A 72,089-nucleotide genomic window follows, 5' to 3' on the forward strand; every position below is an offset into this window, starting at 1 on the left:
GGGACCTGAGGTCTTCAGACGGAGATGTAGGGACCTGAGGTCTTCACATTGAGTCCTAGGGACTGAAGTCTTACACCCTGCCTACTCCTTAAGGGAGACCCCACACTGAGATGTGGGGACCTGAAGTCAGCATGATATCTGATAGAGTAGAACCTTTTATAAAATAATGGTAATGTTTAAATTGAGGCTGTGTCATAGTACTTAATCAGGGAGCAAATAAATATATACATTTGGAATTTAGAATAAAAATTTTGAAGGCAGTTAGCTATGATAAAGAATTCAACAGATTTATCTTACATAGGGAAACTGAGAACTAAAGAAAAATTATACTCAAGTCCATGCAGAGATCGAACTCAGGGAAAGGGTTCACTTGCTGGAAATTTTGCACAGAAGTAATCATACACACAAGCCATGCTGAGGGATAACACTTGCGAGGAGATGGAAGAAGGCAATCATGACTTTCTGCTCCCTGCCATTTCTGCAGTGTAACAAGCTGTTCCATTTTTTCCACCACCAGAGATGCTGTTGTCATGCCTTCCATACCTGATTGATGAACTGTGTCCTCAAACCATGTGCCCAAACGAATGCTTTCTCCATTAAGTTGCTTCTTGTCAGGTATGTGCTCACAATAATGAGAAAAGTAACTGAAATGGAAAACTGTCATTGAGAAGTGGGGTTGTTTCTATGATTGGGTGTCTATATCGCTTGTAGGCCTTTGGAACTGGTTTGAAGGGAGAGTATGAAGACCTGGGAGGTATCAGCTAAAGAGACCTAGAGTGTTATAAGCGGAGATTAGTGGGCTGTCTTGGTGAGAATTCTAAAGACCAGAATGTTGATGGTAATGCAGACAGTGAAGGCCAGGCTCACAAAGTTTAAAGGGAACAAATTATTCTATTGAGAATTGGGCTAGAGGTCGTTTATGTTACATTTTGGAAAAGACTTTGGTTTTATTCTGTCGATGTCCTGAAATTTTGTGGGAGACTCAATTTAAAAGAATAGGACTAACTTGTTTCAGAGACAAAAGAGTACAGTCAACCCAAGGTGTAGAGCTAACCCACGCCCCTGTTACTACAGTTCCAACCCACTTTTGATTTCATGAATGCCCCATGATGATTGGCTGTAACATCAAACTGTGAGCAGAGAGAGAGAGAGAGAGAGGAGATTAAAGAGGAAGAGATGAGGTGAGGTTAGGATTAGGAGTGAGATGCACTGAGGTATGGTATAGTATGAAGAAATGAAGTAAGTAGATACCCTCCGTGGCTTCAGGTAAGATCACAATGGGATATTTGTAACCAATAGCTTGCTGTTGGGCACCTATCTGTTTAAATGGATTGCTGTCTCATTAGCTCAGTGATCTGATTTCATCAGGAGTTTTTGGCCTGAGGTGGCAAAATTCCATCTTGACCTCTAAAACTAGAGTGATAATGAAAGTCTAGGGTAGTGATAGATTCTAGACTCGTTGCTTTTCTTCATTTAGTAGCAGTATTGCACGGTATGAGAACTATTTTCCTTAGCAAGTTTCACGATAAGAAAGCAGCACTCAGGCATTCCTCCTGAAGAGCACATGTAGGATTTTCTGTACCTCTTTGTGCCTTTTATGTTCTCTGTAAATCCATCTGTTAAATGTTTAATATCTCTTACAGATTCTTCTGGCAAGTTAATTTTTCTAAACTACATCTACCCTGACTATTACTGCCACATGTTACTTCTGTCTTTGAATTTTAGTGTCTTATAAACATCAAAATCTTCTGGAACTAGTTCCAAGGATCTTCCAGCCAAGTTACATAGCAAAAGACACTTTAAACAATCCAATGATTAAGTGTTCACTTGCAATCGAAGAGGTCCAACGTTTCAAATAATCAAATTAGATCATATCAAGCAAAAAAGTTTAGATAAACTTTGTAAATGACCACATGACAGAAACAGTGCAATTCTGAAAGTCATCTGCACTCAATATCTATTAAAACCATTCAAAAGCAGTGTTCTGATGACTAGAAGAAGGAGGCTTTTTGTTTTTAATTTTCACAGTAAGGCTGAAAGTATGTACAGAAACCATGAGGGCAGTGTGCAAGTTGTAATGGAGCCTGGAAACTTCCCTGATCGTGCTGCGTGAAGCTATTGAAAATGCTAATGGTATGCACTTCTCTCCAACACCTTCCTTTCCAGAAGGGACTCTGAACACACACACACACACACACACACACACACACACACACACACACACACACACCCTCAAATAGCACAGAACACAGTTTCATCCCATTATTCAGAGGTCAGCAGGGGGCAGTAAGTAGAGCCTAAGGAAAGACTGGAGTGAGTGATAGATATGGCAAGTGACTGGGAGAAAGGAGATGCTTTTACATCTTGTCCCATTTCAGAGATTTGTTTTAAAGGCAATATTAAGATGGTAACTTTAGATGTTCTCAACTTGTTATGACAAAAACTCTAGACTTGGCATCTTCCATAATTTTCTCTGGGGCAATATCACTCCTATGTGAAAAATAATTTTGAAAAGATTTAAATATATATTTAAGTACATATATATTTAAATACATATATATTCCCTATGCATACATGTATGAAGAGGAAAAATATATATGCAGAGAAAAATAGCATTTTCTCCACCTAAAATTACATTTATTGACAAGCATATCCTAGGAAAAAAAGAATCTCACTTTGTGTAGACATCTGGAATGGAATGCAGGAATTATCTTTTATATTCTACAAAATAATGTACCAAATTATCTCCATTCACTCTCCAATTTTCAGACTGTACTCAACAGGCATATTGTACACGAAGCACCAGCAGTTAGAGAGAAATTGTGGAGAAAGAAAGCCTAGAGTTCACATATGTGCAGACACGGAGCATGCTATGCGGTCCATCATGGCACAATGCATACTGGGGATGCTTTTGTGTTGATGCTTCCACTGGAATCATTAAGAGTAACACTGTGAGCTCTTAGTGAGAGACAGATTTCTAAAAGAAGCATGTGTAGGAATTTCTCCCAAAGAAAAAAGAAGACATTTAATAAATATTTTCTGAGTGATTACTAGTTGTCAAACGCTGGGACTATAGAATGTTTATTGTACACTTTGGAATATAAAGTGTGAAATAATTATAGAATAGTATAATAACAGCTAATATTTATTTGGTGTGTATTTCCATGGTAAATGTTTTTATCTTGTTCAATTTCACAGAACCTAGTGTGTTTCAATAGAATTTTCTGTTTGTATTACTACATGTATTACAATTGCTGTTGTCATTCCATATTATAGATGAATAAACTGAGGTCCAAGCATTCTAAATGTCTCTGGGCTCACTCAGCTCTTAAGTGGAAGAGAGTGAACTTAAAGTGGCACTGTGCGTCTTCATACCTTAAGATTTCTGGTATACTACATCTGGGTGACAAAGGGACTGGATCCATATTTGAGGCCATGGCTTGGTGTGTTGAGTGATGCCTTTTCCTTGCTAGCTGCTTTGGTTTATCCCCCGCCAGCCGCCTTGGCTCTGCCACTTTGTAGTCCCCAAATAACACACAAGATGCTGTATTAATTATGAAGCTGTTGGCCTTGCTTGTTTCTTACTGGCTAGCTCTGACTTAAGTATTTATCCCATAATTGTTAATCTAAGTATTTCTCTTACCGGAGAAGTTTCCGAGCTTCTTATCCCTATGGCGGTTACATCTTGACTCCCTGTGTTTCTCCTACCCAGAGTACTCCTGGACTCCTAGTCCCACCCATCTTACTTCCCTATTGGCCAACAGTGCTTTATTGACAAATATAGGACTTCCCCCATCATTGGTGTACATAAAGCTATGGAGAGTAAAGGATGGCTTCTTCCAGAAAACAATTTGTCAGTGACACCCTTTCTCTCCCACCAGGAATCCATAAAAGAAAATGCTGAGGGTGGGGGTAGCCTCACTGTTGAACTTCCCACAAAAGGTTGCACAGCCTGGAGGAGGAAGGCAATGCCTACAGCTGTACTTTCTGATAAAACTCTTATTTATTTATTTATTTATTTATTTATTTATTTATTTACTTTACAGAGAGAGAAGGCAGGCATAAAGTTGAGTGGGGTGGCAGATCTGGCAAGAACTGGAGTAGGGTGAAATACTATCAAAATATAAAAGTTTTTGTTTGTTTGTTTTAAGAAAGTCCCCTACTTATCACTTAGCAATTCAACTTCAGATAAGATTCTGCAAAACGGCCGGGCAGTGGTGGCGCACACCTTTAATTCCAGCACTCGGGAGGCAGAGGCAGGAAGATCTCTGTGAGTTTGAGACTGGGATGGACCGACAGCCTCCAAAACAATACAGAGAATACAGAGAAACCCTGTGTTGTAAAACCAAAAAAATAAAAGATTCTGAAAAATGGATTTAACACTTTTTTTCTCAGGTGTTTATTACGGGTATAGGATTAATTTCTTCAGGGCACTTATTTGTGTACAACATTGACACAAATCACATACTATACACATTTTAAATACATTTGCAAAGGTTGTAATAACACTCACAGCTAGTGTGTAGTTGTACCTATAATTCCTGTACATGGAAGAGAAACACAAGAAGATTGCAAGTTTGAGGCCAGCCTGGGTTGCATAGAGAGATTCTGTTTCCTCCCTGCTGCTCCTCAAATAACTACAGCTGGTGACCTTTGGGGACACTGACCAGAGGTACTGTGCTTTACAGTCTCCCATCCCAGCAGAACATTTCTTCATGTAAAGTAGAACACTGTGGCTGCTGTGGCAAATAGGAGTAGAGGCTGGGAATGAGAGAAGCTTGAACTCATTCTTAGATTCCATGAATGTGCATGGGACTTGGTTTAAGCATTCTTGGACTCCAATCATATATCTGTCTCTTGATTCTTGAGCAAGCAATTTAACAACTGTATTTTCTATTCCTTTTTTTCATGAAATGAGAAAAACTGTTCCTATAGTTAAATGAAAAAATTATGACAGTATAGAGTAAGGAACAAAATGGTAGTTGATATAACTATTACTGTACGGGCAGTGACTGACTGGGGAAAAGGCTATTTGTTTTTGAGCCTTATTTCCCTACTCCCTACCAAAATTTACTACAGTTGCTTAGCAGGTGTGTGTGTGTGTGTGTGTGTGTGTGTGTGTGTGTGTGTGTGTGTGAGAGAGAGAGAGAGAGAGAGAGTGTGTATGTGTGTGAGTGTGTGTGAGTGTGTGTGTGTGAGAGAGTGTGTGTATATGTGTGAGTGTGTGTGTGTGTGCGTGTGTGTGATTAATGTAGATAAAATGATGGAGAAGCAAAGGAATGGAAGACCATCAGATTGCTCTTTGTCTCTCAGATGTAGCACTTAGGAACCATGTGGCTGATGTGACCATGTGAAACAGGTTTGAGTGGGGTTAGAGGCCAGTTTGTTTTCTCCTTTTGGTGCAGTAATAGAGAGCTGGCTCAGCTAACTGCGAAAAGAAGACAAGGAATTGGACTGGTATCAGTTTTCTGGAGGACCCAGGCTCAGAACTTGCTGTAAAGTGCAAACTTGTTCTTACATGTAAAAACTGTTAGCACACCCTGAAATGTGTCTTTTGACTCAGAGAACCGGTTATGACCAGTTTTAGTAAGTAACACCCACCCTACTGGAGATGTCAGACTCATTCTTTCTTGGATTGTTGGCTGATGCACCCAGTCAGTCACCTAGGTTGTCCGTTTCTCCTCAGATCTTGCCATGATATATGGTGACTGCTGGACCTGGCTTATGCTACCGACCGGTGTCAGTGCTATAAATATGTCCTTTGCCTTTTCTTCTTCTTAGTTTCATTTTCTCCACAACTAGTCTGTTTCATACAATATCTCTGCTATGCATCCATGAACTCTATATGACCTGTGCCAAAACAACAACAACAACAAAATCCTGTGAGGTTAACATTTGAAAACTTCTAAGGTAAAAATGTTCTTCCTATAAGTAAATGTCCAAGACCACTTGAGGATGAGCAAACTCAATCAAGCGAATTGTGGGCATAACTACTAATGATCTCATATTCAGTACTCTCTGCATTTCAAACTTACTTTTCCTAGAGTAGTTGTAGTTGGATCATGACTCAAATAATGGATAATAGTTAAGCCATCATATTCATGGGGGGAATTGATGACTTGGGAGGAAAACATTGTTCTATCTTCATGTTGTACTCCTAGCTGTTTTCTGTACACACCAAAATATGTTCTGACTCACAGCCTTAGCAAAGACGTTTTCGTATTCTTAGAAAATAACTACCAAAGCTATATGTATGCTTTACTCCCCAACTTAGTTTTCCATTAATTTTTTCCTTTGCTTCATAGCATTGCCCTCCCTGACTATTCTGCCCCATACTGTCATCCTCTTCTTTATTGTTCTCACTAAGTTGTTTGTGTTCTAGACCTCCTTACAATATCCGACATGAGGGCATGACCCTATATTTTGTTCGCTGACAAATGTCCTGTATCTAAATAAGTGTTTATCATGCATTAGCTCAGTAAAGATTTGCTGAATCCATATTCAGTATATAGCATGAATGGGTTTTTGTGTTGTCGATCTTTACAGTACTGATTACAGCACCCTTGTCTACCAGAAGGGCATGTTATATATTTCTTTAAGGCATATGCCATCGATAATCACATTTGTAATCCATTAGAAAATCTTGACTAGGTGCATACATTTCAAAGGTCCTCATGGATTGTTAAATGAGGTAAATCAGTGGGGAATGCCACTTCTTTGCTTTTCAGCTGATTTGTTTACACAGCTAAAGAGCCATGCTAGCATTGCGAGACAATTGGTGGTTGCTAAATCCTTACAAAGTCTTTGTTTAGGTTTTTAACACTATTGTGTATTGCTTTGCTAATAATTATGTACTGCCTCTCTTGCTGCTCTAACCCTCCTCCAGCCATCCCCACATCCCAGCACTTCATTTTTGCTTCTTTTCATGGCAAAAATTTATCTTCTATATTGCCAATATTGGGGCTTTATTGAGCCCACAAGGTTACCACTTTCCTTGGAGTATGAGGACTCCATTAATCAGTATCTTGTAGTAGTTTAATGACCCCATGGAATGGAAGCTATTCTTTCAAATTGTTACAGTTGTTATTAAATGGAACTCAGTTTAAGTCTGTGTCTTTTGACTCACCACTGGATACCTATTTTACACACTCAGTCTCTTACTGTTTATCATGCTTCTTGTTTATATTCTTCTCACCCGCTTCCCATTTGTGGGAAGGGCTTTGTGAGCCAGCCAATTTTACTTCAATCTTAAAGCAACATTTCACGAGTTTCAATTAAGTATTTTTCTAATGCTCAAATATACAGTGTCTACTACAGGATTTCCTTAGTGCTCTAATTATATAATGAAACTGAAAGGAAATCAATCAAGCTCCCCTGGCATGGTTGGTTATTAGAAACTCATGCTGTTGTGCTGTTTATTGCTTAGTCTATGTCCTCTGGATTTCACAACAACAATTTCTTTTTACTATACTTCAACTGTTTTGACAAATAAACATTTATCTTGCTTTTTTGCCCCTGGAAAACCAAAGTACGCTTCATTTTCCTTTTTCTTTATTCCATCTGAGTCACCACTGATTTTAAAGTGATGTTTAATGTGGAATGATTAAACAGTTTTCTGACAAATAAATTTGCATTCAAATTATTAGTTATTTGTAATATATTAAGCTTTCAAAACAATCTAATTCATAGAATCTGTTGTCACACTCCTTAGGAGAAAATGCTCTGAGAAAAAATGAATCATGTTTTTAGATTTGGGGATTTATTGATCTCTTCATGAAGAGAACACAAGAAGTTGTCGAATTTAGCGGTTTTAGCTCCTGTAAGAAAAGAAGTAACCACATATCTGATGCTTTAAAGACACATTTTAGTGGTCTACAGAAGGCAGCCTTAAGATATATGGAGGCAGCATGTTGTCTTGTCTGGTCTTTGTTTCTGGGATTGGCCAGGTATTCTTGGTATTCGGTTTGTGGCTGTGTTACAGTATGCTCTCCCTTCTTATCAGAGGGCAGTGTTTACGCATCTTCTCCCTATCTTCTTGTCTATCAGGGGAACACTCTCTCCCTGTTCCTGTAAATAAACTGACTAGCCATTGGGTTTAGAGACTATCCTCATTTAGCATAATTAATCCAAACGTGATTGCATCTGTAAATTTTTTATTGTCTAAGTAGGATCACGTTCCCAAGTCAAAGAAGGTTTGGATTTTGTAAGATGAGATGTGGCTAAACACAGTCAAATTCTCTAGACTCTGAATTTGAAAATATACCAAGAGAATAAGGGTCTTGGTTCTTGTTCTTACTTGTTTTCCTACCCCCAAAGGACCTTAGATTATTGACAGTAATAACCTGTTTATTTTTTTCAACTTATCATCACACTGATTTTAAAAGACACAGAGAAAGAAAGTCTGAAAGGCAATATAACCTTCAGGTAGCAATGGCAGAGGCAGAATAGAGAAATGTATGCCACAAAATGGAACTACATACCGAGTCAAGATCTTTGAAGCTTTTTCTTCTCCTTTGAAAGTTCTTAAGAGAAAGAAATGAAAAGAATATATGAGAAGAGAAAAGAAATGAAGAAGTAACCATTTCTTCTATGGAACTTTGTGGTATCTGACAGAGTGATTAGATGGAAAACATGAGTTCCGTGAAGAATTGTGAATGTCTCAAATGAGCCTCAGAGGCAATAATTTAGTTTTAACTATTGTGTAATTCAAAGTAAGAAATTGCTTAACCAGTAGTGTTCTGGGAAACTGACTATGTTATAAAATAATTATCCCTGCTGGGAAGTAGTGACACACACTTTTAATCCCACCATTCGGGAAGCAGAGACAGGTGGATCTCTGTGAGTTCGAGGCTATCTAGTGTAGGCTACAGAGTTAGTGCCAGGACAGGCTCTAAAGCTAAATAGAGAAACCCTGTCTCTAAAAACAATAGCAAAATAACAAAAAATTATCCCTGCTGAGGAGAGTCTGGGAAATAGGGAGGACCCTAAGAAAGATATATATGTTACCCCAGAGAAGGTGGAATGGGATAAGATCACCTGAGCACATTGGGAGCATGGGGTGGAGGGAAGAGAAAGCCGATAAAAAGAGAGGGGGAGAAAAGAAGGGGAGAGGAGGACATGGGAGAGCAGGAAGGTTGAGTCAGGGGAAGAATAGAGGAGAGCAGGATGAGAGATACCATAATAGAGGGAGTCATGATAGATTTGAGATTTCCAGAGATCTACAAGGATGACACCAACTGGAAAACTAAGCAATAGTGGAGAGGCTACCTTAAATGCCCTTCCCTGATAATGAGTTCGATGACTATCTTATATGCCATCCTAGAACCTTCATCCAGTAGCTAATGGAAACAGAAGCAGATACCCACAGCTAAACAGTGAACTGAACTCCTGGAACCTAGTTGCAGAGAGGGAGGAGCGATGAGCAAAGGGGTCAAGACCAGACTGGTGAAACCCACAGAGGCAACTGACCTGAACAAGGGGGAGCTCTTAGACTCCAGACTGATAGCTGAGAGGCCAGCATGTGACTGATCCAGGCCACCTAAATTTGGGTGTCAGTGAGGAGGCCTGAGCAATCTATGGGGCCTTGAGTAGTAGATCAGTATTTATCCCTGGCATACAAGCAGACTTTTGGAGACCATTCCACATCAAGAAATGCTCTCTCATCCTGGACATATGGGATAGAGCCTAGACCCTGTCCTGGATGAAATGACAGACTCTGGAGATTTCCCCATGGAGGGCCTTACCCTTCCTGGGGAGCAGAGTGTGTGCTGTGCCCATTGTGCAGCCTATATCCAAGAATGTGAGGAGGGTGTCGGGATTGATGACACAGAGACCAGTCAATGATGTAAAGAAAACTTTAAGCAGGCCCCAAAAAGGCTCAAGAAGACTTCCCAAGAAAGGCTTCCCACCAGTAAAGCTTCTGCTCCCTGTCTTACCCCTGGCTGTTTCTGCCCTGACACCAGAGACTGTGTTGGGTAGCTCAGAAGAGGCAGTTAGTCTTTGGAAAAGGTCAGGGCATTCCCGTGGGCAAGCCCTTTTCAGGAACTTATTGCCCTGGGCATTTTTATTGTTTTTAGTAAACATGTTTTTAGTAAATATTGTCTTACAGTTCCCTGGTCCCAGGCTGATGGGGAAGTGGGTCTCTGGCCAAGGTCTATTGTCCCCACAAGTGTGGACTGGGTGGGTGGGTGGGGGGTGGGGGAGGAAAGGAGGGTGAGGGAGATTAGAATTGACATGTGAAGCAAGCTTGTTTCTAATTTAAAATTTAAAAAGATAAATAATTTAGCCCTGCTGAAAGGTGTTTGATAATTTGCATTTTGTAACACGAATGGTTAGCTACTACATTACAAATCCATGAAAATTTCACAAGTGACTTTTGTGAGCCAATATAAGTTTAATTCCACTCAATTGTTTAATCAGTTTTCTACATGACAGTACAGAAAAACCTGGGTATCATACAGAGAGTAGACATAACTTTGGTATTATTATAGGTTGGATTATGGAAAAAATATGTTAAAAAAAGAAAATATTCTGTAATGTGTTGTCTCTCCACCAGCCTCTTGGGCCCTACCAAGCTGTCTGAACCCCCAAATAACACACACGACGCTATATTAATTATGAAGCTGTTGGTCATTTGCTTGGTTTCTTATCTGCTAGCTCTGACTTGTTTTGATTATTAACCCATCATTACTAATATATACTTTGTAAGGACTTATCTTTTTGAGGATGCACTCCCGAGTGCCCGTTGCTCCTGGGAGGTCACATGGTGACCGGTCTCTTCACGATATTTCCCAGAATTCTCCTAGATTCCTAGTCCCACCTATCCTGCTTCCGTATTGGCCAACAGTGCCTTATTGACATATACACAGAAGTTCCCCCATCAACATTCACCTTCACAAATTTCTGTTTTTACTGTAAAAATCTAAAAATCCGAAGACTACAACAGGGGCCAGAGAAACGGCTCAGTAGAGCATTTTTTCAGTAGCACAGTTGTTTGAGAAGCATGTAGGCCTGAATTCAAACCCAACCAACTTTGTAAGAATCTGCACAGGGCTGTTTGATCACCTGTAACCATAGCATTGGGTGAAGGTAGAGATGGAAGCAACATTGGGGTTAGTAGCTGCTTGCCTAGTTTCTAGATTCTGTGAGAAACCCTGTATCAAGGGCAAAGGTGAGTGGAGCAGGATATAGTTTTCCACTGATCTCTACATGTATACACATAGGCACATGCATACACACATCCACACCTTCCCTTACAAACACACAAGTTGGCAAATATAAATATAAAATCATTCACTAGGTTAAAAATTATAATTGCTGATGTTGATGAAGATCTGTGAGCATGGGATACTCATGTGCTTCTGGTGGCTATTATATAAATAGAAAAAAAATCAGTAGCTTTTACCAGAAAGTTTAAGATGCTTCGGTCTTTTCATAGTGTAATTATCTCATCATTCCTTTTCAAGTCAGATTAATCTTTCTGGTTAAAAAATACACCAGACTTTGATATCAACTAACATTCATCCCATTGAATATGGGGAGAATCTCCCAAGATTCTAACCCTAAATAAAGAGCTACAGATAATTAATGGCTTCTTTTTTATTTATTTTTATTTTTTTATTTTTTTGAGACAAGGTTTCTCTGTGGCTTTGGAGGCTGTCCTGGAACTCACTCTGTAGACCAGGCTGGCCTCGAACTCACAGAGATCTGCCTACCTCTGCCTCCCGAGTGCTGGGATTAAAGGCGTGTGCCACCAATGCCCGGCTTAATTAATGGCTTCTAAGAAAGAGAAAAATAAATTCAGAGAAGAGTCTGTGGTTAGTTGTCCAATCCCAAGTGATCACCCTTGGAAAAAATATATATACATATATATGTATATATGATATACATATATATAAAATTTAAAGATTAATAAATATTAAATGATAAATACACTAAATTCAGCATATATAATATATATTAAAGAAAAGGTCATGAAGTTGGGAGGGAGTAGAAAGGACATGCAAGGAATCAGCGGGAGGAATGTGGGGTGAGAGTGATATAAATATAGTACTCATGTAGGAAATTCTTAGAAAAATAATAAAATACATCCAAGTTTTTAAGTCCTTTCCACTCTCTCTTTCTATTCCTCCTCTAAACTTCTTCTGTAAGCCTTCTGTAAGTCCTTCTGTACAGGACTTTTCCTCTCTCATTCTTCTCCTTACTGCCCACCTTCTCATTCAATGCAAGCCTTCCTAGATGTAGTCTTTCCTTAGGGCCTTCTCAGATAACCTTACCCAAAACAGTGTTGTTTACATCCCTCTCAATTCTCTTACTCTATAGCATTTTCCTTCTCCACATATCACTACACAGCATTTTATATTATTATTAATTTACTGCCTTCTCATGATGTACAAGATTGATATAACAGAAAATCTAATTATCTTTCCCACTGCAGCATCATCACCACACATAGAAAAGTGTTTATCATGTTTTAGGCACTCACTAGATATTTATTATACAATAAATGCATGAATAAATGAGTGTGTAAATGAATCCTGAAATTCTTTGCTGATTTATAACTACTATCATGATTTCTTCTTTGCAGAGCCTGCTTCTTACCAAGTTCATTTACACAATTAATTTAAAGAGTCCATTAATTAAGAGTATAGGCAATTTGGAGTGTTTCCCACATATTGCATAAACTTACATATATGTCTTTATATGCCTACTTATCTCCAGGTTAACTATCTGAAATTTGAGTTTCTTGGTGAAAGGATGTATGCACAACCAGATAATGGGTATTTATAAGTTATTCACAAATTTTTCTTCTCTTATGGATTATACAAAAATATTTTTTTCAAAAAAATCTTCTTTCTTGTGTGTGGGTTTTTTAAAAATCTTCTAACAAACCAGTCTTGATAGATATTTTGAATTTGTTATGAAAATATGAGTAATTTTAAACTAAAGCTAGTCTCATGCTTGATAAGAAATACTGGAATTTCCATCTTTATTAAGAACAAGACAGAGAACTTGGGAACATAGGGGCTCACAGACACTGAACTGATAACTAGGGAGTCTACCTGGGACTAATCTAGGCCCTTCGCATACATGCTACAGTTGTGTAGCTTGGTCTTCTTGCTGGACACATAACAGTGAAATCAGGGACTGTCTATGATTCTTTTGTCTCCTTTTGGGACTCTACTCCTCATACTGGGACACCTTGTCCAGTCTTAATAGGAGAGGAGGTACCTAGTCTTACTGCAACTTGATATGGCATGTTTGGTTGACATTCATGGGAGGCTTGCCTTTTCCTGAAGAGACACACAGAGAAGGAGTGGATGGGGGGGGGGTTGTGTGGAGAGGAGGAAGGGGAAACTGTGATTGGGATGTAATATATGAAAGAAAAATAAATTTAATTAAAAAACAGTAAGACAGAGATGTTTATCACAGATGCAAGATCTGAATGATGCAAGACTCTGGAGAAAGTTGATGAGGCATGAACATAGAATCAGTCCACACATGGATATGCAGTTGTGAACTTTGCAAGAATCTGTCACATGATAGATATCAAATTGTGTATTCAATATGAAGATGCTTTAAAAGTTGTAGAAGATTATCTTATTCTGACAAAATCAGAATATGTTATGTTTCTGGCATACAAATTGGAAAACAAAAAAAGCTCTTTTGAGTAAGTGTGTCCTATAATTTTCTCAAAAGTACAATATTGACAAGTCATAGATGAAAGACTGTATCCAAGGATGGTGAAACTCATGCTGTCCAATGATGGGGAACAATGGAGGCATGTCTGGAAATAGACCATTAATGGTTTAGACTGATAAGTCACCAGAGCAGTTTTCTCTGCATAGTCTGGCAGGACTAACTACTTACAGATGCCTATCAACTGACAACTGAAGGTCTTGTAGAACTTGGGCCTTCCCTGGCTTTAGCAATATTGAGAGTTAGCTCTTCACCTCCCTAAAGTATACTCTTGTTTCTTTGAACAGAGATGGGAATCTTGATATCAGACAGATTGTGTGTAGGAAGAAATCTTCTCCATGTCTCTTGCTAGATGAAATGAAATGGTTATGTGACACACATTTTTTTGGTAAAAATCAAGAAATTATAAATGCATGGTATCTTTAAATATTCACAACTCTGTGTATGTATATGGAAATGTACGCTGGGTATAAAATTCTCTAGAACAAATTTAGGCTCTTCAAGAGAACAGAATAATTTGCTAGAAATGCACTCAACTAAAATAACTGTGATGGCCACAAGGAAAGATAATTGATTTAAATAGAAGTAAAAATAAAGAGTTATAGCAGTATATAAATATCTAACTTAAAAGCAAAAAATGCCCTTGATTGTCCCAAACTCCAAGCTCCTCTTATTAGTCATTTCCTGTTCATGAAAACGTCTCATCCGTGCTATATTAGAGTTAGAAGCTCACTCTTGTCTCTTTTGTACCCAAAGAACAGAGATATTGCAAGAAAAGGAAACTTTTGATGGAGACAGTCCCAAGAAGGCAATGCCTTATTTTTATTTTTCTAGAACATATTCATATTTTTACCGTGTTCTTTGGAATGCCATGTTCATTTAAACACTTTCAAATGAATATAGCATTATTAATGCGCAATGCCACCTATGGGTTACCTTCTTGGGATTTATTGGTTGGGGAGGCCCCAGAAACATATACAACATGACAGGCCATTGCTGTTGCTCTGGATAGGCCACCATAACAAGTTGGTTAGAGCCTTGCCAAGGACACTACACAGTTTGGTTTCAGTTCATAGAGAAAACAGTGTCAAACTGATCAGGAAACTCTCTTCCAGCTGGAAAGCTTTTATAGTACTGGAAGAAGCTATGCAGGCTACTGGGGGAGAAAAGACATCAATGGTCATAGGCAGTCCTGGAATCTGCATAGTACAATACAGATCTTCTCGGCAAAATATACCCACTGATACAATACCAACTAGACTATTATGGGGTAACCAATTGCTTTCTGGTTGGATTGAGTCTTGTGCATGGGAGAAAATTCATTCTCAACACTGTCACTCTAGTAAAAACAACAAAGATACCAACATCTTTTGGCTAGGAAGACCATAGGTTCTAGGTGTATGTGTCAGGAGAATGAACCTACTACTGCTGTTTTTCTAACTTGTCATGTTGTCAAAGTCTCTTTTAAATATTTATATTTGTATGCTTTTACTGCTCTCAACCCTCATCAGAGAAGCCTCCTATTGCAGAGACTTATAACTTCTCAAAGTAATTAGAACAAGTGACTGTGAGTGCTCCTCTATGGCAGCCATAGATGGAACAGCTATATCTCTTCCACTGCAGGGTTCAGAGAACATTGCAGAAAAGGGTTTAGAAAGGATGCAGTGTGAAGAGTTGGAGAGAAAAGCTGCAAGTACTATTTTCTGGGCATGATTTGGCTATTGTACACATGAATTCATAGCATCTGTGATTACATACCCAAAAAACTGTATAAGATATGCTTTTAAAAATTATAGCATGGATCAGGGAGAGGTTTCCAAGACCCACGCCCTTCTGAGGAGCTATTGGAAGTTGATTGCTAGTAGGAAATATAGTCAGTTTTACTTGGGAATGTAGTCCCTGGTAGGATGCTCATGCCGCAGTGAATGGTCTCATACCTATGTGCATATGGGCAGCAGTAATTGGATTCAGTAGATTTTTTTTTAAAAAATGACATGAATTTGCAGAGCAGGTGTCGTGGGAGAAGTTGGATATAGATGTTTGTAATACATTTTTTACATGTATGAAAATTTCAAAGAATAAATTTAAAATATTAAAAAAAAACACACTGTATATACTTTTAATTTTATTCTGTGTTCCTTTAACATAAAAACACTGCAATATTTTTGTTTGTTTGTTTAAGACAGGGTCTTATTTTATAGTACTGGTTTAGGGCTCTCAGTCCTCTTGCCTAGGCCTCTCAAGTGCTGGGATTACAGTTGTGAGTCAACATGTCCAGCTAAAAGAGTGCAGTTTGAAGTGGTGATCAGAAAAAATATGTAAGAAGCTTATAAAACTGATTCAAATCACATTCATGAGCTAAAACTAAACATAAAATATTGTGGCTTGAGGGAATGTGAGACAAATGTTGAAAAACTATCTTCTGCATTTTTGTTCTTACATTAACAAATACTACGCATCTATCTCACTTGAGGTATTTTGTGGCTCATATGAAAAGTAAGAAAAATGTGAACTATTTAACAAAGTTTAAACGACTCTCATAGCTTGTAGGAATGACAAATGCTTACACTGAAATAACAAGGCAGAAAAAGTTGAATAAGAAAGAACCAATATAGTGTCTGGGCTACAGTGAGTAGTAGTGGCTATAAGCATTTTGTCTACAGACAAAATTAATACTCTGTATAGAGAAGACTTTTAAACAGTAGGTCCAAGAGCTGTACTTCAGGAGGTGTGGTGTCACGACTACTTCGACCAGCAAGGAAGACGCGACTCAGGAATCCTTCTCATCAGCGGTTTATTCAGGAACCTTGAAACAACGTGGAGGCAGCCACGGGAAAAACCCCTCCTGCTCCTTAAATAGCCGAGGCCAGCCAACCCTGAGCAGCCACGTGTGTGCAAGCCATAGGCTCACCAGAATGCATAAGCAATCTGATGATGATGGCGTGACCCCGGCGGGATGGGAGCAGGCCAAATAAGGAGTTGTTTATTACCGAGCGCACTCACCGTTGGGATGGTGGAATGCGGAAGCCGGCGCCATCTTTGAGGCGCGGTGTGGCGCAGCTCTCCACAGTTCCCCCTTTTTGTTTTTATATAACAAAGGTGGGTGAAGATAGAGGCCCGATCCCTTGTGTGCAAAGCTAGGATAATGTACAGGTGACACCTACAGACTCTACGCCTGTGGTGACCCTGACCCATCCTGTACCTGTTTTCCCAGGGGAAGGATCTTGGGTACAACCTTCATGCAATCGGGCTTGTCTTCCGAGGGTAGCTTAACTGCTTACAAGCAAACCCTCGTGCAGTGCTTAGCCTTGCACCCCGACCGGAGAAAATTAGTTTTTAAAGGTAGCCAGCCAGGCTGAGGGGGACTGACCTTCTTCAATAGCAGCAAATGCTTGCATGACCATCATTGCATTACGGCACTGATTAGACTGAGCATTACAGAAGCACCACAGGCATACCAGGGAGGCTATGGCCATCAGGCCAAGTAGGGACCCTATCCCCGCCCACTCCTTTAAGTGTTCCATGGTGGCCCTGATCCAGGAGGACAATCCTTCTGCGATGCTGGAATTGACGCGGGTGGAGTTCACTGTCACTATGGCTGTGCGCAGTTGGTCAAGTTCCTTTTCAAATTCCCCTGACCAATTACCTAGAAGATAACTGGAAAGTTTAGACAAATTAGCAGCACGTATATAATTTTCAAACTGTACGCTGGTAAAACAAAGACTGGGATATTTAAAAGACCCTTATTCTTCCCTACCATATCTGGGGAAAAGGTGAATAGTTTATCTTCATTTGTCCAATTCACTTGCATGGCCTGGCATCCTGTCCAGGGCCAGGCCTCCCCCTCAAAGTGGCCCCAGCATCGGGGTGCCCACCTTGGTTGAGTAAGAGGGGTATCATTACTCCTCTTTGCTACTACTGGCCATGAACCATTAATCCAGGCCACATTGGTAATTTGTGATAAGATGCATCCGGCAGGTGATGGAATTACAACTTTGACTCTGTCCGGATTGATATTTATCTTTATCAAAAAACCATCCTGCAGTATGGCAGGCTAACTTAATGCAGGAGCTGTTGGTCAAAATGTAAAACACAAACTTTCCTTTTCAGGAAAAGTCCGGTTTTCCCCTATAGGGGATGCCTGGGTATCTAAAGGAAGGGAGGGCAGGTTAAGCTTGCTTGAGGTGGTAAACAACCAAGGGAAAACTTGCGCATTATGGCGGACCAGCATCGGCATTGGAAAGGTCGATAGAATCCCCCAGCGAGGCTCCGCCACCGCCATTGTCATTATCATCATCATCATTGGAAGGCATGGGGTGAGCGGCCTGAGTGGCATTTGCTTCATTCGGATCCAGCGGCGTCTGCGCCTTCCTCACCAGTCGTTCTGGAACCCACACGGGGTCTTGTTGGTCCTGTGGAAAAACACAAACAGAACCTCGTGCCCAAGTCAGCACGGGATCAGGCCCACGCCATGTGCCTGTCAAGATGTCCTTCCATTTTACCAAGCCTTTGCTTGGACCATGGGGGTCTTGATGCCTGTCAGCTGCAGAGTGACCTTGAGCATCCAAATTTTAAAAATTTATAGTAAAGAGGGCGAGAGAAAGCCTCTCTTTTGGGGTGCGGCCATTGCCTATTCCCCCTTTTTGTTTATTTAGACATTCTTTTAGAGTGCGATGGGCACGTTCTACTATGCCCTGACCTTGTGGATTATATGGCAATCCATGAAGCAGTTGAACCTCCATTTGTTTGCAAAAGGAGGCAAAGGACTGAGCTGTATAAGCCGGCCCATTATCAGTTTTCAGCTGCCTGGGTTTTCCCCAGGCTGCCCAAGCCTCCAGGCAATGGATGACAACATTGCGAGCCTTTTCGCCTGATAGAGGGGTGGCATGGATAATTCCAGAGCAGGTATCAACAGATACATGGACATATTTTAGACTGCCAAATTCGGCAACATGAGTAACATCCATTTGCCAAACCTTTAAGGGGAGCAATCCTCTAGGATTGACTCCGAGACAGGGCAGATGATGATGGACGGCACATTGAGCACAATCCAAGATGACTTGTCGTGCATCAGTCCGGGAGAGATGAAACTTCTGTTGTAAGGTTTTGGCATTTACATGAAAATTTTTATGAAAATCTCTGGCTCTATCCAGGGTGGAACAAAGGAATATATACTCCATTCTGGTCCATTGATCAACTTTATTATTGCCCTCACTTATGGGGCCCGGGAGGCCCGTATGTGCTCTGACATGCTGTATGAAAAAACAACACTTTCGATGCCAGATCAAAATTTGAAGCCTTTGAAACAGGGTGCAGACCGGACTGCTGGACCTAATAGGGCCAGCAGCTTCCAGTACCTTTATAGCATTAACCACATAGGCAGAATCCGAAAGAAGATTAAAGGCAAAAGAACAATTTTCAAAAACCTTAACAACAATCTCTAGTTCTACTACTTGGGGAGAGCCGGGTTGAAACTGTATCTGAACGGGTTCCAAAGAGCCCACCATATAGGTACCACATCCTGTTTTTGAGCCATCTGTGAACACACTGGGGGCACCTGGGACTGGAGCATTGGAAGTTATTTTTGGAAAGACTACCGGGTGCTCCTTAAAAAATCCTACTAATGGATGTTTTGGATAATGATTATCTATATCCCCTTTAAACCCACACCTTAAAATGTCCCAATCATCAATAGTGGTGCAAAGGACATGAATTTGATCATTGGTGTAGGGCACAGTGATCACTTTTGGGGCTATGCCAAAATGTTGTAAGCATTGTTGGATGCCATTTTGAGCCAATCTTGCCACCACGGTGGGATAATACTCAATAGATTTAGCAGGGGATATGCTTGGATAAATCCACAATAAAGGTCCATCCTGCCAAAGCAGGCCCGTAGGCTGATAATATGTGGGAAGTATACATACAAAGACGGGTTGTCCCTCCTTGCATCTTTGTAGGAAGGCATCTTGTAGTCTCTCTTCCACCCTACGTAGGGCGAGCCTTGCTTCAGGGGTTAACTGTCTGGGGGAATCCAAGGCTGGATCTCCATTTAAGAGATCATTCAAGGGCTCTAAATCATAATTAGGGAACTTAATAAAACACCTAATCCATTTTATTTCTCCTAGCAACTTTTGAAAATCATTTAAGGTTTTTAAATTATCTTTTTTTAACTCTAATTTTTGTGGAATAATATGATCTCCGATAATCTTTGTGCCCAAATAATTCACCATTTTTCCTTTTTGAATCTTTTTGGGAGCCACAAGCAATCCCTTATTCTCCAATAAAAACATTAATCTAATAAATGCCTTTTCTAAAAATTTTTCTTCCTTGGCAGCTAACAGCATATCATCCATATAATGAAAGCATCTTAGGATGGGGAATTCCCTTCTTAATGGCTCAATGGTCTGTCCTACATAGAGCCTACACATAGTGGGGCTATTGGCCATTCCCTGGGGCAACACAACCCATTCATATCTCTGATCGGGCTCTTCATGATTTAAAGATGGGACAGTAAAGGCAAATCGTTTACAATCCTCCGTATGGAGAGGGATAGAGAAAAAACAATCTTTTATATCTATTGCAATAACATGCCAAGACGCCAGTAAGGCAGAAAGTAACAGCAGCCCTCGCTGTACAGGGCCCATTGCTTGCATTTGGCTATTTATGGCTCTCAAGTCCTGTAAGAGGCGCCATTTTCCTGATTTTTTTTAATGACGTATTCCATGGCGACAGGGACGGCCTTATGTGTCCCAAGGCAAGCTGTTCAGCGACTAAGGTTTTTGCTGCACTCAATTTCTCGGAGGAAAGTGGCCACTGAGGAACCCATATAGGCTCCTCCGTCTTCCATGTAATGGGAATACCTCCCTCAGCGGCCCCTAGGAAAAACCCAACCCTTGCCTCGGGTGTCTCTGGTGTGCTTGAACAGGCCCCCTATTTCCTTGTAAATGTTTTCCTAGCCCGAAACTTGGATGGCATCCCATGTCCCTCATCATTTGTTGAGAGGCGGCTGAAAATTTATTGCTTAGCTTAAAGCCCATATCATTGAGCAAGTCCCTCCCCCACAAGGAGACGGGAAGATCCAGGACATAGGGCTGCATAGTTCCAGAATTACCCTCCTCATCTTTCCACTGTAGGTGTCTAGCACTCACATCCGGAGCCTTAGCATACCCTAGCCCCCGTAAGGTTTGAGAGGAGGCCTGTATAGGCCAACCCGATGGCCAGTCCTTTTTTGCTATAATGCTTTTGTCTGCTCCCGTGTCTAGCAGGCCAAGAATCCTTTTTCCATCCACATTAAGTGTTAGGACTGGTCTTTGATTTAATTCTAAGGACAAAAAGGTCAGATCTGTTCCTATAGAGCCACAACATTCCTTTCCTCTTTCATTAGACCGTGCTGGAAACAGCTCATGTAGGCTGGGCAGAAGCAGAAGCTGGGCAATCCTGTCTCCCGGGGAGATAGATACTACCCCTCTAGGTGACTCTACCATTATCTTTATTGTACCATTATAGTCAGGGTCGATTACCCCAGGATGTACCTTAAGACCCTTTAAAATAGTGGATGATCTTCCCAGGAGGAGACCCACTGTGCCTGGGTTCAAGGGTCCTTGGAGGTCTGATTCTATTAATTGTACCCCCATTTGAGGGGTCAGTACGAGTCCGGAGGCAGAACAGAGGTCCAGTTCCGCGGCACCTGCAGTGGCCCTGCGAGGTTTTTGGGGTGCCAGAAGGTCGGCCACTGTTCTAGGCTCGTCTCCCTCAGATTGGGATTTTCTGTTGTTGAGTTCTCCATGGCCCTATATATTTGTGGGCCCTGAGGCTTGGGGCCCGGTCTCCCGTTTTTTGGCATTGACATATATGGGATGACATGACCGTTAATGTCCCTAACAGACCTACACTCATTCGCCCAGTGCCTCCCTTTTTTACATTTTGGGCATAATCCTGGCATGGTGTGTTGAGCACCTTTAAAGTTTAAAGCATCCTTATTCCTTGGCTGGTCTCTCTGTGGGCAATTACGCTTCATATGCCCTGCTTTACCACAATGGAAGCAAGTTCCGGGGTGGCCGCCTTCCCTGCTTAATTTGATGACGGCGGCCGCAAGCCCCTCATTAGTCAGGGGGCCGCCTATTTCCCTGCAGGCCCTCATCCATTCCTCAAGTCTCCTATGCCTAAGTGGAGTGATAGCCACCCTGCATTCTTTGGTACATTGCTCAAACACAAGTTGCTTTATTAGCGGCATGGCAGTATCAGTATCACTGAAGATTTTTTCTGCCGCCTCCACCAACCTGGCCACAAAATCAGAAAAAGGTTCAGAAGGCCCTTGTAAGATTTTTGTCAAATTGCCAGTCGTTTCCCCTTTATTGGGGAAAGCCTTCCATGCCCTAATGGCGATCTGATTGATCTGGTCATACACCAATGGTGGATAAGCATTTTGTTGAGTGGCGTATTGACCCATGCCTAGGAGCATTTCCGCATCCCAAACAGCCTGGGGCCCTCCGGCCACGGCATTAGCCGCACTCTGAGTAATTGCAAATTCATTGAGATAGGCCTTCCAATCTAGATATTGACCAGGTGACAAGTATACCTTTGCAAGATTCCGCCAATCAGCCGGTGTCATGGCAAATCTATGTAGGGTCTCTAACTGAGCAACTGTAAAGGATGCTGTGACCCCGTAGGTTCTGACTGACTTGGCCAAGGATTTTACAATTTTAAAATCTAGCATTTCATGAAACCTGTTCCCTTGTGGGTCCTGGAAGATCGGATAGGCCAGAGGCATCTCTGTTCTGACCTGTCTCCAAACTTCTGAGTTGAAGCAAGCTCCTCCTGAATTAGCTGCAGCCTCCAGATAGGGAAGGGGAGCCGAAGGGACTATGTCAGTCCTTGGGTAAAGTCGGCTAACTTTCTTTCTTCCTAGCTGTAATTTAGCAAGCAATCTTCAGGCGGACTGTAAAGGTGCTTTATGGGGGGGGCCTCCCGCTCCTCTTCCGACTCAGACTCTTCGGTGGAGGTAGGGGCGCCAGAACTATTAATATCCTCCAAGTCTGACAGGGCAGGGTATAATCTAGTCCCTTCTTTCTTCTGTTTTGGTTTTATTTTTAGATCCGGGGTATGACCTATGGGAGAGGCGGCCTCAACTGAGGCAGCCGACTCTGACCTCTCCTCCTGTAAAAGTTCTAGGGCCGCCTGACCGTTCCTTATAGCTTTAATGCATTTTTGATCAGTAAGACACCCGCGAACTAACGTCCAAACGGGCCGAACCCCGGGAGCAAGGACACCGTGCTCCGCAGCAACATCTAAATCTTTGCCTAATTTCTTCCATGACGAGAGTGTCAAGCTGCCAGATACGGCAAACCAGGGTGCCACAGTGTCACACTCCGTCAGGAATCTTTCCAAAGTACTTTTCTTAAGTTCAAGGTTTTTTGAATGCAGCAACTCATTGAGCGCCAAAATTTGGGTGGGATTTTGAATTACCCATGTTTTTAGCAAGGTCGATTCCCTGACTGACCTGCCCTAGTACAATCCTTGCAACAAACAGTGAAAAGAAAACCCAAAAATAAAATTGAATACCACCCACGGGCCAAGAAAAAATAATACCCTCTGTTTCACTTTTACTCCGTCCGCTTTGACGCGGCTCTACTACTTTCCTTTTTGTCCCGTCCGCTTTGACTCGGCTCTGCTGCTTTGCTTTCCCGTCTGCTTTGATGCGGCTCTGCTGACCGTTCTCCCATTCTCTACGGGTGAGAACAATAACCCCGCTCTTTTCGCGGATCCCCGCCTTACCTGGGGACTTACCGGTGCACCCCCTGACCGCTGTGAGTTCTGAATTCCTTTCTTCGTACGAGCGTTCCCCGTACGGGCCACCAACTGTCACGACTACCTCAACCAGCAAGGAAGACGCGACTCAGGAATCCTTCTCATCAGCGGTTTATTCAGGAACCTTGAAACAACGTGGAGGCAGCCACGGGAAAAACCCCTCCTGCTCCCTAAATAGCCGAGGCCAGCCAACCCTGAGCAGCCACGTGTGTGCAAGCCATAGGCTCACCAGAATGCATAAGCAATCTGATGATGATGGCGTGACCCCGGCAGGATGGGAGCAGGCCAAATAAGGAGTTGTTTATTACCGAGCGCACTCACCGTTGGGATGGTGGAATGTGGAAGCTGGCGCCATCTTTGAGGCGCGGTGTGGCGCAGCTCTCCACAGTGTGGAATTTTTCAACTCTTAAGACAACATGAGCACTGACTTGTAGAAAGGAGAGATGCATAAACTCTTTTTCTAACAACCAGCTTCAGTGGAGCAGATGATCTGCACTGCACAGGGAGTGTAGAAGCAAGAAGGGAAAAGGAAGAGAGAGCACTGAGAACATTGGATGTGATGATACAAAACCTGAGAATAAATTTTGTTCTTAATTCTATAAACAACAGGAAACTATTTTCAGTTGTTGCATTAGTGCTGATATTTGAGAGAAATATAACCAATTGTAGAGATTTACTGCAAAAGATTGTATCAAGTAATGATGGAAGCTGACACCCCAGAGATCTGCCACTGCAAGCTGGGTGACTCGGGAAAGATGAGTGCATATCTTAAAGTTTAAGTTTGAGGAACTGAAGAGCAGGTCTGCCAATGATGTAAGTCTCCTTAAAGGGTGGGAGAAGCAGCTGGGTGGTGGTGACACATGCCTTTAATCCCAGCTCTAACATGGCAGAGGCAGGTGGATCTCTGTGAGTTAGAGACCAGCCTGGTCTACAAGAGCTAGTTCCAGGACAACCTCCAAAGCCACAGAGAAACCATGTCTCAAAAAAAAAAAAAAAAAAAAAAACCAAAATGCTTGATGGCAGATAAAGACAGTTCATCCTCTGTCTTTGTACTATATTCAAACTTGAATAAATTGGATAGTGCCCGGATGATGGGAGAGTCCTGTGTATATGTCAATAAAGCACTGTTGGCCAATAGGGAAGCAAGATAGGTGGGATTAGGAATCTAGGAGGATTCTGGGAAATGTAGTGAAGGGAGTCGTCGCCATGTGATCCCTGGAGGAGAGAACACATGTCTGGCATTCTCGGAAAGATAAGTCCTTATAAAAGTATATATTAGTAATTATGGGTTAATATTTAAGTCAGAGCTAACTGATTAGAAACCATAACAAACAGCCAACAGCTTCATAATGAATATAGTTTCCTGTGTGTTCATTTGGGTTGGCACTGCTCTGGGACCTAGGCAGGATCCTGTAACACTTGCTCACACTGGGGAGGGCAAACTGCTTTACTCAGTTTGCCAATTCAAATGCTATCTGTTTTTAGAGGCACATTCCACGGACACTCTAAAAATACCTCTTATCAGATTTGTCAGCATCCATGGCCAAGTCACATGAACACATGCAATCAACCATCACAGCTGCTGAATATTAGTGTGACCCAATAATGTATCATAACTTTTGGTTAGGAAATTTTAATTTACAATAATAGGCTAGGTAGTTAGGGATAAGGAAGATAAAAGGCGTAATGCGTGATGATATGCCCATTCAGAAAGATAGGTGCGAAGTGCTAGTTTGGAAGGCATTAATGGTAGAGGGGAGAAAAGTTGAGGGAATGATTTACAGGAAGGATCTCAAAGTATTTGATAAATAAAATGACTCAAGTTTCATGAGTAGGATGAAGCATTAGCAAAATGAGAGTTCTAAGGGAAGAATCTGGTAATAGGGGAATATAATCTGATTTGACTCAGCAGCTAAGTTTCATCTATTCAAGAATATATTTAGGCAACTGGAGATAAAATATAGTGCTTGGATCTTGGATTATAACCACCTATTCATACTATGCTGTGATAAAAGAATAGGTGAAGGTTATTAGGTTTCCTATGCTACCAAGAATTATGTAAATTTTGGTTAGTGAATATACACACACGTATATTTATATATGATCCTTGACAATATAGTTATTCCCCAAATAACTGTAAGTTGAAATTATTTTAAGACAAAAGTGAATTGATCATTCCTTACCTACTACATATTACAGTTTGCAGCACAGTGCAGTAGGATACAGAAGTTCTTTCCCACAACCTAGATGTCCCTCAACTAAAGAGTGGATAGAGAAAATGTGGTACATTTACACAATGGAGTACTATTCAGCAGAAAAAAATGGAATCCTGAAATTTGCAGGCAAATGGATGGTACTAGAAGAATCCATCCTGAGAGAGGTAACCTAGTCACAAAAAGACAAACATGGTATGAACCCACTCATATATGGATTTTAGACATGAATCAAGGGAGTTCTAGCATACAATCCCAGTGCCAGAGAGGCAGGGAAACAGGAAGGACTATAAGAGAGATATGCATGGCACCCCAGAGAAGGTGGAATGAGGCAAGATCTCCTGAGCAGATTGGGATCACAGGGCAGGGTTTGGGGAAGGGAGCCAGGAAAATGAGAGGGGGAAAAAAGGAGGGGAGAGGAGGACATGGGGGAGCAGGAAGGTTGAGTTGGGGGAAGAAAAGAGGAGAGCAGGATGAGAGATTCCATAATAGAGGGAGCCATTCTAGGTTTGAGGGAAGATCTGGCACTAGTGAGAACTCCAGAGATGTACAAGGATGACACCAACTAGCAAACTAAGCAGTAGTGGAGAGACTACTTTAAATGCCCCTCCCTGATAATGATTTTGAGGACTATTTAACCTCTATCCAGTGACAGATGGAAGTAGAGGCAGACAGCCACAGCTAAACACTAAACTGAGCTCCTGGAATCCAGTTGCAAAGAGGGAGGAGTGATGAGCAAAGGGGTCAAGACTGGGCTGGTGAAACCCAGAGAAACAGCTAACCTGAACAAGGGGGAGATCTTGGACCCCAGACTGATGGCTGAGGAGCCAGCATGGGACTGATCCAGAATCCCCTGAATGTGGTGTCAGTGAGGAGACCTAAGCAATCCAAGGGACCTCCCTGGGGAATGAAGCAGGTATAGGGTGGGGGGCTGGGGGAGGCTGGTGGGTGGGATTGGGTGTGGAGGGGAGAGAGGGGGAACTGGGGCTGACATGGGAAGCAAGCTTGTTTCTAATTTAAATATATAATAAAAAGTGTTAAAGATAAGAGGTTCTTCCCTCTCATCTTGGTGTGACTGAGTTGGAGCTGCAGCTTGATAACACATTCAGCATCACCAGACAGGACTGGATTACACATTGCTAACCCGGGAAACAGATCCAAATTCAGAGGGTGGTTCTATTGAATGTTCATCATTTTTCAGCCATTATAAAGTTGAAAAGTTGTGAGGTGAAGCATCATGTGTTGGGAATCATATGGATGATATATAAACAAAGTTTTAATGAACTTTAGCATCTCCAGAGTTCAGAGTGCATAACAGGAGTGAGGATAAGGGAAATAAGTAGAATTGGATAATAAGGTGAAGGTATTTAGAGTTGTCACAAGACCAGACTGCAGGCAAATGCTGCTGGATGCAGTAGTATGTGAATGATGGGCTGGATTTTTGGTCAGTGTTTGGATGTAGAACAATTGGGAGGATCAAAGAAAGAGCACATAGACCTGAATTGGAAGAGGGAGATATGCACACCTCTTAAAGTTCCTTATCACTCATGTAATAAAAATAAAAGAATAGGAATGAGAAAATTAACCAAGAACATACACAGAGGTGTGTGATGTTGAATATTTGGGCTGCTATCACTGATGGTGGTTGTAGGCTATAACACATGCAGTGTGCTTTTTCTCAGATATTTTAGTTGATATTAGCATTCTGGTTCTTTCTCTGAATCAGGTTTCTTGAGGGCCAGGAACTTGCTTTTCCTCTAATCTTTGAAAGGGAAAATGAATTAGTGTCTATCTGTAGTAGGCTTTAATCCTCTCTCTAGAACTCAAGGGAACCAAGGAAACTATTGATTAAGACTGGAACATTCTAGGCCAGGATACTTTCTTTACAAAAGTTCAGTCTGATGACATGATGACACTTTCTAGCTAAAGTTGCCTGCTTTTATTCAATAAACCAACCAAATCTGAACCAGGAAACATTTTTGTACATACACCTAAGGTTTTCATATTGTACAGGGAGTAGAGCTGCAGTACAAAGCCTACTTCTCCATCACTGAGCAGGTGGTACTGATCAACATCTCATCTCTTCCATATCCTGTACTAACATGATCTTTAAAAGGGAAAACCTGGATGTGGCTCTCTCAATGTCATATTATTAGGTTATCTCTTATGTTGCGATATTGAAAACCATCCATTAACTACATTCCCCTTTCTTAAACTTTGAAACAAGTGCAAGTAGCTCCAGTGATAGACAGTTGTGCTCACCAAGCCTTGCGACTGTGCATTAGGGCATATGTTGTCCTTTAGAAGTAGGAGTGGCCATGTGACTTGTTCTGGCCAATGAGTATGAGTGGGAAGGATGACGATCCTTTCTGAATTGAGTATTAATCGCTATTGGACATGCTGCCTACGTTTCTCCCTCTGCTTGTGTGGACCCTAAAGCATTGTGTTGGAAAGCTGATACCTTGGGATGGCAGAACTTTTGTCTTCCTGTGTCGCTAAATATATGTGGCCACACACCCTTTTCATACTAACTGGGAAGTAATTGCTTTTAACTACTGAGAATTTTGTGGCCACTTCACACCCCCGCCTCACAACCAGCTTCTCATAACTCATAAAATCCTTCTAGTTAAAAAATGTTTCCCTATAATTCTGATTGCTAGAGAAACATTATTATATATACGTTATTGTCATCATAAAGATGATAAAGTTAAAACACACCCAGAGGTTTATCGATCTTTTCTTTTGCAGCTGAAGGACTGAAGCTATATTTCATATTTGTTTTGTGTTTTCTGCTTCATTGACACCAAGTGTCTCTGTACTTTAGCATGCCTACAGAAAATTATTGATAGGTCTACTATCTTATGTCTTTTTAGAAAGGTTATTTGTTTTTATTTCATATTTATTTGGACTAGATTCAAGACAAGAAAATGATATACAGCCCTCAAATAAAGGACGTTTTGTTTTCTTGCAATACAGACATAAAGGGCCAATTAAAAAAATAATTTCTTTGTTTATAAAGGATGAAGTCAAAGAAAAATAAGAGTAAAGCTTAACCTTTCTTTCCCCCAAATCTTGTCTTAAATGTTCATTTTGCATGAAAATACATAATGCTTCTACACACACACACACACAGACACACACACACACACACACACACACACACACACACACACACACACACACATTTTGGAATCCCCTGTGAGCTATCAGCCTAGAGAACAGCTCTTTAAGATTCTACTGTCTCTATTCATTGCATATACTATAGCTTCGTACATGTTTATTTTGCTAGCTATATGTGTTCAGGCAGGAATTCAAATATGTGGTTCTCATTCTAGCTTTCCAAGGGAATTCTCCTGGGGGGAGAAAAACAATATACATGTTTCTTTTCCTATTTGACAAAACCAGAAACAATCCAGGATTTAGGCCCTTACAAGGAAATACGTTCCACAGCAGTTTGAGCAAAGGGCTGTCTTTGTTTCTTTTCCAGTTTTGCATCTGACCTGGTTTTATTATGAGAAAATATAGACAGTGTAGCTTAACTCCAAAGCCAAAGTTCCCATTCCATTGCCAAGCAGGAAAGACAGAGCACTTAGGGACAAGTCAAATTTCTTAGCAGAGGGATTATGGGGCTGTAGTCAGACATCTTTTCCCCCCCCCCCCGAGAATCACTGATAATGTATTTTCATATTGGAGCTCAGGTAAGGAAGGCATTCATGTCCTTGAGGGTAGGAAATGCTTAAAATATTTAAAGGCAGAAAGAGAGGTTAAAAACTAGTTTAGGGGAAATGGTATGATTAGAGGAGAAAGAGCCTCCTTAAAGTCAGATGAAAAATGTTTCCTGAGCTAAGAAGTGCATAACGTTCATAAAAATGTTCTTGCTGGCCAATTATGATTAGTCTTTGCCTTAATTACTTTTCAACTGATGTGGAACATCAGATATTTTCAGTGTCTGCTCTACTGAAGTACACAGTTGAGCCATGCAATATTAGGGAAGAAACTGAAGAACAATAACAACAAAAAGCCAGGAATGATGGCTAGAAAATGCTGCTTGCAGAAATTTAAGTTCTTTTTGATGCAGTCTTTGTTAGACATTTCTTCTTTTTATCACCTTGTATTTTGCTTTCGAGTTGATAACTCCGAGACTGCATTGAAACAGTGATGTTCCTGCCATTCTCTTCAGAGTTCATTGTGCCTTTTTTTTTTTTTTTGAAATCGGCAGCGGGGATAGAAGGAAGACTGAATTAAACAGGAGCCATGGAACATGCGTGTGCGATAACAATACAAATGGATTTTCTCTAACAGAGAAAAACAGCTGTCTCCATTATTTGAATGCTTCACCTTTCTCCATTCCATTAATTGGGTCTTTGATCACAAGCTGAGGTGGAGAGGCCCTGATAAGGAATAGGTTATTAGTAAAGTAGCCTAAAGGAATGGATCGGGCCTGGCACTTGCTGCCGAAGATGAGATAAATTCATAATGCCTGTGTATGTGAGTGGTGGCAAGCGATAGGGCTTCTGACTGCCCTGAACTGCTTGCAGAGGGAGAAGACTAATACTCCCGTGCTATGATAGCTAATGCAGGATATAAATTTAGCTCCCGGGAACGGAATAGGATAAAAATTCCATAAAGAGTTTTCTGTAAATGGCTTACACTTTTATATCAAACTGTGACAAAGTACTTGCTAAAAATAAAATAAAATAATAAAATAAAACAGTTTCTTGATCTCACTATATGTTGAACACAACTGGAGGTCTTTGTATAAGAAGGGGAAAAATGACTGTTAAATTTGTTCACCAAGACATTAATAAGAGTACCCTTTGAAGTGTGGTAAAGCTAAATTGGAGGAATTAAATTTGATTGAATCTAAGGCTGTTTATTTTTTCATTTCTACAGAGCAGGGTGTGGAGTGATTTGTAATACTTCACTGGAAATCTTCAGGAACTTGCTATCATGTAATCCTTTTTTTTTTTTTTTCTGCTGAGGACTATGACCGCAGGGGACAAGGCCATATTGGTTTGTTGTTAATGTACTGGAAAGAGGTACTATGGAGAAAACAGTTAATATTAAATTATGAACACAAGGTTATCTTTCTGCCGCACATGCTCCACTGCCCTAGGCAGGGGTAATCTGTTAATAGCATTCAGCCAAAATGACACCATTAAGGAGCCGAAGCTACACATCTTTTGCAAGCTGAATGATGTATAAAGCTGGTTTTCTATCATCCTAGATGCAATAAATTATCCATGCTGCTAAAAATTGATACCAGACAGAAGTTTGATAGAAAGAGCACCCAGACATAAGCGGAAGGCCAGGCTGGCAGGAAAGGACATGCAGATGTGGGTACCTCTCCCAAGGCACTCATTTGTGGTTTTCTCTATACCCCCACTCCAACTTTTCAGGTCTCTGTGATAGAGAGGGAGGGGTGCTTGAGCAAGGGAGAAATGAGTAACTCGTACAATTATGTAGATGAAGATGTCTGGAAGGTTTGGATGTCGAAGCTACTTTGAATGAATCATTGTGTTTCAGCTTCAGTTTGTGATTGGCAATGCCCACACAGGAAATGAAGGGCATTACAAAGGGCTTGCCATATAATGTCATTATAAAGAGGATATTCAGTGCTATAAGGAAAACAATATATTTATTTACCAGAGAGAGAGTCGCACAAGCTAGGAGTTAGAAGCTTGGCTGGCTTCCAAGAGAAAAAAGGGGCGGTCCTTTTCCTTTCACTTCCTTTTATATCTACCTGTGTCAGTTTACATGTCCCCGCCCTCATGGGCAGATAGCTTTGTGGGGTTCACTCCTACATCATTAGTATTATTTTCTGTTACAGTTCTACTCCTTTTAAAGTGATACAGACATTTAACAGATTTGAGAAGCATAGGGTCTCCATTGCTCTGCCACTTCTCTAGCAGAGGAAAAGTATTCTTTCTGGACTGCAGGAGTAATGATAAAAGCCTATATGAAATCAGCATAGTACATTGGCACCACATTTTCTGATCCAGGACGTACAAGAAAATAAAGGAGATCTTGTCCCTTAATGTCAGAGGCTGAGTCAATTGCATGAAACATTGTAATGATGGACGTTGGTATAGTGCAGAATGAACTTTGAGGAAAGAGAGCCTGTGTCTGCTAGTGTATTCAGAAGTGACTTCAGATAACGAATGGCCAGCACCAAAATTCAGAGGAAACTCAACTAATAAAGCAACCCATGTATCATCACATTTTATTAGTGTGAAATTAGCTAAATGCAACAACATACCCAGATAGCTAGAATGAAAGCATAGTTTGCCCACATGCTAAATGGGGCCAGTTTATGGGGTGTTTCTACAGGCCCGGAAGGGAGAAATGCTCACTGGGTTTTTTCAATTGCTAAAACTGAATTTGGCATTTCCCCAACTTGTCATACATAACTAACCTTTGCACTTTATTTGTACAGTGTGGAATTTTTTAAATAATAAAAATTGAAGTTTATTATGTAATTCTTAGAGATTATAGTATAATCATAGAATTCACACTCCCCATTTCCTTTCCTCCCTCCAAACCCTCCCATGCACCCCCTTGCATCATCCAAACTCATGGCTTCTTTTTTCTTTTTCTTTGTTGTAACACACACACACACACACACACACACGTGCGCGTGCACGCATATACACATTCCTAAGAATATAAATGCAGTCTGCTCAATCAGTATGTATGTTTTCTGGGCTGACCATTTGGCATTGGATAAGCAATAGGTGTGCTCTTTCCTAGGAAAGAGTTTTAGCTCTCAGCATTCCTTGGTTACCTACAGTTCTTTGTCAAGACAAGAGGCCTTGTGAGCCTTCCCCCTTTAATGGAGACCACTATAGAAAATCATACATGAAAATGCAGAGTTGTGGATCCTGGTCTCAACTGCATAAACTTTTTGATATCATAAGGGATAGACTCAAGGTAGTCATAATGTAATGAGGTATTTTTCTAAACTTTATTATTTTAGTTGTATGTATATGATATGTGTGGTCATGCTTATGGGATGGCACATAAGTAAAGATCAGAGAACAAGTTTTTAAAAGTCAGTTTTCTCCTTCCACTTTTATGTGGGGATTGAATTCGAGTCATTAGGCTTATAATGAGAGCCAGAGCTTTTACTGACTGAGCCATGTTGGCAGGCTTGGAGGTTGCTTTTTATGTATTATCATCAAATGATATCAGAGGGGAGTAACTACAGTATGATTCTAAAGGACAATTAATTGAATACCAATCACTTAGTCCTTATCTTGTTTTAAAAACTTTAAGAAAGGATGAATGATGTGGACTTTCAAGATATCCACACCTAGAGAGTAAAGGCTTCAATAAGAAAGTGACAGTTAATGACTGACAGGGTGCTCTGTAAAGCAGGACTGAGAAAATGAGAAAAGGATATTTCTTAGAAGAAATGAAATGTGAACCACATTGGAAAGACCAAGGAATAATAAACTAACTGGCACCCAGGAAGGGCAAGAGGGTTATAACTGAAGGAGACAGTAAAGACATAAATTCACAGGAAGAATTTTAGTTTCCTGGACACTACCCAGGCACAGCCAAGGCTTTTCAGAAGATATTGTCTCATTTGTAGTATAAGGACACTTACACTTCACAGACATGTCAGTGGTCTTGGTTTCCCTAAGAACTCACATGGCAAACGGGTCTGTGGTGCTGAGGTCTTGTCTTCTACCTCCAGCAACAAGTTTCTTCTCTCTCTCTCTCTCTCTCTCTCTCTCTCTCTCTCTCTCTCTCTCTCTGTCTGTCTGTCTCTCGCTTTGTCTCTCTCTCTCTCGTTTTTTTTGAGACACGGTTTCTCTGTGTAGGTTTGAAGACTAGGCTGGCCTCGAACTCACAGAAATCCTCCTGCCTCTACCTTTGAGTGCTGGGATTAAAGACCACCACCCGGCCAAGTTTCTTCTCATATTCTCCACCAGCATCATGTTTGGTGCTGTCTTAGTTAGGGTTTCTATTGCTATAAAGAGACACCATGACCATGGCAACTTTTATAAATGAAAATTTAGTTGTGGGTGGCTTATACTTTCAGAGGTTTATTATTGTCATAATGGCAGGGCATGCTGCTGTGCAGACATTACAAAACCAGTTTGGCTGTTGCCTTTTCCCATGTACTTAGTTTACCTCTCCCTCCCCATATCATATCTTGGTCTAACATGTCTTTAAACAGATCTGGGATAAGTAAACTTTATTATTAGTGATTTATGAATACTTGTGATTAGGTAGTGTATACACCCAGTGTCTTAGGGTTTCTATAGCTGTGAAGAGACAGCATTACCATGTTAACTCTTATAAAGGAAAACATTTAACTATGAAGTCTTACAGTTCAATGGTTCAGACCATTATCATCATGGTGGGAAGCATGGTAGTGTGCAGTCATGGTGCTGGAGAAGAAGCTGAGCGTTCTACATCTTGACCCATAGGCAACAGAAAGTGACCTGTGTAGCTTGAGCAAAGGAGACCTCAAAGCTCATCCCTCCAACAAGTAACACACTTCCTCCAACAAGGACACACCTCCCAATAGTGCCAATTCCTGTGGGAGCCATTTTCTTTCAAAGCACCATAAGCTTCTTCATCTCTCCATGTCTTCACTCACAATACTTTCCTGTGACTAATGTTTCTGTTTCTCCATCTGTTGTCCTGGTTCCTGTTTTCTACTCAGAGTTCTTCCATGATCCATTGACAATAAGTATGTTCAATTTGTTTATTCCATAACCATCTATTAAGTTTCTCCAAGTATTTAAAAGCATGTGCCCCAGGTACTGATGATGCCAAATCTCTGTGTGATTTGTCAATTGCTGAAATGTGTCTGATTTGCACAACTCCCATTTATACTCACATTCCTTGTTTCTAAAGTTGGAGTACTCAGTACATCCCTGAGGACTTGGAAGAAGTAAGTGAAGTGATACTTTGACAATACAGAGAAATGATTATCACTGTGACAGTTTCATGCATATGTCTCATTGCACTTGTTCCTACTGTCTTCCCTTCCATCTTCTCCTATTCTTGCTGGTCTCCTTTTGCTCTTATAATATATGTATTTAATCATCCTCTCTTATTACACCTCCCTTTAGAGTTTGTCCTATCCCCTTATTGTTCCCTTGGTAACTTTATGTCACAGAAACTACATACACCATACACACACACACACACATACACACACACACATACACACACACATACATACACACCACATACACCTGTGCACATACACACATAACATACTGAATACACCTGTGCAAACACACACACACACCACACATGCACCTGCACACACATGCACACATGGGGGTGAGGAGAGACAGAGACAAAGATAAACTTGCACCTAAATTCCATATACAAGAGAGAAAATGTATGATATTTGTCATTCTGAGTATGGCTTATTTTGAAAAAACATAATAATCTTCAGTGTCACCAATTTCCTCATAAATATCAGAATTTCATTCTTCTTTACAGCTGAATGGAATTCCATTGTCTCGTGTGTGTGTGTGTGTGTGTGTGTGTGTGTGTGTGTGTGTGTGTGTGTGTTTTAACTTCTTCTGTTACTGTGGATCTAAGATGGTTTAAGGCCCTGGCTGTTGTGCCTCCTTTGGCTGCAAGAAGCATTCCTGTTCAAATGTGTGTGGTTGGCTTAGAATCCTCCAGGTGTGCACAACCAGGACTGGTTCTTTGGTGGTTCTACTTCTAGTTTGTTGAGAACTCTCTATGCTGATTTTTTCACCAGCAGTTAAGCATGAAACATGAAACTAAAGGGGGTGGTGTGATGGTTAGTCGTTTTTGGTTAAATTGATTGGATTTGTAATCACCCTGGGAACAGCTCTGGGTGTGTCTATGAGGATGTTCTTAGAGAGGTTTCCCTGAGCAGAAAGACCTACCCTGAATGTGGGTGATACTCTTACAGGTTAGAGTCTTGGGTTGAATGAAATGAATAAGGGGAGATGACGACTACCTTGTATGCCATCCTAGAGTCTTCATCCAGTGACTGATGGAAGCAGAGACAGACACCCACAGCTAAACACTGAACTGAACTCTTGGAAATCAGTTGCGGTGAGGGAGGCATGATGAATAAAAGGGGTCATGACCAGGCTGTAGAAACCCACAGAAGCAGCTAACCTGAACAAGGGGGAGCTCATGGACCCCAGACTGATGGCTGAGAGGCCAGCATGGGACAGATCCAGACCCACTGAACGTGGGTGTCAGTGAGGAGGCCTCGGCAATCTTTGGGGCCGCAGGTACTAGACTGCGCTTAATCCTGGCGTAAGAATGGACTTTGGGAGCCCATTCCACATGGAGGGATGCTCTCTCTCAGCCTGAACACATGGGGGAGGGCCTAGCCCTGCCCTGGCTGCTATAATAAACTTTGATGATCTCGCATGAAGGGCCTTACCCTCTCTGGAGAGTGGAATAGGGATTGGGTAGGGGTTTGGGAGTACTGGTGAGGGGCAGGAGAGGAAGGGAGGGAGAGGGAGCTGGGATTGACATGTGAAGCAAGCTTGTTTTTAATTTTAAATAAAAAGTGGCATAAAAACAAAACAAACAAAGAAAAACAACAACAAAAGAGTAACCGTATCTGGGAATACAGATTCTAATTGTCCAGAAAAAAGAAAAAAGGGAGGTGAACCCCCCGCCACCCCCAGCATTCATCTCTCTGTGCTTCCTGACTGTAGATGCAATGTGACCACATCCCTGGCTCACACTCTCACCACCTTGACTTCCCTGCCAACTGTGAAAACAAAGCAAAATCCTTCTTCAAGATGTGTTTGTCATATATTTCACTATAGAAATGAGAAAAGTAACTTTCACCAAAAGCTCACCCAAGGAAGAGAAAATTTTATGCACCTTCTGTTAGTTATATGCTGTGAAGAAAACCTTAAGTTTGAGATAAACATATTGGATTTCTAAAGCAAATTTAGTGCTATATTGAGTTACTAAGTGTCTATGGTCAGCACAGCTATTGTGAGAGATGAATTGTGCTCCTTGAACTGGTGATCCACATGAAAACAAAGGCACATGTAAGAACCTTTAAATACAAAGGGTTTTATGTACTCTGCCAATGATGTTTTACGAGACAAAAGTTTCTAAGGAATTTACTATGGGAAGACCCATGTTTTCTACTGACCTGAGTGAGAAGAAATTCTCAAGGAGTTTTTCCTTGTGCAAGGCTGACCTCTGCTGTGTCTGGTCCACCACAGAAGACTGCAGTCTCCATGCCAAAGCTCAGTCATACCCTATGTACTGTGTACCTCCTCATCTGCACCTGAGCATCTTCTCCTAATGCAAGGTTTGACCTCAAGCCTTGAGGAGACTTGAAGGAGATAAGTATTTATTCAGGGAGATACGTATTGGGAGAAGCATTTGTGGGCCGTATGGTGATCTTTTTGTTGATACTTCTAAAAGTTTTCAGGTAGAAATCAGGCCAATGAATGCACATGTGGACTTCTTCTAGAACCTTCTGGTCTTAGTTTGTGTCTCTGGGATACTTTGATTTTTGTTCTTTAATAATCCCAAAGGACTGCTTTCTACAGTCCAGGGTTCAGCTAGTCTTCACTGGCCTGGGGAGCCACACTTGCTCTCTTCCTTCATTTCTGTCTCCCAAGCTTGCCTCCCATTGCTCAAGTAAATCTTCAATTCTTACTCTCTCCTGACTTAATGAGGTACACTGCATTATACTCAGAGTATGAAAATCATGATGAATATACACAGTAGCAGATGTGACTGGGCAAATACTACTTCTATCACTGTTGGAACATATTGGAAATCTCCCAAGGGTTGCTTGATAAATTCTGTTGCTCATGAAGCTAAAAATGAGATTAATGCTGATGCATTAAAAAAAATTCGACTGAAAAAAAATGAAATCAAACTGAAAGGGATTTTAAGACAATCTCCATCTAAATCTGGACAACCTATAGAAAAGAGTGAAACTCTATACAGCACTGTCAATACAGAAGACTAAAATATGAAGTCATAACTTTTCACACAGCTTCCATGATTTTGATGAGCACACCGAAGTGAGAGCTGGGTGAGAGTGGGCACACCTCTTTAGAGTAAATAACACAGGTATTAAAACAGTTCTTCTCTGAAGAGATCTTAAACAGCAAAACCAAATAGAACCTCTACATTTTTTCCTTTTTTAAAATGTATACTGAAAACAATCTTATTTTACATACCAATCCCAGTTCCCTCTCTCTCTTGTCCTCCCATGTCCCCCACAAACCTCCCCACCTCATCCCCCATCCACTCCCCAGGGAGGGGGATGCCTCTCATGGGAGATCATCAAAGTCTGTCACATCATTTGAGGCAGGGGTCTAGGCCCTTCACCATGTATCTATGCTGAGAGAGTATCCCTCCATAGGGAATGGGCTCTCAAAGTCCATGCACTAAGAATATATACTGATTCCTCTGACAGAGGCCCCATAGACTGCCCTGGCCTGTCAACTGACACCCACCTTCAGGGGGCCTGGTTCAGTCCCCAGCTGTCAGACTGGTGTCCATGAGCTCCCACTTGCTCAGGTCAGCTGTTTCTGTGGGTTTACCCAACATTGTCTTGACCCCTTTGCTCATCACTCCTCCTTCTCTACAACTGTATTCCAGGAGTTTGGCTCAATGTTTAGCTGTGGATCTCTGCTTCTGCTTCCATCAGCTATGAGTGAAGGCTCTAGGATGAACCTTTAAAGTTTTAAGAAACTCTCTTCTTGGTCAGTTTATCACAGGGTTATTCTTCTAGTTAAGTGAAATATTTGACAATTAACTTTGATCACACAGTGTTTTGCTTATTCCATAAATACTTTCCATTGGTATATTTACTGTTATGCAGAAAAAACAAAATATTCAGCTATTGGAATGTTTGCCATAAAGGTTGGTTGGATGGGTTGGGAATTACTGGATAAAATCACGTTCCACTGTCTGTAATTTCAATAAATACAAAAAAAATGCACTACCTCTATACTGCTAATATTTCAGAAATTTAACAATGAAGGATAATTATTCCAATGACCAAGTGTGATGATATTTTGTTTGTGTTGTAACAAATAAAGCTTGCCTGAAGATCAGAGTACAGAGCACGCCACACTAGTTAGCTATAAAGGCCAGGAAGTGGTGGCACACTTTAATCCCAGGACTCAGGAGACAGAAGCAGATAAGTCTCTGTGAGTTCAAGGCCACCCTTGGCTACATGAAATTGATCCAATCTAAAAGAGAAAACAGAGCCAGGGGGTGGTGGCTCACACCTTTAATCCCTGTACTTGAGTGTCACATACATTTAATCCCAGCTCTAGGGAGGTGGAGATAGGAGTGATATGGCTGGGCAGAGATAGGAGAAGATGGGAGCTAATTGCATTCAGTCTGAGTGTTCAGATCTCCCATTCAGTTTGAGAATTTGGTAGAGGTAAGAACTAGTGATTGGCTGCTCTGCTTCTCTGATTTTTCAACATTTACCCCTATATCTGACTCAGGGTTTTATTATTAAGACCAATTAGAATTCATGCTAAAACCAAGAGAATGTACTTTTTTTTGGTTAACAAATTCCTAGCATGCATATATTTATATATCCTTTAAAGCCTGCTTACTTTTAATCACATCTGATTTCCAGGTATATATTGTTGGCTGTTTCATATGATTAATTTTGGACGATAATAAAATGTTGAAATTTAACTTTTGTGTATCATAATGAAAAGTACAGATAATACCTACCCAATTTTCCATTATTTTTCATCTAGAAAATTTTCCTTCAGATAATTGAAAGCCTACTTGGTTTTCCTTTTCTTTTCTTCCTTTATATAATTGACATGTAATCCCACACAAGTATACATTGCTGACTGTAGTATTCTAAAAATTTTTTAATTAAAAAATTTATTCTTTGTGAAACTTCATACACATATACTATGTATGTTGATTATATATCCCTAAATACCCTCCCTCAAGTGTCCCAGGGACTGCCTCAGCATAATTTCCTCCCACTTTCATGTTTTATGTTCTCTTTCAAAAAACATTTTGTAACACACTGAGTCCAATTAGTGGAACCTATATGAGGATGTGAAAACAAATATAATTCCTTGAAAGTGAAAAGACAATTAAATCTATAGTTAGAAAAAGCACAATTGATGGAATGACAAAAACTGAAGTTTAAAGAACAAAGACGACTCTGTTTATAAAGAAAAGTCAACACATCTACAAATCACAAACACTCAGACTCACCTGGACTTCTCTATAGTGACTATAAATGCTAGACCACAGCTTAGTATTGCCTGCAACATTCTCAGACAAGGCAAGTACCCACAGAGCTATATTTTTGTTTGTTTATGGACACAAACACTGTATGAAGTGTACTCAACAAAACTACTATTTAAGTGTAAAAGCCACAGATAAGAATTTTAAAATGTTCTGGACAAAAATCATAGTTTTAATTAAACTTTCTTAAGTAAATAATTAAGCAAGGGACCTCAAATAATCAGGTAAGTAACAGAGATATTAAAAAAAAGAGTCTCATATTCATTTCCTTGGTTGAGGAGATTTCAAGACAGACTAATATTGACTCTGATGCATGGTTATCAGTAATCACTCTTAGGTAGAATTGCAGTGAAAAGGAGCATTTAGGACAAACAAAATTACAAAATGTACAGTTTGAGAGGAAAGGGAATCATTGGAAAATTTAATGTTGGAGCCAAGGCTCATGTTGAAGGAGAAAACCTATCCAATCATTGCATCTAGTTCAAAGTAACGTGGATGATACTGTTCTTATTAGATTTTTCCTACAATAACAATAATGGCAGAGACATCATGGGGGAACCAACCCCGTTCTCATTGAATTTAAGTCCTGCAACACAAGATGAAACTCACACCTGACATCATTATCAGGCCAAGAAGCTGTGATTATACAGGCCATAGATCCTCAGGGAGAATCTACTACCATTATTTTGCAAAATAGACATTGCATTAAACTAACTCTTAATAACTTTAATTAATGCATTTCTTGATCCTCATCAGGAAGGCTTCTATTTTCAGCAGAAGTTCACTAACATAGAGACCAACAACTGTGTAAGGTACAGAGAATAAGAGATTGCATATGCTCTCCCTTAAATAAGACATCTATATCATAGCTCATCCTTCCAAGGCTAAGGGCTTATTGTAGAACAGAAGACAGAGTATAAAACCCAGAGGTAGTAGAAAATTACAGTGCATCCCAGACAGGGCTGCAGCTGCCCATTTGAGCTCATGGAAGTTGTGACAGTGCTCACAAGACCTGTACAAGCTTAAGCCCAACCAAGACCCAACATGGAAAAGGGAGGTATTCTTGAAGTTCCACATTTCATACAATGATAAAGAATACATGACAGTAGAAAATGGACTTGGAGATAGAGGAAAGGAAATAGTGGGAGGCAGATGAGGATATAGTAATAGCGGAATGGAGATGTCAAGGCATAATTATATGCATGTATGAAATGTCCTAATCAAAATCATTAGCTTATACAATTGATAAATGTTAATACAGATTGAAGTTTTAAAGAATAAATAGAATAAACTAAGATAACAAACTAATTGACCTTCATGTGGCAGTTGCTTTGAGATGACAATTACTCTTGCTTCCTGAGAACCGTTAAACTGACTAAAGTAGAAAACAGGGTTCAGGCAGCAGCAATATACTGTACAATGGACAGAGTGGACCTGGAACCCCTGGGAGCCTGCAGAGCACAAATACTCACTAACACAGCCATGCCAGTGTCCCACAAGCACAGACCTCTGCTATGTCGATGGCATTCATATTTGTAGTATGATCCTTTGAGGAAATTAGCCAGCCAATAATGGTAAGTCTGTGATACTTGGCCCCATTTAACCTGTGACTTAATCCTTCAAAATTACCGGTCAGCCACTCAGTGACAGATCAATAATTCTTTCCAGAAAGAGGATCAGTGATTCATTTTGACTCTTTGTTCTGCATATCACACTGCTCCAATCACCACCAGCACTGAGGAGACACTGAAAGTTAGATTTGCTCTCATTGGTTTCTGTAGAACCTCTCATTTGCTGAAAGGGACATTGGCAGGGTGAAGTCGGTGGGCTGAACTGGCAAATCTTTCACTGCTTCCATGTTTGATAAGGGCAAAAGTGAGTAATCATAAACTGATAGGGGTTTATCACTGAGGAACCCAGATCGCTCAGGCAGAGAGTTCTAGACTACTGTACTAAGAAAGACAGCAAGGTTAGAGGGAGTGCAGACTGAGCGAGAAGAAATACCGGAAGGGTGGGAGGTGTGACTGCCACGGCTGAAGTTCAACATGCTAACACTGACATTTCGGTTCTTTTCTTTCCTGTTTGGCCTTTTCCCCCTTAGAATAATTCTAAGCTGCCAAGCAAGTATGAGATGGTGTGTTGGATTTGACTGACATTCCTTAGACCGGCCGTTTTGTATACAACAACAAGCTTCTAATCATTAGCATCTCCATTTTTTGTCTGAGGCTTTTCAGGGACCATCCCAGAGCTAGACAAGGATGTGCTGATTTTCCTTATGACGTGCTGGGGTCAGGGATGTCCAACTTTCAGCCCTGTGGCCACAGATAGCTACAACTGTGGCTCAATACAAAACCATGAAGTTACTCAAAACGTTATGTGACTTTTGTGTGCTTTTCTTAACTCACTGCATACTTCAGTGTGAACTTAGTAGATTAAAAAAAATGTGTCATCATGTCTGTATCAAAAACTTGGACATGCCTGCTGGAGGTGCTTATACTATACTGCCTGTGGGCATAGTTGTGACCAGTGATCAGGGGTGTTTAAATGCCAGTACTGAATATATTCAACCACATGTGTGTTATATAATATAACTTGTTTTCTTCAGAGCAGTGGGACTCTCCCCACACACACTCTGTCTGTGTGTGTATTTGTGTATGTGTTTGTGTAGGGGGTGTGGAGAAAGAGAGATATTGGTTTTCTGAATGGGTTGAGATTAGTGAAAGGAACAGAAAGTGTAAAATTTAAGAGACAGGACAGCAGACCCTTGATGCTTAAGTCTTGAATCTGATATCTGCAGGACAGCAGGGCAGTCCACACAGCCGGAAACTCAGGCAGAGTCTCTTGTAGTCTTAGGGCAGACTTCCTTTTGGGGGAGAATTTATCTTTACCATTAAGCCCTTTAACCCATTGGAGAAGCCCATCTACCTATGAAGGCTAGCACATGGTAACTGTGCTGTCAGTACACATTAGTCAAATCTTAAAAATGCCTTCACAATAACCCCTAGTCCAGTGTTTGACTGACAACTGGGAACCAGAGCCGAGCCAAGTTGACACAGGAAACTAGCAGCTGGTTCAGGCTTGTATTGCACACTGCTTCCATGCTCTCCTCTGAGGGATTTAGACTGGGTGTCTTTTATTGGCTTTCTTAGTTTTCTTCTTTTCCCTTTGTCACTGCACCACTCTAACTATAAGGGCCTTGGTTCTTCTGAAGGGAGCTGTGCATTTGTATATTTGAGGAATTATTCACTATTACAGTTTGAAATATTTATTTGTTGGATGTTTCTCACAGACTAATTTTCTAATACGATCATCCAAGTGTCCTTTTCTGCAAGTGTGGTTTTTCTGGGTCCAGGAGCTGGAGGATGGGGGAAGGCAAAGGCTAACCCAATATCCCAGTCGGAGGAGGTGAACGCAAGAGCAGAAGGTGGGAGACCACACATGTGATGCAGGAAGCATAGAAACTGCCAGAAACTTTGAGTGACTTCCACAAGAGCAGAGGGAGAAAATTGGCTGCGGCACAGTGGCACTTGCAGCAATTCGCTGGCATCACAGGGCGGTGCTGACAGGGCTGCTGCAGGCTGTGTGGAGGCTGTCTTGAGACGGACAACAAGCTCATCATTTGTCTTGTTCCCCTGGCAAGGCAAGGCAGGCTGGTGAGCCATCACTTCATCTCAATTTTCTTTTGTCTGAGGGCGGAAGCCAGAGAGGATGGATGTGGGATATAAGCCAAGCAACAGGTTACAATCATTTTTAGCATTTATTATACCTAATTGCATGAATACACAAAATAGAATTTGGGCTCTGTGAAAGTCAGGTAAAGAGATAAGGAGATTAATGATGTGAAGCCTTTTAAAATTTATTTTCCAGTTTGACTCTAGTATACAGATTTCAAACGAGTGGATCATTTTCACATAGCCGTTTTCATGCCTAGGAATAGAAAAATAACAAATATGTTTAATTCTAATTAAATTCCTTTGTTGTATTAAAAGTCTTATAGGTACTGACTCAGTTGAGGCTCTCAATATGTCTTTGCATATACAATACTATATGCTCATTTTTTTCAGGGAAGAAAACAAAATAAGTGAGACTAGTTAATGTCTTGTGCAAAGAACACACAACCTGTGATTGGAATAACTGGTTTTGAACCCAGGCTGTCCTTCATTCTGTGCATTTATGAACTAGAACATTATAATATGTACTTAATATGTGGACTGGGCTAGCCATGAATTCACAGAGATCAACTATGCCCGTAAATGCTGGGATTAAGGGCATATTGCCACTGTACTCAGTAAGGTACTGGCACTTTAGTTGCTTAAGATAAATAATAAATCTTCCAACATGAATAGTTTCTTAGCAGGGCATAACTCAGGCATTGACTCAGGTCTCATGTTCAATGGTTTTCCTTTGAGAGTAAGCTTAATGTTAATGTTTAGAAACTGGTGTTATCCTTCAATAGAATAACAATAGTAAATCTAGTATTCAAAATCTTAACGTATTAGACTTTACATGCACAATTGTAAATATTTTCAATGCCATCATGATTTTCTGTGGTACTTATATCTGTCTAACGGGATCATCCATCGGCAATTATTCTGCTACAAGGAATTATCCCAAGACAAGGGGAATAGAAAGTTGACAGTGCACAGTGAGTCCTTTGGCCAGTTTGATAACAGTCACAAACAGTACACATTGAACATTCTGCACTAACTGTGACTACTACCCTACTTTTATGCAATGCGTATGAATTACTGTGGGTGGGCTGGACCCATTTCCTGAATATATACATTATTATTATAAAACCAGAGCAATGACTAGTTCTAGTTGAAGATGCTGACATGCAAAAACATCAGTCCTCCTGCTTTCTTGAGTTCCTGTGTATTTGTAGCTGTTAAGGCATTTTGGCTTAATTTCCAGCTGATGGTGCTGTTAGAAGGTGGTCAGACTTTCAGAAGGGGAAGCCTAGAAACAGTAAGTTAAACCACTGATCGAGTGCCCTCAAAGGTGCTATTCCTACTCAGGCCCCTTGTTCTTCCTCTTGGCTTCCAACAGCTTAGCTGAATCACATGCCTCCTGCCATGGCGTTCTACCAAAAACCAAAAACCAGGAGCCAGTCAATTGTGGCCTGAGATTTAGTAATCTCCAATATCAGAAAACTTTCTTTTTATCGATTTATTGTCATCGGGTATTTTGTCATAATTATGGGCAGCCAGGGCTAATCACTTTGGAAGCTTGGCTTATTCAATGCCCTCCTGGACCGACCTTCACACATTGATGTAGAAACTTTGAGCCTGTTGTTTGGCCTCAGTATTCTGTTCCATATTTGTTTTAATATCTCAGAGACAGCAACTACAGAAGATGTGGGAGTAAATGTCAGTTTGTTAATAATTTTATTTCAGCCTTCATCAAAAGATGTCTTCCACGTGTTAATTGCTGCCAACCATTTATTCTGGATATAATTAGAATGAAGCACTTTTCAATATTAAAATTCTTTTGTGTTCTGTGACCTATTATACATGGTACAAGGAAATTGTATGTTCAGTAATAAACAAAGGAATGATCAGATCATCAATAAAATAAACACTGATTAGGGTAAAAAGCTGTTTTAATCTGATCTTATTCTCATTTAGAATAAAAGGGAGTCATCAGAAATCCAATGGCTTTCTCAGAATTTCCAAGAGTTCATAAAACAACTTTATCTTAAACCAATGTAATTTAGTTTTTGACAATTTACAATATTCTAAAGTTGTAGAAAATTTAGAATATGAAATTTTTCAAAATGCAATTTTTCAGATTCTTTATTAATTAATATTTTGCTATTTTTGCATGTTTCAGTTTCTGTCTCCATCCATCACCAATTATCTGGCATGTATGTCTATGTATGCACATATGCATATGTGTGTATGTATGAATGTGTGTCTATGAACTTGTGTGCATGTGGATGCACAATGTAAAAGTATTCTTAGTAGAGAGCAAGTTGTGAATGTTGTGCTCTTTGGCTCTTAAAAATGTCAGTGTATATTTTTCTAAAATATTGCCAGTAACATATATAACCAAAGCACATTGTTCCAAATGAGGGATGTTAGTATGACTTTAATATGAGGCAGTTATCTAGACTGAGAAACTTAGTAAAAGGTTTTCAACTGCTACAATGTTTCCTAATGACTATTTTATTATTTTATATTATTTTGGTTTAGAATCTATCTCCAGGTTGTATATTGCATTCAACTTGTATGTTTGCCTTTCATGACATAGGCTAGCACATGCCATTTGCTGTGTGGACTGTTGCTCTGTACTCACTCTCTTGCTGCTCGTCCATCAGTAGCTGCAGGACATACCCTTTACATAAGAATGACACGTTGATGTGTCATGTCTTCATCATACTGGTAGCACTTTCTCCTGGTGTTCACATTTTTTAACCATATGTTTTCAATTTTTGCTGTTTTTCTACTTTGTAAACAAAATACAACTTTCAAATAAAAAGTACTCCACTTTAGGGATGATTTTAATGATAGATCAAATAGTATAGAAGTAGCAAATTCAGCTGTTTGAACCAAAGACTGAGGCAATAACTGGATTCTCAGGGCTTTGGGAAAAAGAATAATGCGAACATTTTTGTTTGTTTGTTTGTTTCTAGTAGGGATAAGGTAACTGGACCTGCATTTTTCTTTATAGTAGAAAGTTTGGTGAACTGTCAGTGGCTACAACACTTCCTTGCTTACCCATTTTGGTAAATCAGTGTCCCAACATTATGGGAGTTGGGAAGGCAAAGGGAATAACCAACAGGCAGTAGTGGAAAACAGGATGGTGCACTCTCCACTTCTCACTCATACCACTTTATTGAAACTGACATATGAAAGTGTCTTATAATGTAGACCTCTGTCCATCTTCCATGGAATTCCACCCTGAGAACAGCTTCAATAGGGAGTCACTATTGGGATCCCTACAGCAAGATTCTATAAAACCACTGGCTCAACCAGTATTGGCCATTAGAATGGTGCCTTTCAGTTTCAATTGTTAGTATCATATGGTATCTTCAGAAGGATGGTAGCTAAATATCTTCTAATAAACTTGTAAAACATCAAGTATCCCATATTACTAACTCCAGTGAGAGAAGGAAGGAGCAAGTGTTTGGTGTAAGGGTCCAAGTTGATCAGAATCTATGAAATATTTATTTTATTGAGCTGTCATGGATTTCCTGTAGGACTTCACTGTCAGGATTTCTGAGCTCAAGTTCTCCTTCACATTTGTCTTCCATGTGAGGGAACCCCTTGCTACCTGGAGGAAGAGTGACTCGGTGGGAGTAGAGGGACATCTGCCTAGTTTGAATTCTTGGAGAATAAAATATAGCATTCCTGTAACATGTTTTCTGATGGTGGCACTATTTGAGATGACAGTTTTCAATGATAACATATATGTTGCCCTAAGACTTTTAAATCTCTTTAGATAAATTCATAGCCATACAGTAAAGTGTTACAACATACTTGTAAACAGTCAAAGGAAGAAAAAAAAGATAATGATTATCCATTGAAGTACAAGAGGGGCAGCAAAAACTGGGTCAACCTGAGACTAAAGCATAATTACCTTTATAGTTCTGTTTAATGAGGGTGGTGGTAGTGTGTGTGTGTGTGTGCATGTTTGAAGAAGATAGGGAAAGAAGATGGAAGTAGCAAGAAAGGAAGAGAGAGGAAGAAATGAGGGGAATGCTGAAGAAGAAAGAAGAAACAAATATCTTGCATAATTCATTTTTTCAGTTGAAGTATTATAATCAAGTTTGACTTCTTTAATAGGATATTGTAGTGGCTGCTTTAATGGTCCTGAAGACCATTAAAACTGTATAACAAAGACACCAACATATTTTAACAAAATATATAAGGGCATGATCTCCTTGTGGGTTCTATGCTGTGTGGTGGTTTCTTGGAATAGTTGAAATATCCAGAGCAATGAGCATCTGCTTTGGGAATGTATGATTGCTCACCCTAGTCCATTCACGCTTCCAGCACAGTCAACAGCATCAGGGTTCAATGCATGTATCGAAGCGGCAGAATATCCAATGACAGCAATAATTACCAAGCTTTGCTACTGATAAGACAGGAAGGCGGGATCCATGTTATTTAGCATAAGCAATTTTAGGATATTTACATTTGGATGTAGTTAGTTTGCAAAATGTGTAAAAACTAAAGAGTGGCATTAAGCATTCAGATTTTCTTCTGTATTCTAAGTAATATTTAAACTTCTTTTCTTTCTTTCTAATATTGTATTCAGATTGCTGTACTTTCCCAATGTTGATGACATGCTCTTTAGATTTTTAAAAAGTTTTCTTTCATTTCCAAAACTGACTTTTAAGTGAATCTTTGGTTTTGATGATAATAATTTTCAAATGAAATTACGTCATGTTCTGTGTCTGCTCAAATATTAAGAATGCTTTATCATAAGACTAAAATGTCAAGGGTAATAACCTCTTTCTTGAGCAGCAGATTAGTGTGATGACTAGTGAGAATAGGACCAAAGACCTTTTCTATTCCTTTGTTGTCTTAGCATTGCTGAGGACATCTCAAATTTGGGGGGGTTAGGGGTTTCCAAAAATATTTATATGTGTATGACCCAATAATTGCTTTACTGGTCACATATTTGAAGGAAAGGAGATCAGAGTGTGGAAGAAACAACTGAGCTTCCATACGTACTTCAGTTTTCCCTAATAGCTGCCATATGATATCAACCTTGATGGCCATTGACTGATGAACAGCTCAAAAAATTGGCATGTGTACACAGTGTAGTACGTAGCCACTAAAACTGATGAAATCTTGTTATATGTAGCAAAATAAATGAATCTGGAGGACATCATCTCAAGTGAAATAATCTGGACACAGAAAAACACATGGTGCATGTCCGCACATATATGGAAGGTACTCTTAAATGCAGACAGTAGAGCAGTGACTTCTGGGGGCTGGAAAGAGTATTCCAGAGGGAGGATGGTTTGGATGAAAATGTCTTCTATAGGTTCATATATCTGAATGCTTAGTCCCCAGTTGGTCGGCCTGTTTGGGCAGGTTTAAGAAGTATGGTCTTATTGCAGGAGGTGTGCCACTGGGGTTTAGGCTTTGTAGTTTCAAAGCCCATACCATTACCAATGTCTGGTTATCTGCCTCTCTCTCTGCCTTCTACTTGTAGATCAAATGTGAACTCCCAGCTACTCCCACAGCACCATGCCTGCCTCCCTGCTGCCATACTTCCTGTCTTGGCAGTCATAAACTAACCCTCTGAAACTCTAAACTCTAATAATCTCTTTATTTCTGTAAGTTGCCTTGATCATCCTGTCTCTTCACATCAACAGAAAAGTAACTAAAACAATAATTAATGGCTTCAAAGACTTGGTTAGAACCAAGGAATAACTTCCAAGGTTATATAGTATGATGAGCCCATATGATTTACAAATTGCTAGAAGTTTGGCATGTTAGATTGAAGCTGGAAGTCTCCACACTGAGGACTAGCTAGCATAGTTTCAGAGGGAGCCATGCAAGCTGCCAATGGAGAGGTGTAATCAAATAGTCCTATCTGGATGTTATGCCCATGAACCACAGTAATGGCCAGCATGGCTAGATATTCTAAATATATATACTGGCAACCAAATCCTGGGGATAACCGACAGTCACAGAACTAGAGTTAAAGGCCACTCAGTGGGAGGAAATTCATGCCTGGTACTGTCAGTTTAACCAATTCTTTATGGGTGAACCTAGGGAAAGATCTACTACTGCCGCTTTCCCAAAACAGCATAATTCCCAACTGCATTCTAATCCCTTACTTTTATCTCTCAACAACTGTCATGGTTCTCTGGCTCTCACAGTGTTTCTGCCCCTCTTTCTGTGAGGTTCTCTGAACCTGAGGTATCAGATGTGTGCTGTAATTGTATTAACGGAAGATGAGCTCCCCACAGTCAGTGCTTGATGGATGCTGGGAGATGAAAAGTTAATTTTCCTCAAGGTTGAGGCCTCTAGTAGGTGTCTTATTCTCCAGGGGATGGCCCCACCCTCGAGAATATAGGGGCATCACAAAATGAACTCAGCGTGGGTATTCATTTTTAAGTACACAAAGTTGGATGGATAGGGAAGGGAGACAGTTGCTGTCAGAGGAGTTGGGTGGTGGGAGAAGGTAAATGTGATAAGGATGCATTATATGAAAACACAAAGAACTATAGGCAATTGAAGAAAGCTAGGGGTAGGAGAGGTGGCCTTCCCCAGAGAAGAGTGCATCAATCGCTTGTCCACTGCCAAATGTTCAGTCCTGAAAACATAAATGCAAACAACATTATTCAGAATTAACAGGTTATATTTAGAAATATGTATGTTTATACACACATGCATGAAATAACAGTTAGTGAAAAATGAGGCCATGATTTTTAAGGAAAGTAGGGAGAGGTATGGGGGAGGGTTGGAGAGAGAAAAGGACATTTTTAAAACTATACTTAATTATATAATCTCAAAAATAAATTACAAAGTTCTCAAAAATTAATAAAATATTAGATAAAAGTCTCTGAACTTAACAGGTTAAGGTGGTCAATAGTCAGATGAGCTCTGTTTGGGGTGAAAATTCAGTATTTTTGAGGAATGTGTGTAAATATGTAGAGCTGTACACCTGTATCTCCAACCACAGTTTGGGCCAAGTCACTCTTCCCTACAATCTTTCCATTACTTTAAGAGAGTGAAATAGGCAGGACTTTGTACCAGATTGATTTGCTAGGGTTGTTATCCTACTTTGTAGCTTAGGTGACTGAGAAGAAACCAAAATAGAAAAGAAACACAGGAGAAAATGATTCAAGCGATAGAGCACCATCAGGCATGGTAGCATATGTCTGTATAATCACTCAGAAGGGAGGCTGAAGCAAGATAATTTGAATTGGGAAACAAAACAAGATCCTGTCAAACAATATTAATAACAAGAAACCCACGAACATAGAAAACAAACAAACAAAAAAGAAATGATAATACATATGCTTTGAATCTCCTTGATTTTTTTTGTGTGTATATGTGAGTGTGTATGTAATGTGTGTGTGTATGTGTGTGTGTGTGTGTGTGTGTGTGTATGTGTGTATAGTACAGAGTAGATATGTATGCACTGTGTGTGATCTTGTGTTGCACCCTTCCACCATTGGGGTTTTGTTGACTGGTTGTTACTAGGGGCTTTTAGCTAAATACTTATCCTCTCCTCCCAGTAAGGCCTGCGTGCAAGTTCCTGTTTTCCGTCCATCCTTTGTCTAAATGCTAATTCCTGTTTTTGGCCCACCCTTTGCTGAAGGGCCCGGGGAATGTAGGCTTCTGACTTTGGTGATTTTCCATCATGCCTGCCTTTGATAATACTGAACGCTATTCTCTTTGTAACAATGAGCCACTGTCTTTGTCTTCATTTACATCCTTAGTCCTTTGCCTCAGATCGTTGTGAAGTATGGTAGCGCCGTAGCCTCGAACACACTGGTGGCTCACTACAATCTTGTAGTATATGTGTGTGCCTGTGTATTTGTGGTGTGTGGGTGGAGTGCTTGGATGTGGTATGTGTGTATATGTGTTATATTGTAGTGTTATGCATATATGGTGTGAGTATGGTGTGTATATGCAGTGAATATATGTGATATGTGTGTAGTATGATATAGTATGGTGTAGTGTGTGTATGTGTGTGTATGTGTGTACACTTACAGGCCATGATAAACTTCTCCATCACTCTATGTCTTTCTAGTGTCTTTCAGCCAACCCTAGAGCTAGATTGACAAGCAGTAAGCTGTCTCATTTTCCAGTCTCACTTCTCTCCCAGGGCTGGGTTACAAGCATGTTCAGAGCCACACTAAGCTTTTTACTTAGGTTCTGGGCATTTGAACCCAGGTGCTCACATTTGTGCAGCAAGTGTTTTTACACATTCACTCAGCCTCAACTTCTTTGATTTGGAGCTTTCCACAGAGCGTTGAGAAGGATTTGCTAAGTGTGCCATTGCATATGCTTACTCTTGCTGATTTAATTCAAACATTACCTCTGCATGACCTATGATCACATGAGAAAACTTGCCAACTTCTTCATTATGCTCCTGGGATAGTTTAATGGTTTCTCTGATTCTGCTGTTGGCACACAGTATTTTCCTCTGTTTGTTTTTATCATAGTCATTATCTACGAAGTTCTTGAGTGTAGAGACTACATCCTGTCCATTTTTGAAGTTTATACAATCAAACACAATAACGTCTATACAGTAAGCTCTGAGTGTGTTCAGCAACTGAATCCATGATGAACATTTCCCTTTAATTTTCAAGATTTGTTTTTATATTCTGCAAATGAAAGAAAAATGTTACACTGATTATTTCAGGGTCAGTTAAGAGGTTCCAAGCAACTGACACAGAAAAGAATTATCAGAAATCTCTGTACCCCTTAACATTTTTTTCTAAAACACATTAGTCTCAAGTGACAAATTTGCTTTCACATTAGCACTCATTTGCATATAGCACCGCCTGTGTTATCAAGGCCACTTGCAGCTAGCAAGAGTCACTTATGCCATTTGCAGCTTATGTTCACAGGGAATTTTGAATCTTTGTAAACCATTTGGCTATAGGAGCTTTTCATGTTTGGAGAACTAAAGTAGGAAAAGAGCAAGGGTGGGAATAACGGCTCCAGGTTGACTTCAGGAATGGATAGGGAGTGATGATCATAGCCTTTTGGATGGTGAGGGAAAGTTGAAAGCAGAAAAGTAATGCTCAATGGGATTTAACCAGGATGTGTGTGTGTGTGTGTGTGTGTGTGTGTGTGTGCATGATAGCATTGTCTATCATTGTTACAAGAGTAAATGGATAGCTCACTTAAAATTGATATTTCAGTTAGAGTTTCTTTATAATGGATTGTCTTCAAGGGTGTGAATGTAGAATTTCCAAAGGAAGAATGCAATTATTTTGCAGACAGCTCTTAAATTTGTACATCTAAAGGAACGAGGAAGGAAAAGATCTATTTCCTGAACCTGAAAAGACAAAAGCCTTTAGTTGGTGACACAGGTAGGCCTAGGAATGCTGGCAGGATGAGAAGAGAAATAAAGCCCTCAAACTTGCCTGTCTGCTTGCCTCCCCTAGTCTTCGAATGGTGCTGTTCCATAAGAGCTTTCAGCCAGAAACCAGAAGTCACAAGGAACCTGAGGGCTGTGTTTTCTCTAGAGTAGTCCTAGCTGAGAATGAGAAAGTTGGGAAGCAGACACGGAGAGTGGAGTGGAAAACAGCCAGTACAGGGGACCAACATGAAACATAACTTCCATCATTTCCAACAAATTATCAACTTTTGAAAATGCAGAGCTGACTTGGTGCTGCAATGCCTGTATACAAAACACATCTTCCTTGGCAGACACCCTGTTCTGCAAAGTTTGAAAAGAAATTCATTTTACTAAACTCTGAACAGACGATTAATGTCATTAAGTCTTAGGAACAGATCCCCCAGTCCTCCAGCTTAAGTGTGGATGCCCTGGTCATGATGTGTGTTGTTGAATCACAGCCTCTGATTAGAAAGACATTCTGGTGGCACTGACCTGAATAAGCTTGATTTAGAATATCCTGAGAGGCATGGCGGTGGGCAATACACCCTTGCTTTCCTCCAGGAGCCACAATTGTGCCATATTGGCAGTTGTTGCTCAGTTTTGTGGGGTTATTAGCATGATGTCAGTGAGGCAGTTGGCTTTGATGAAGACATCATTGAGGAAGAGCCTAAAGCATTCCCCTGCGGATGCACATTAGGTTGGTTGACATGGGAAAGATTTGCTAATTTGCTGATTGCTCTTGGACATTAGCCAGGTGCCAGGCATAGCTGGTATGCTTTTCTTTGCCCTTTCACCTGAAACACCTTAAAAAATGTCTTCATTTCTTAACTCTACTTGCCTTAGTCACTATTTCAGACAGAAAAACACTTATAAATTTGGGTAGTATAGTTCTCATGGGTTGTTCTGATTAAAATGTCTTTGTGAATTGAATATTGTCACCATAGTGTTTAAGACACAGCTATCCTCTACCTGTTGCTTTGATATTGCAATTGCAGGTTTCAGCTAAGTACTGTTCTCCACAATATGGTTTCTCTTACTTTGTGTGAGCTTTTAACTCATAAACTAAAAGTCAGGCAGCCTGAGGCTGGTTCCTGATGCTTATGGACAAGCAGACAGGGCAGCCATAGGCCAGAATGTACTTCTCAGTGATCCAAAGGCTCAACAGTGACAGAGTTATAGTAAGAGATACCTGCTTTATATCAGCAGAAGGCAGAGATGAGCTAATGGAAATGGTTGGGCACTTCTCGAGTTGTTGCTCATCCCAGCTACAACTGACTTCTTAGATAAGGGGGGAACGGGGGTGGTGGTGGAATATACTCTTTAGCCACTGTTCTCCTGGATTATTTGTTATTTAAGATTTGTATCTCCCCACCCTCTCATCCCACCCAATCCTGTGTCTTTAAGAAGAAAATTAAAACAAACTCAAAAACCAAACACAAAAAAATTTAATTCAATTTGTGTTGGCCATATACATTTGGGTATGGCGTCATCCACTGTCTACACAAGATATATAGAAAATTTTTAAACATTATGTAGCCCTTTTTTCCTTTAAACATATAGGATATAATTATTTCTTTTAGTTTTCCAAAATAGATAAGTACCTCAGACCTCGGACCTCAGACCTCTGACCTCTGAGGGCACCTGCATACACACACACACACACACACACACACACACACACACACACACACACACAATTAAATGATAATAAAAGTATGATTGTTTTAAAAAGAGGAAATGTGTGGTTTTACTGGAGAATGATCCACATTCTAGTTACTATGCTTTAAAATATTTTTTTGATGGAGGTGACTCAGTCAAGTGCTTGGCATGCAAACATTTATGTTTTGCGAATGTAAAAGGCAGGCTTAACAGTGTTCCTGTAATTTCAGGGTTTCAGGACAGAGAAATGGGGGGGGGCTTGGACCTGATGACAGCTATGGCAGCTAAATATCTTTTTTTCTGTTTAATTCTCTTGTTGTTGTTGGTCCTTATTCCTTTTTTAAAACTTAAATTAGAAACAAGCTTCTTTTACATGTCAATCCCAGTTCCTTCTCCCTCCCCTCCTCCCCTGCCCCCCCATAGGCCCCTTATTCTGCCCCCTTTCTGCTCTCTCGGGAGGAGGAGGCCTTGCATGGGGGATCATCAAAGTCTGTAATATCATTTGGAGCAGGGCCTAGACCCTCCCCCATCTGTCTAGGCTGAGAGAGTATCCCTCTATATGGAGTGGGTTCCCAAAATCCATTCAGGTAGGTACTAGGGATAAATACTGATCCACTAACAGAGGCCCCATAGATTAACCAGACCTCCAAACTAACATCCTTTTTCAGGTGGTCTGGAACAGTCCTATGCTGATTTCCCAGTTATCAGTCTGGGGTGCATGAGCTCCCCCTTGTTCAGGTCCATTGTTTCTATGGGTTTCTCCAGCCTGGTCTTGACCTATTTGCTAATGACTCCTCCCTCTCTGCAACTGGATTCCAGAGTTCAGCTCAGTGCTTAGCTGTGGGTGTCTGCTTCTGCTCCCATCACCTACTGGATGAAGGCTCTAGGATGCTGTATAAGGTAGTCATCAATCTCATTGGGGAAGGGCATTTAAGGTAGCCTCTTCACTATTACTTAAATTGTTAGTTGGGGTCATCCTTGTAGATCTGTGGACATTTTCCTAGTGCCAGATTTCTCTTTAAACCTATAATGGCTCCATCTTTTATGGTATCTCTTTTCTTGCTTTCCTCTATCCTTCCCCTGAATCGATCTTCCTGCTCTCTCATGTCCTCCTCTTCCCTCCTCTTCTCTTCCTCCTAACTCCCTCTCCCCTCTCTCATGCTCCCAATTAGCTCAGGAGATCTTGTCCCTTTCCCCTTCTCTGGGGGGACCATGTGTGTCTCTCTTAGGGTCCTTCTTGTTTCCTAGCTTCTCTGGCAATGTAGACTGTAGGCTGGTAATCCTTTGCTCTATGTCTAAAATCCATATATGAGTGAGTACATACCACGTTTATCTTTCTGTGACTGGGTTACCTCACTCAGGATGGTTCTTCTAGTTCCATTCATTTGCCTGTGAATTTCAAGATTCCATTGTTTTTTTTCTCCCAGGAATTAGTACTCCATTGTGTAAATGTACCACATTTTCTTTATTCATTCTTCAGTTGAGGGGCATTTATGTTGCTTCTAGGTTCTGGCTATTACAAATATTGCTGGCAGTCAAATATCTTAGTTCTGAGTTCAGGAACAGAACTTATCTGAAGGAATAAATTGGAGAGTGAAGCCACTCAATCCCTGGCCATGGATCATATGCACATACATGCACTCATACCCACCAACACATATGCATACACACATATACACACAATAAGTCATGATTTTGACAATTTAGCCAAGAATATCCATATGAAATTTATGTAGATTATGATAGTTTAGAAGGATAGTGTTTGGTATATATTACTGAGAAATCAGCATGGTTGACTGATTAGCAAAGAGGAGAAAAATCTCAAAAAACTTTATATTCTGGGCAACAAATTTGCTGTCATCTGCTGCAGCTGCCAAGGGGCTCCATTGTCTATTCTCTCTTGACTTCTTGGTTATAAAAATAAAAACTGAGGTTCTGGGACACGAAGTATTTATTCATGATCACAGAGCTGGCTAGTCTCTGTTGAAGGCCTGACCAGTTTCAGGTCAGCATTTCCTCCCTGTAACCCTGTAAGTCTAATTCTTGAGTCGTTTTAATAGGGAAAACTGAAACTCTGGATAAATGAATAGATCTGGGTGAATTTGGAGTTTTGGTTAAATCCTTTGGTGATAACTGAGAACAAATTCATTTACTGACCTGAGAACTTAGGAAAAGGATCAGGTAAGGTTGGCCAAGAGACACCTGTTCTTTAAGTGAGAGTGATATATCCATGGCTAGATTATTATTGCTTGAAAGAAAGAAGTGCTTTATGCCACTTGGTATCTGTCTAAACACCACAAAGAGTTCTGTACACATTGGAGGGGGTCAACAAATATTTGATTGATGAGTCAGGGAGAACTGAGAAGTAAAGAGCTAATGTCAGTGTGCTTTGCCCAGTAAACAGTTCATAGCCTCCTATAATCTCTTCAACAAGAGCTTGTCTGTCTGAAGCTAAACAGCATTGCCATACTCCACAGTGTGTGTGTGTGTGTGTGTGTGTGTGTGTGTGTGTGTGTGTATTAAGCTACTGTTTAGGGTAAGTATGGGATATGAGTTATTATATTTACTGTTTTGTACATTGTTATGAAACAAGTTCTAAAATATAATAAAAAACAATGTAACAAGAGCAAAATAGAAAGCAACAAGCATAACGATTTTCACACAGATCAATTATGCCAGGATGGGCAGAGATGGCAACATTAGCAATCCTAAGGAAATATCTCTACTAATAAATGCAGCACTAGTTTACCAGGTTGCAATAAGATGAGTCATTTTAAATTCTTAAGAACCTTTGAAATGCTTCTTAAATACAAAATGAACCTAGCCATCTGGGGTGGCAGACATCTGCAAACCCAGCATTTGGAATGCTGAGGATGGAGGACTGAATCTGGAGACACTGAGTTCTAGTCAAGCCTGGATTGTAAATCAAGACCTTATCTCAAAATACAAAATACATTTATTCGGTTTTTTCCTGCTTTGCAGTGCTGGGGTCTAACGCAAGCCCTCTGTCACTGAGATTCAGTCTTAGCCATAATTCTGTGGCTTACAAAGAGTGCATGGTATGGGGGGGGATCATTGTATTAAGGGAGATAGACAATATATCACAGAATGTAAGCTATTTAGGAAGAGGAAGGGACCAGAAGGGTGAGAGACAGAAAAAAAGAACAGATAATGGGGGTGAATATGAAAAAGTATGCAATTTATTTGTATGGAAATGTCAAATGTTAGAATGAAATCCATCATTTTGTACAATGAATATATACTAATTATAATAAAATTATATAAATGGCACCACACAGCACATAACATTTTGCATTTGCTTTTTACATAATGGTCTCAAGATCTATTTAAATAATTAAGTATGTCAACAGTTTGATGATTTCTAAAAACATCAATAACAACAAATCCTCCATAAAACAAGGAAAAACCTAGCAAAGTTAAGCATTTAAAAAATTAGCTAGCAAAAATGAATTGTACATCCAGATTTTTGAAATATATATACATTCTAAAATGACTAAGTCAAGCTAATTAACATGTCCATTACCTCTCATTCTTATTTTTGTGGAGAGAACATTTAAAATCCTACTTCTGTAGCATTTTCAACAATACAACATACTGGTTCTTAACTGCATCATCATGCTATGTAATAGATTTCTCTGGTGCTGCTGATAGAGTCTGGGGTTCCATTTACCTCTCCAGCTATGGTAGATTTCTTGAACTCACTCCTGCTATATATCTGAAATCCCATGTCCTTCAGAGAGCATATCTAATATTTCCCTCTACCAACTCGGCCCCATCCAGAGTGACGCCTCTCTTCGTGTCTGTGAGATCAACATTTTAGGTAATACGGTTTAGCCAAATGTTCACACACACAGTTGTTGATATGTATTTGGAAGTGATGATATGAAAAAAGCTTATAATTTAGTAAGATCTCAGAAAGGGCCAAGTCCACTGAGAAGTTTATTCTGCTTAATTAATTAACACCAGAAAAACTGTCATCTAAACGTCTTAACAATTATAACAAGATAAAACATCCTAGACACCAAGGTGAAAGAGTTGCTTTTTAAAAAGAATGAGTGCCATGGATAGTAGAGAACTCTGATCACAATGAAAATATTTATGCCTAAACACACTCCACAAGAAAGCATTTATTTAATGTGTTTTCATAAATGATCCCTCATATTATTGCACTGAGAAAAATATGTGCAATTTTCTTCTAATGACATCAAATGGAAACTAGCCATCTGTCTTGTAGAATTTCCCATCACTCATTTTGAGATTGAACGAAGAATGATTAAGATGGCTATCATAGTATTTATGCTGTGGAATGTGGAATCTTTATGTATAGTGTCTCATTTATTAGACTGCCCTGGGTCTTTAATCCCCTTCTTCACACAGCCTGGTGAGGATGGAACATGCTATTGTTGATGTTTTCCTGATTTCCCACCAGTGTTCTGTTTTGTTATGCACCACCAAAAAGGTTTTTATTGAAATTACAGAGAAAACACTTACTTTTTCACAAAAGAACCATAGAATTCCTTCTAGTCTTCTTGAAGCTCATCTATTGCCATATGGACCAGAGTACAAACAGTGTTATCCAGTAACCTGGCATCTGCTCTAGGAGCATGTAATAGGAGGTAGGACTCAGGAAGCAGATTGAGTTTTCAGTCGTATCAATAGTAGAATAAGTACAAAAAACAGCAACCATCCCCGAGGGATAAATCAAATGCTCAACAATCAGCATCACACTGGTTATAACATACAGTAGCCCCTCAGCAGATATATACTGCGGTGAGTTTGTCACCAAATTTAGACAAATATTGGTGAAATGTAAAGGCTGATTAAGGAAGTTCACTTGAAACACAATCCCTTAACAGTCTTTATGCCAATTCATAATGCACTTAGCAGAATTTAAACTTACTATTTTAAAAATAAAATCGCACTCATTTCCTTAGATAAATGACTTTTAAACGGCAGTATGTCCATCAAAAGAGATATTAATGTAGCTTTTATTAATTCAATGTCATGGTTTCATTTTCACTCTAACCTCTACACCAGTAATTAAGTAACATGTGCTTGCTTTATATCTCTAGGCTCTTAGATTTTCTTCAGTATACCAATGCCCTTTTGAATCCTGATGAGTCATTGACAATAGAATCTATACAGAAATTTCTTTAATTTCCTTCACATTTCCTTGTACCTTCAAAAATGAAATTCATAAATACAGGTGTGGAGACATAATTAAGGGTATAATGTTTTCCATCTTTTCATAACAACTGCTGTGCTTCATTCACATTCTAGCTTGTAAAGTTTTATTCTCAATAGAGCAACCCACGGTAGAGCTTCAGAGACAATGAACACACACACACACACACACACACACACACACACTCACACACACGAACTAGTCACTGCCACTTGAGAACACTGAAGAACGAAAAAAGACCTTGAACACTTCAATGCAATGGATTAAATATCTACTGGCATGGCTTTGTATCAGGACCATCTTATTGTTCAGTTATAGATGCCAATTGTCAATGAGCACTACACTGATTTTTTCTAATAAATGAAGTCAAATGATAGTTTACTGTATTTCTGAGTTCTATATTAAATAACTAAGACTATATAACCCCCTTGTATAAGCATATTTTGTGATTTTTTGTATTGATCAATGATAGACTGAATATTCAATAGTCGATCCACATTATTATTTTGCCTGGTGACTTAGCAGCTATCTTAAAAAGAAATGCTATAATTTAATTTCTTAATTTTTAATTTATGTGTGTGTGCTATGTGAATATGCATGTAAATTCGTGTTCAGGTACACATACCCATGCTGCCATGTATAGAGACAAAAGGTTAATGTTAAGTGTCTTTCTGAAACACTTTGAGACATTGTGTCATCTTGTTCTGCCAGTGAATCTGGGTGGTGGCTGCATCTTAGGGTGTGGTTGATTCCCATGATTAGCCTGAATGACTGGTCAGCTGTGGCATCAGCAAGCCAGTTCCTCCTTTTCCTTACAAGGGGTCACGTCCACACACCTGAAGCCATGCCCTAAGATGCAGCCACTACCCCAAGTCCACTGGCAGAACAAGATTCTACATGTAGTCTCTTACCAAATGTGAAACTGGTTGTTTCAGCTAAATTGATGGTCAGTAAGTCTCTGGGATTTGCTTGTCTCCACCACAAGCAACTCTAGACTCATCTTTTATGAGAAAGAGCTATGACTCAAACATAGGACTTCATTCTTACTGAGCCATGCCCTCAAACTAATTAAATTTCTTTTGTGTATATTGAAAACATGAAAAGGAAGAAATATCAAATTCACACATGAAATTTAAAGATGACCGTTATAGTGTATCTAGTAGTTAAATCATGAGTTTACAAATTATATCATTTATTGAATTCATCAAATAATATTAACCATACTCCGGTGTAGAGCATGTCTGCAATGAATACATGTTTATCCCACATGTTACATTATGGCTATTAAAGTTGAGTGAATATGCATGGCAGCTGAGGGGATGGGGCAGAGAGTATCTTGCTCATATTTTAGAGAAGTCCAGGCTCTTTTAAATTACAGTACTGGAACTTTCTTTGTTCATCACAATATCTCATAATTAGACAGCACTATCAAAATTATCTTGTATGTTTCAGCTTTGTGGATACTAAACTAAATCATTGGTGGCAGTCCTAGACAAATGTACTATTTGCTTCTCTTTTATTATCCTAACCGCCACAATACCATGTGTGAGGCATGTCACAAGGCTAGCCGGTACTTCTGGGGAAGAAATTTTTTTCAGTACTATTTCTAAACTAAGGATGTATAAGGCTTCACTCTTAAGAACTGTCAATTCAGAATATATGCAACCACAATTTAACCAAACAATCAAGAACATATTTAAAAATAGTCTTGAAGAGTCCAGTGTTTATTCTTTAAGCATACTTTTCTAATTAGAAATTAACATTTAAGAGAAAACAAATAGAGGGCCGTAGCAAAGTAGGACTAAAACAGAAAATCAACCTTAGCACAGGCCATGTGGATTCTCTTCTCTGGACAGTATTCCAGATACCAGAAATATTCAGTGGTGAATAGAATTCACATCCATTTCCTATCGCAGAAAAGTCCACATGAAACTCATGTGCTTCCCTGTTTCCTTCAAACAGAGAATTCTGCCTTAGCATTAGCTTTTCAGGGTGGGTGGATCTAAAGACTCCATGGTAGAATAGACAGAACATTGGAGAAAGCAAAGAGGTATTTAATTTTAGTGTCAGATTTATCAGTACCAATCCTGTTACCTTGGTTTCTATAACAATAGAATGAAACAATAAATGACAAGTTTTCCACTTTCAACGACTTTCCCTGAGGATTACATTAGATAGTTTATGACAGCCTATAAGACATGTCAGTCAATGTGGTGGCTATTTTGTCACGATTTCCTTAAAATTGAAACATCCAATCCTGGAGAGAGGCTACTTAAGACACTGGAAGGAAAATTTTGCTAGGCTTTAAATGTAACCATTTACATTTACAGGAAGTCTCAGAAAGTTCCTAGAACTTAGAAGATTTACAAAATCTTCATCTCCAGGTATGGTGGTTTAAATGAGAATTTCCTCCATTAGCTCATGTGTTTGAATACTCACTCCCTAGTTAGGGAACTGTTTGGGAAGGGTTAGGGGGTATAGGCTAGCTAGAGGAGGTATGTCACAGGTGGTGGGCTTTCAGGTTTCAAAAGACTTCTACTGTTCCCACTGTGTTCTCTGCCTCCTGCTTGCATTCAAGTTGTGAACTTCCAGGTGCTCATACCTTTGCTCTACCATCATGGACTCTAAACCCCGGGAAGCATAAGCCAAATTAAATGCTTTATTTTTAGATTGCCTTGATCACAGTATTTTATTACAGCAATAGACAAGTAACTCATAGACTAAGGTTTTGTACACGTTAAACTCATAGACTAAGGTTATGTACATGTTAACTGCCACTGGGAGTAGACACTCTCTAACCTATCCAGGTGCCTACAAGCTATGCAGGAAGCACTAACAATGAAGCTTTCATGAGTCGTAACCTAGCCTGAGGTGGGCTTTAGGATAAATAACCCCTCACCCATACCCCTATAAGTAGCCCCAATAAATTAATTGGTTCATCAAGGCAGAGTTTGGTGGAATTGTTGTTTTGGTAGTTATTGGCTCCCTGTCTTGTGTAATTAGGTACTTGTTTGTGCCTCCCCAGGAAAAGTCACACAGTGGTGTTAAGGCAGGAGGATGATGAATTTGAAGTCAGCCAGTCTCAACCACATAGGGGCCTCCAGATTAATCTAGATCATTGAATGAGATCCTGAAAAACAGAGACGGGGGAGGGAGGGGAACACACACACACACACACACACACACACACACACACACGAGAGAGAGAGAGAGAGAGAGAGAGAGAGAGAGACAGAGAGAGAGACAGACAGAGACAGAGGCAGAGGCAGAGACAGAGACAGAGACAGAGAGAATACCTTTATGAATAGTGGTTCACATCCACAATCCCAATACTCTGGAAGGCTAAGGAAGGACTCTCACAAAAGCCAGAATGGAGTAGATACTGGGTTCCCAACTAGCATGGAATATAAAGCTTCAATCTGTCTCCAATAAGAAACAAAATAAAACAAAAGCCAAACATGAAATAACAGAAAGTTATGAACTATTGGAAAGAAACAGAACAAGGGTATTGAGGAATGCTAAATATGACTAAAGTACATGATATGCATGTCATAACATAAATACATATGGAAATGTCATAATGAAACCCATAATTTTATAAAATGAGAAAGTGCTGATCAACTTTTAAAAGGCATATCAAAAAAAGGAACCACAGAGCTGACTTTTGATCTTCTTTTGACAGAGAATCCAGGTTCAGTTCCATTTCACAAATGTGTGTAACTCCAATTCTAGGTAAGCTGACATCCTCTTCTGACCTCTGTGTGCTCTAGAGATGCATGCAACACATGTACATACAACAAAATATTCACAAGCATAAAATAAATAAATTTGTAAATGATATATATGTATATTACTTTATTATGTTATCCAATTAGTTTTCTCAGATAATTGTCACTTTAGAAAGCACTGCTAATGTTAAGAGTGTGTGCTTGTAACCCTGCTGGACTAAAATGTCCTGATGTGCTGTGTTTGCTGATAACTTTAGTACAAATTCATACCATGCTCTGTTTTTAAGTTGGTGGGGAATTGGTTCTGGCATAGAGTACATTACAGGAATATCAAAGAATATTTAACTAGAACAGAGAAAAGCTTTGAGAACAAAACAACAACTTTGAGGTCTCAACCTTTCCTTTGTGTTCTCTGCAATCATTTTAGATTCTTGCTCTTTCCTTCAAACCTCTTTTTCTAATCTCCCTTATCTACTAAATCAAGTCTGACTGCCTCCGGCTGTTATGAAAATTGAAACTGGCTGAGTATTTATTTGTTTTGTGACAAATACTCAAATACTATAATATAAATATCAAATACTGTGACAGTTACCCTAACAATATGAAAAATTTCATTTCATAAACTACACTAGAGATTAAATAAAACAGTTTTAAGAGATGGCTAAAACACATACTGGTGAAGAAAGAAAACCCATGCACAGTGCCTTCTCTCTCCAACAGTCAACAGGAAGTAGAATGCAACTGTGGTGGAATTTGTCATCAATTCTGCGTTCAAGTCTTACTGTAACACTGTTGATGTCTGTCTCCTTGTCAATTCCAGGTTCAGTGTTAGCTCCTGATTGGTGGAGAGAACAATATTCAGCCATCTTTGCAAGTGCACTTTCTGTCATGGAATGGGAAAATACAGGACAGTATTTTATAAACAGTGAAGTACTGAAAAAAAGTCAATGACTTTCGAGGTAGATTATTGGTAATATATTCATCTAGCTTGCTTGAGTCCCTGGGTTTAATTCTCATAAAAGATCCAGTCCACCAAATGTTAGTTATTATCATGAAGTTGTGGCTACTGAATACAAGAGGATAATTGAGGTGATCAGAATATTGGATAGACTGGAGAGCAGGTTACTTTTCCCTGGTATAATGATGCTGAATACATTAGTTGCTTTGCTCATTTCCATGACAAATCATTTGATAAAAGAACTTAATAAAGGAATGGTTTATTTTGTTTCACAGTTCAATGGTCTAGTGCATGGTGGAGAAGTCTTGGCGCAGGATCACTAGGTATATGGTCCCATTGCATCCATAGTTGAGGACCAGAAAGAGATGAATGTTGGTGCTCAGCTAACTTTCTCCTTTTTGTTCAGTATGGGAAGACACTTCAATGATGCTGTCATGGACATTCAGGTTAAACCTTTGTGAAAACACTCTCACAGACATATCCAAAGATGTGTTTCAGGTTGACATGCAGATTAACCATCGTGCTGAGTTCTAATCTGTCTGAGAAAGATGTGAGTTGGCTGAGGAGAATAAAGTCATTTCTTTGCTACTTCATAAATGTAAATTTGCAAAGAAATAATTTTATACTTGGTGGGGGTGGTCACCACAACCTGAGGAACTATATTTGAGGGACATAGCATTAGGAAAGTTGAGAGCCATTGTCCGGAGGATCCTGCATACACCATTCTAAGTGCCCAAACACCAACATTTCTCTTTCCTCAGCCATATCAGATATTTATATCTGGGACTCCTGTGAAAGGGTCATTCAAATCCCAAAGGAGTCATGACCCATAGGTTGAGAACCACTGCTCTAAAAGGATCTAAGGCATAGTTGACTCCCAGGACAGGGAATAACAGAACTCTGCCTTCCTACCATTACCATTAATTACACACATTCACGCACGGGGTAACTGAAAAGCAACTTCATATTCTGTGACAATCATGGAAAACTCAAATATTTCCCTCTTCCCTCTTTTCCCTTCAACCCCTCCTGCCATCTTCTCCCAACACCCTCCATACTTTCCATGCTTTCACAAATTTATGGCTTCTTTTCTTTAATGATTAAATTTGAAAACAGAGTACAATATTCCAGTTAAATATTTCCTGTGCTTATATGGAACGTATAATCAATTTTATGTAGGTTGGCAGCAAAGTGAACTATATAAGCCATCACTATTTGAAAAAAATGTAACAAAAGTCTGGTAAGAACCCATGTTCTAACATGTTTGGGGGAGTTTCTGAGACTCCAAATGTTCACAGAGAATCCCAAAATCACTTGGGAAAGGCTTGGGATACTGGAAACAGATGTCTGTCCTCAGTCATTCTTGGATCTTTTGGAAAACTAGGTTCAATAAGAATGAGCAGCAGTGTTTGTAAACTAAGTCACAATTAAGTAAAAATGAGGTGGCATAGAAGGCAGTCTACTAAGACACATTCTTCATCCTGTCTTAGGCAGGAGCCCAGCTTTGACTATGTTTCTTCTAGCTGTCATTCTGAGACACTGGAGATCTGGGTCAACACTCCACATCTTTTACTATCATCCTGTACAGACACTTCCACACTGGGATTTATGACAGATAACCCAGTAGGTAAATGGTACTTTATACTATTAAGTAGGTCTTTAGGTCAACATCTCTGATCTTTTTCCCCAGTAAACTTACCGAGTTAATCTCTATCACTTATTTTGCAAATTAGAAAATCTTTCTAAACATGTTTTTTTTCCTCTTCCATAAAGTAGGAAAATTTGTTATAAGGAAGGAGTCAAAGGGCAACCATTTTCCTTAAGTCATAGACCTGACCTTGCTTAAATTTACTTTTCACTTTTTTTTAACTAAAATGTACTCTTTTCATGTTTCAAGTGTCTCAGTGCAAGAAACATAGCTACTTGATTGACTTCCCAGAGGTGGAGAAGAAAGGAAAGCCAGTCAAGAGAAGGATCGAGAACAGAGTATGGTTTCCCATCAGACCTAAACTGAGGTGCTTTATTTGCTCTATCAAAGGTAGTAGCAGGCTCTTTCTGCTGATGCTTTCAGCCCTAGTTTAATGAAACCACTTATGTGAGGGAAAGAGATAACAGACCAAGGAATTATGAAAAGGAAATTGTCTTTCTAGTTCACTTATAACTGTTTAAGCCTTCCACTAAAGGCAGTACTTTAAGAATGCCCCACTATGAAAACTTACTTATGGTTGCATTCAGGCCTTGGTCATCGTGATGGTTACTTGCCATTGTCAAGTTGTTTTGATTGTGAACAGCTAGATTAGTGAAGTATACCAGTAGATGTGTCTATGATATGGTTCCAGGGATCATTAACTAAGGAACGGAAGACCTGCCTTGAATGTGGATGTTAACACTCTAGTTGGCAGCATGAGCCTGAGAGAGCAGAGCCTAAAAAGGAGGCAGACTAAAGTCTTATGCAATAGCCAACTTTATTCTGAGCATCAAACAATTTATACTCTGAGAGTTTAGAAGAGTCATATGAGTGAAGTGTACAATCACAACAGCAAGTTGCACATGGCAAAAACATGTTTTACACAGAGGTATATAAACAAATAACAGTAACCAGTTGTAATAATGAATAAAGTCATTCCCATCTGATACACTTGGGAGAATCAGGAAAGCGCGTTCCAAGAACAATTCCATGCTTCCAGGACACCAAGAGAACACAGCCCACGGAAATCCACTAAGCAAGACTCATAGGGGTTCACAGAGACTGAAGCAGCAATCACAGACCCTGTATAGGTCTGAACTAGGTCTTCTGCATATATGTTATGATTGTTAGCTTGGTGTTCTTGTGAGACTCCTAATAGTGGGGATGGGGGCAGGGAGGATCTCTGACTCTTTTGCCTGTTCATGGGACCCTTCCCCTCCTATTGGGTTGCCTCATCCAGACTTTATATGAGGGTGTGTGCCTAGTTTTATTGTATCTTGTTATGCTGTGGTTGGTTGCTATCCCTGGGAGGTCTGCTCTCTTTTTGAAGGGAAATGGAGGACAAATGGATCTGGAGAGGAGGAGACATGGGGTGGGGCCGGGAGAGAGTAAAGGGAAAGGGAATTGCAGTTGGAATGTATTGTATGAGAGAAGAGTAAATTTTTAAAAAGTAAAGGAAGAAAGGAAGAAAGAAGGGAGGAAGGGAGGGAGGGAGGAAGGAAGGAAAGAGAAAAAGAAAGAAAGAAAGAAAGAAAGAAAGAAAGAAAGAAAGAAAGAAAGAAAGAAAGCTGTGATCACAAGACTCTTGTACTGTTTTCTTGGAGTTTTCTCATAAGCACTCAGAATTCCCCTCACACAACTCCATTCTTGAACAGCATTTTTATAGGCTGAGGTTCCAGTTGGGTTAAAAGGGAAGGAAAGATTAAGTATGCTAAGATGGGCACACTCTTCTTCCACTCAAAGGCTATGAAGGAAAGACTTCATGAACCACATTCCTCCTCCATGATATTTCTGTCCTGTCGGGGTCTAAAAGCAATGGAACCAGCTGACTGTAATGATCCAAAATAAATCTTTCTTCATGTAAATTGTTATTCTCAGTATTTTTCAGGGACAAAAAGTCTGAGTGCTATATTCATCACAACTTCTCCTGAAGTGAGGAGTTATGCAGATGGCAGGACATTTAGCAATCATGATTCACTCCACCTATTTTAAATAATGATGAAAAGTATGAATTTCCCAAGTCTCTTCCTCCTATATATGAAAAAACCTTGTAGTATTTTTGTATCATCTAAGATGATAGCACCTACTTGAACTTTGTAATGTTAAAAGAAGTTGTATGCTAAACTACAAGTAGAATCATGGCTTTAAGTCTTTTAAATAGCTTTTAATGTGATCTGTAATATTTGGGAGCAGGCAAGTGAAGATCAGGAATTATTTCAGCATTTAGGTGAAAACAAATTGCCAAGAATGAATATCTGGGTTTTAATATAATGTATAACATCTGAAGGTTTAAAAGACTTTCATGAGAAATGATTAGTCAAAGAAAAGGGAGAAAGGTAGAGTTACCAAACATTAGAGTAAAACTGTTCAAGTATTATATTATGTAAATGTGCCATGGTGGTTGGAAAGAAAATGGTCCCCAAAGGGAGTGGAACTATTAGGAAGTGTGGCCTTGTTGGAGAAAGTGTGTTACTGTGGCTTTGGGCTCTGAGGTCTCTTTTGCTCAAGCTTCCCCAGTGTGACTGTTAGTCAACTTCCTGTTACCTTTGAGTCAAGATGTAGGACTCATAGATCCAGCACCATATCTGCCTGCATGCCACCATGCTCCCCACCATGATGATAGGGGGCTGAACCTCTGAAATTGTAAGTGAGCCCCCTTAATTAAATGTTTTCATTCATAAAAGTTGCCATGGTCATAATGCCTCTCACAGCAATAGAGAACACTAACTAAGCCATGCTCCATGCCCTCTATGTGCCATATAGATTAGTTCATTTTAACTTGTAGGTTAGAGAGGTATTTGATGGGTAATAATGCATCATTACTGGTTGAATAACATCCGGGATGAACTGAGGTTTGAAAACTTTAAACAACTTTTCTTGCTGTGAAGTGCCTCATTCTCTGCTAGAAGGGAACAAGAAAGGACAGAAATGTAAGAGCCTCCTTTTTCAGAGGAAGTATGGGGGCCACAGACATATGCATATGCTAAAACTTAGGGGAGGGTTTCTGGTCCATCTGTGCTGCTTTGGCCTTGAATGACTTCTAACAGGTGAGAAGTGCTTCACTGGATCTTTTTTCTGAGCAGACTGACACAGCATTCTGTGAGACTGGTCCTTGTAATTTATTTTGGTTGTTGCATGGGGACAGCTGCATCTAGAAGCATTTCCCCTTCAGATGTTTCTGCTTCCCCCGTCATTTCAGCACATTTCAGGCCCCTTCTCATAACAAGTTCTGTTAGTTAATACATAACTCTTGACTATTATGACTTCTCACAAGTAATGTTCACAAAATGGAGTGGAAGTACTTGCTGAATATCTGATACAAAGAAACTAAATGGGAGAAGAGGTTATTTGGGGACACAGTTCAATGAGATATAGTCTATATGAAGGGCAAGGTATGGTGTTAGAGCAGCTCAAGGCTGTGGCAGATGTGGCTCACATCTGAATAGATCAGAAAGTAGAGAGTGGAATCTTGGCATTCATGTGGCTTTCTTCTCTTCCCCACTTTGTTCCCCACTCACCCCAGTGGATGATGCTCTTACATTTATGATGTGTCATCCTTCTTCATTTAAACCCACAAAACAGACTTGCAAACATGACAAGAGTAGCTTCTTGCAGGTGATTCTAAATCCAGGAAAGTTGACAATGATGATTAAATATACAGAGAACAGTACTCAGCAGATGATAACTGTGGTCAGCAAGGAGCATCACAATCTCTCAGTCCATTCATGTTGGTATTGTAATTTAAGAAAAGTGGTGTGTAAGAGAAAGACACTGTGTGACAAGGTTCAAACAGAGGGGTTTTTAATTAGGAAAAGGGGTCATAAAATGGGGAAAAGGAAGGGGGAGACTGGCCTCCAGAGACAGGACCCAGAGGAGAGAGGAAAGAGGGGGAGAGAGAAGGAGAGGGGAACAGACAGAGGGAGAGAAAGAGAGAGAGGGAAGGATGGGAGGTGGGTGAATATTCACAGGTGATGCTCTTCGTGGCTGCAGATGAGGATGTATCATGTCAGATGCCTGAATACTAGCAGTCAGTATCACAGAAGTATCATGAACCAAGTGGCTAATCACAATAGAGAAAATGTCTCAGTGTTGGAGGCAAGAAGACAAAGCTAAGAGTCTTTCATAATTGGAAAGGGCAATTTGGGGGTTCATGAGTGATTTTCTTGCAAAAGCCTCATTAAAGAAAATTCTGGTCTCCTTAATCCTTTGTAAGGATAGGAATCGCACACACTAATAACACCTTCCACCTCATATGCTGACTACCTCCAAAGTCTCTACAAATACCATTATATTGAGGATCAGGTTTCAACATGAAAATATGAGTGAGTAAACTTTCTGTTTATAACAAATAGAGAGGGTGCTTTCAGTTTAATGACAGGTAGCTCTCTAAAACCAAAAAGGAGCCTTCTGTAATAACAGCATCGTGGTCGGATACATTCACCCAGAAGGAGCAGGACTGTCTTGTTGTTAAGATCTACATACTGGGCTGGATGGGAATGAGCCAGGTGGAGATGACCTGTCATATCAAGCCTTGATGGAAGGTTAGATGACTCAGCAGAACTGCAGACATAGCAGGTGAGAACCTGGTAGTGGTTAATGTCATCAGAACTCACTGGTTTGTTAAGCATATCTGTGCCTATGTTTTGGTCCCATTTTTTTTAATTTTCAAAAAATTTATTTTTTTCCTTTTTTTAAAAGTTATAAACAAGTTTGTTTCACATGTCAATCCCAGCTTCCTCTCCCTCTCCTCCTCCCCACCAGACCCCCAGTCCCCACAGAATCTCCACTCCCATCCCCAGGTAGAGTAAGGCCTTCCATGGTAAATTTCTTGAGTCTGTCATGTCATCCAGGGTAGGGTTTAGTCCCTGCTTTAAGAGTCCAGGCTGAGAGAGCATCTCTCATTGTGGCATGGGCACTCAATGTCTATTTGTATGCCAGGGATAAATACTACCCAAGATTACCTAGGCCTCCTCAATGACACCCACATTCGGGGGATCTGGGTCAGTCTCATGCTTTCTACACAGCCATCAATCTGGGGTTCAAGCGCTCCTACCCCTTGTTCAGGTCAACTGTTTCGGTGGGTTAACTAGTAAGTTTCTTTCTGACACCACTGTTGTCACACAAGGGTTAATGTGAGTTTTCCTACTGTCAGTGCTAATTTACTGTTCAGTACTTGCTGAAGGTTGGAGTAGAGTGATATTAGGGAAGAAAAAAAAAGTTGCTTCTGCCTTTGAGCTTCAAGTCCTGGAGGAAAAACAGAGCAGAAGAGGTGAACCTGGGGACAAAGAACAGATGGTATGTGATGAGGGCACAGAGAGGCAGGTTTGCTAGAAACACAAACAGAAAGAAGTAAAACGTGTCAGAACATTAGGAGATGGCAGAAGAAGTGGAGAGAGAGGGAGGTGGGTGAGACAGGGAGGGAGAAAGAGAGGAAGAGAGAGAGGGGGGAGGGAGGAAGAGAGAGAGGGAGGGGAGCTAGGGAGGGATCATGAAAACCAAAAGAGAATACAAAGGAAGGATCTTTTCTCTTGAGAAAAGCAAGAAGGGAATGTTGGTTGATGTACTGACCTGGCTTCCAAAATACACTCTTGTGGGTTCCCCCAGAGGGATGTGCTCTCTTGAAGGATTGTCTGGTTCCCCGTAAGACTGTGTCACTCTTTCTGCTTTTTCAAGACACCAAAAATTTCCTTCAAGTCAGGCAAAAGCTTGATGGTCCAACTATAGAGAGTTCTTCATCGCTCATTATTCTCTAAGTCTTTATTCTCTAGGTCATTATTCTATAGGTCTTGATGACGGTGACTGGACTGTATGCTTTTGTGTCAAGAGAAAGAAAAAAAATAATGTAGCA

This window comes from Mesocricetus auratus, unplaced genomic scaffold, assembly GCF_017639785.1.
Source record: "Mesocricetus auratus isolate SY011 unplaced genomic scaffold, BCM_Maur_2.0 Super-Scaffold_6730, whole genome shotgun sequence".
Lineage (NCBI taxonomy): Eukaryota > Metazoa > Chordata > Mammalia > Rodentia > Cricetidae > Mesocricetus > Mesocricetus auratus.